This window comes from Bidens hawaiensis, unplaced genomic scaffold (genome assembly GCF_021521415.1).
Source record: "Bidens hawaiensis isolate Kalapana, Puna unplaced genomic scaffold, B.hawaiensis_p1.1 tig00016709_1, whole genome shotgun sequence".
In the NCBI taxonomy this organism is placed as follows: domain Eukaryota; kingdom Viridiplantae; phylum Streptophyta; class Magnoliopsida; order Asterales; family Asteraceae; genus Bidens; species Bidens hawaiensis.
In genome coordinates this window covers 137,192-209,280 of record NW_027492530.1, presented here as the reverse complement: position 1 = coordinate 209,280, position 72,089 = coordinate 137,192, and the positions used below count along the sequence as shown (strand labels likewise).

The following is a 72,089-nucleotide window of genomic DNA, read 5'->3' as shown; positions in this document are numbered from 1 at the left end:
AGAAAGACAACCAGCTGTAACATTTTCAGCACCCTTCTTGTCATTGATTTCGATGTTGAATTCTTGTAGAAGTAATATCCATCGGATTAGGCTGGATTTAGCATCTTATTTTGTGAACAAATATTTAATTGCCGCAGGATCAGTGTAAACAATGGTTTTTGAAAGAACAAGATAAGAACGGAATTTGTCGAAAGCGAAGACTACAACCAGAAGCTCATTCTCGGTAGTTGTGTAACTTTCTTGAGCATCATTAAGTGTCTTACTTGAGTAGTAGATCAGATGAAAATGCTTATATTTCCTTTGCCCTAAGACTGCTCCAACTGTGAAATCACTTGCATCACACACAAGTTCGAATGATAATGTCCAATCTTGGGCTACCATGATTGGAGCGTCTACGAGTTTGTTCTTCATAATTTGGAATGCACCGAAACATTCTTCAGAGAATATGAATGGAGCATCTTTTTCAAGAAGTTTTGTCATTGGTAGAGCTATTTTGAAAAGTCTTTGATGAAACGGCGATACAAACCTGCATGGCCAAGAAAACTTAGAATAGCTTTAATAGATGCAGGTGGTGGAAGTTTTGAAATGGTTTCTACTTTGGCTCTATCCACTTCTAATCTAGCTTAAGATATCTTATTCCCGAGAACGATGCCCTCTTTAACCATAAAGTGATATTTCTCCCAATTTAACACAAGATTGGCTTCTTCACATCTTGTTAACATTCTTTTCAGGTTTTTAAGACATATATTGAAGGAGTTGCCAAAGACAGAGAAATCGTCAATTAAAACTTCCATTGAATCTTAAATCATGTCGTGAAAGATAGCTATCATGAACTTTGAAAGGTAGCTGGAACATTATAAAGTCCAAAGGGCATTCGTCAGTATACAAATGTTCCACAGGGACATGTGAATATTTTGTTTTCTTTATCTTCGAGTGATATCAAAATTCGATAATAACCGGAGAATCCGTCAAGGAAACAATAGTACATCTTTCCTGATAGAAGCTGGAGAATTTGATTGAATAACGGGAGAGGAAAGTGATCTTTCTTTGTGGCATCCTTGAGTTTGTGATAGTCGATGCAAACTCGCCATCATGTGACAGTTCTCATAGGAATCAACTTGTTCTTGTCACTGGTGAGCACCTTCAGTCCTTCTTTCTTCGGGACTACTTGAATAGGACTTACCGATGGAGAATCGTATATGGGGTAAATCAATCTTGCATAATGCAGTTTGAGAATTCCTTTTTCACCACGTCTTGCATATCCAGATTCAGTTGTCAATGATGTTGCACTACGGGTTTGAAGTCTTCTTCTATTAAAATCTTATGAGTGCAAAATGACGGGCTAATGCCTTTGATGTCCATAATTTTCCAAGCGATGGCTTTTTTGTGAGATTTAAGAACTTCTAGAAGTCTTTCTTTTTCATCGCTTGAGAGTTCGGAAAGGATATGATAACAGGAAACTGAGAATTTCCTTCGAGGAAATCATACTCCAGTGTTTGGGTATTTCCTTAAGTTCTAAAGTAGGTGGATCTTCAACAGAGGGTTTGGCTTTAGGTTCTATATCTCTATCTACTTCTTCAAATGTTTCTTCGGAGTTGCTTTCTTCTTCCTCCACAACTTAATTTTCTATATTGACAGCATGCACTTTTTCTTCAATCAGTTTCGTGTCACATGCTTCTTTCTCAATTGTTTTCCTTAGTTAACAACACAATTTTGATTCGCACATATCCAGGAAGTATGAGAATCATCTATGTACTACGGGTGTTTCATTGACTTTCCTATGTCAAAAGTTACTTCTTCGTCCTCTGCCCTAAGCTTGAGTTTGCCGACGCAAATGTCTATGAGTGTTCTAGAATTAGCTAAGAATGGTCTTCCTAATATAAGGGGTACAGAAGTGTCTTCATCTATGTCTAGAATAACTAAGTCAATTGAAAAGACAAACTTGTCGATTTTGACTAATATGTTTTCAATTATGCATCATGGGTATTTCACGTATCTATCTGCTAGCTGAATGCTCACATGGGTTGGAGTAGGTTCTCCTAGTCTTAACTTGTAGAAAACCGTATAAGGCATGAGGTTAATGTTGGCTCCTATCAGTCATCTTCTTTGGAAGCTTGATCTGGAGAATGGCAAAGCATTCTTCATTGAGTTTCACGTGGGATAAATCTTTTAGCTTCCTTTTGTTGGATAGAACTTCTTTCAAAAACTTTGCATACTTTGGCATTTGTGAAATAGATTCTATGAATGGAAGGTTAATATGCAATTGCTTAAAGAGTTCTAGAAATTTGTCGTATTGTGCCTCCATCTTTTCCTGTTTCAGATGAGCTAGATAAGGAATTGGTGGAATATATGGTTTCACAGATTGTTTGACAGTTTTAGGAATAGGTTGAGTGTCGGGTGTGTCAATAACCTCAGTCTCACCTTCAGATTGGATAGTTATGACCCGCGAATTGTTTATGGCAGTTCTGCCACTTCTAAGGGTTATGGCATTGGCTTGAGTGTTGGGATTGGTAATGATGTTACTAAGGAGTCTTCTAGTTGGTCTCTCAGACAGTAGTTGGACTAACTGACCTACTTGATTTTTAATGTTTTGCAACGGAGCCTTTTGGTTCCTTAGCTCCACTTCATTCTTCAGGAATCGGTCCTCGGTCAATTTTGTTTGAAGCATCAGCACTTGCTATGAGTTGCTTTAGCAGTGTCTCCACTGTAGATCCACAACTTGATTGATGGCTAGTATTTGTACCTTGGCTCTGGTATGGAGGTTTAGGTTGATAGGGTTGGTTTTGATTGAAGGGTCTTCTATCAAAGCCCGACAAGGCTTTAGCTCTATCCCTCCAGCTGAAGTTCGGATGGTTTCTCCTACCAGGGTCCTAATTGGTGCCATAAGTGTTATTTTGTCGACTTACAAAATCACATTCTACGATTTTTAGTACACGGTTTTGCGTCTCGAGTCTTTGTAATTATCGTTTTGTATTTATCGTTTATTTTAATGTAATATTTATTGTTATATTAAGTTAGTTCGTTAAAGGAATAGTCTAGTTCGTTTAGGATGTTTAACGAACTAGACATTAAGTTAAGTTTCCTCCTGATTCCTTAAGGATGCTTAACGAATCAAGAGGCGGTTTGTTATTTATTGTAATGTAACAAAACAGGAGTCTAGTTCACTACATAATGTGTAACGAACTAGACCTGTCTTCTATATATAGAGGTGTTATCCTCTGTTTAATTGAAGTTTTTAGTTAATATATTGAATTGCTGTCCAAGTTTCCTCTCGATCAAAACTTCATCTAGTTAATCTATTCTTTAATCTATATATACACCAATATACAACTAATACTAATATTTACATAACATATAATCAGTACGAGTAATGATGAACTAGATCCGTTAATCGTGTATTAAGCTTTAGATATGAGATCTCAGGCTACAACAAGTGGTATCAGAGCTTTCGGGGATTCGATTGCTCTTGATTTATGTGTTAATTTGTTAATTAAGGACTGATAAGTATAAGTTTTGTATTATTTAGTTTTCGGTTTGAATTTAATCAAATTCAGTGTGAATTTGGTGGAATATGGATTGAGTTTGGTTGGATTGTGGTTTGATAAGGCATTGGAAAGATTTTGTGATCTGGAATTGGAAATTGAATTGGATATGTGTTGATTTAGATTGGATCTGAGTTTTGGCCGAAACAGGGTATAAGTTTGGTTAAATTGGATTTGATTGTAAGTTAATTGGTTACGAGATGTGTTGATTCGGATTCGCGATGAGTGCATAATTGATTTGAGCTATAGAGTGTACGATTTAGTGTGGAATTGAGGGAGTATTACCGATTTGATGTTGGTTCTTGTGTGTTCATCTTTTTCCAGAAATCTGGAAATTCAGATGAAGATTTGAAGATCTTCATCTGTTGTTGAAGATTCGCTATATCTTTAACTAATTCGTTATTGTGATTCGTTAACTTTAATCAATTTGTTATCCTATTGGTAATTCATCATCAAAGCTTCTTCGTGTTCTTCAATTCGTCAGACACGAGGCTGGTTCGTTAGCCTCAAATCTAACAAACTTTTGCCACGTGGGAATAGTTGCCTGAGTTTGTTATAAACGTTTTAACAAACTGATTCATTATAGTTGATTTGTTATCAACTGTAGCAAGTTCGTTATCTTAATTCGTTACTTTGAGTTAGAGATTCGTTATCTGATTCGTTGAGTTGACATTGTGATTTGTTAAGATTTCACTTAATGATTCGTCACTTGATTCGTTAAGTAAACTTAGTAATTCGCTACCTTGATTCGTTACTTTGAATCTGGTCTTGTTAACCTGATTTGTAACCTATTTCGTCAAACTGATTTGTCAATTTGACTTGATTTGTTGACTCCGTTCGTGTGACACTGTTCCAGATTCGTTACACAGACAATTGTTAATTCGTGATATTTCTAATTTGTTAAACACTATTCACAATTTGTTAACCTTACTGTTCCCAATTTGTTAATATATTTTCAAGATTAACACTTGAAGTTTTATTGTCTTGTTACTTATCAAGATGGCTGGTTTTTACGCGCTAGCTTGTCAAAATGTGCTCATGCAACAAATGTTACAAATGGACACTGAAATTGGATCTCATTCCAAGTGTCCTCGATTGATGAAATTTAGTGACTTTGCTAAATGGGAACCTTGTTTTCGTGCTCATCTTGGTTCTGTTCACCTTGATTGTTCTTACTGTTTGGATGAAGTGTATACTGTTCCAATGATTGGAGATGTAACAATTGGATTCACACCTAAAGCCATTTCACAATACTCTAAAGAAGAAAAGAAGGCTTTAGAAATTGAAACGAAAGCATACTCAACTCTTACAATGGCATTACCTGAAAACATATTTCATCAAGTTGGTAGCATCAAGATTTGTGCTTCGTTATTTCAACACATTCGTATGAGGAGTATGGGTAACACTGCAGAAAGCAAGAAGGTGATGTTAAAGTTTCAATTTATAAATTTTAACTTACTTAAAGGTGAGACTGTCGAAGAAATGACAACACGATTTAATCATCTGATAGCCGAAATGGATAAGATGAAGATGGAACCTTCTGAAAGTGATAAAATTGATACCATCAAGAGTGCTTTACCGAGTTCTTACTCAACTTTCTTAATGGTGTTGAAAGAAAATAATTATTTCAGTAATGAAGATTTGACTATGACTGAATTCATGCAAAAGATCGAAGCTCGTGAATATGATCTTAGGTGTCAAAAGTCTTCTACGGAAAATCAAGATCCAGCTTTTTATGGTGGAAGTATGCCTTTGAGTTCAACAATTTCTCTAATCACCGCATTTGTTACACAAAATGCAAGTGACAATGCTACAACTATCTATAGTGATCCACGTGCTTGTTTCTACACTGCTGGAAATTCTGGGTCACCTGGTGCCTCTGGTTCTTCTGGAGGGTCTGGAAATTCAACTATTGCAAATCAATTCTCATCACAACCTAATGTGAACATGAAGGAGGCTGAACAAAAATTTGTTTTTTTGTCTGCCTTCATGACTTCTTATGAGAATTTGGTTGGTATTAAAATTTCCACAAGTGATTTAACTGATGAAGATTATCACCAAATCGATCCTGATGATTTGGAACTCATGGATTTAAAATGGAATATGGCAATGATCGTCAGAAAGGAGAAAAAGTTTATGAAACAAACTGGCAAAGATCTTCCATCATTAAACAAGAAGTTGGGATTCGATAAATTGAAAGTTAAGTGTTATAATTGTCAACAGTTTGGTCATTTTGCCAAAGAATGTGATAAACCAAAGAAGGAGTATAATGGTTCTAGAAATCAAGATCGAAGTTCAGCTGGGAAAAATGGAAATGATGCTGCTAAATCTTCTGGTACCAAACCATCTTCTTCTGGATCACAAGCTATGTTGTCCAGCATGGATGAAAATGGTTGGTCACAAAGATTGCTGTGCAATGACAATCAAGTGAATCTAGTTATGTTTGGGTCAAATGATAATTTCCAAGATGCAAGTGGGAGTGAGCTATCTTCTGATAATGATATTGAGTCTGATTCTGACGACTCGTGTTAAAAGCTTCCAACTACTTTTGCTTGGATGACCAAAATCAATGAGGTTAGTTCTTCTGTTTCTTGTGTTGAATGTGAGAAAAAAAAGTCTAAGTTAGACTCTTTGAAAAATCACAATGATTGTTTAGTAAAAGAAATTGTTTCACTTAAGGATACTTATCGACAATCTTTAGATTCTCAAATGAGATCAAAGGAGAAAATTGAAGCATTGTCGAGAAGCAATCATGATCTCAAAGCTGAATTGTCTGTCAAAATGAGTATCAACGATAAAAAATTTCAAGAAATCTTGAAACATCGTTCTAAGATAACCGAGCTTGAGAATGAAGTTCTTGAGTTGAAAAATAATCTGGGAAAATTTAGAAATTCATCCTTTTTGCTAAATGAAATAATCGAAGTATCTGGTAAGCAAAAAGATTCTAAAAAGGGTATATGTTTTGTTGAGATACCACCACCATTTCAAAATGATTATAAAGCAAATCCTTTTGCTAGAAAAGAAGTAGAAATGTTTGTGAAAGAACCCGTTATTTCTGACAAACCTAAACCAGTAAAATCTTAAAATGTTAAAGCCCAACCACAAACTCAAAAACCTCATGTGCAAAGTAACAAAGTTTTTGTTGAGAATGTTGATAAATTCATCATTGAGGATGTGTTTGAACCCGAAATAATACACAAAAACCAGAACATTCCAAGTTCTAATCACATTCTTTGTGAACCTCATGAATTTGAGGAGGTCGTGTATGGTTCTTACACAACTCAAGTGAGAAAGGAAGAACAAGTTAAGGTTAAACCGGTGAAGGTAAAGAAATCGAAAAAACCCAAAATTTCTAATGAGGATTTGATGCATTTTATCAATCCTAATGTTTCCAAGCCATCAACTGGCCGTGTGTTTAAATTAAAGGGAATAGACACAATGTTCACTGAGAAAGACATTCCGATTAGCATTATCAAACCAGAACTGATTGAAAGTGTCTTTCACAATGAAACCTTCAAGATACAAGATCTTGAACGTCAGTATGCTTGTGCCAAAACATCAAACACATCAGACCCATTGATTAAAGCTAAACAAGTGTTAAAAAATGCTAAGAAAGTTCAGTTTGTGAAATCTACTGGAACTGACACTTTGCAAAGTTTTTCAAACTGCTCTAATCTTGATTTCTATTTGAAAAAGAAATCGGTGTCGTCTGATGATTTGGCCAAGAGTTTTACTAAGAATGTGAGTCATCAACCTTCTGTGGCATCCGTTTTTTGCTAAATCTCAAAATGATCGTGTGGACATGCGAAGTTGTTTTCTTTGTGATCAACAAGGTCATGTTGTGAGAAATTGTGGATAGAAGAAATCTCAGAATCTTCATCATTTGTCAAGGACCAATCAAAACCGGTTCCTGTGATAAAGGAGATTTTAAAGCGATCTTTGTCGTGGAATACAGCTAGGTATGTTGAAGCCGACAACCACATTGAAGCTACGATCAACCGAACACATATTATTTTTTATACTGATGTTATTCGACGGGTGCTTCGATTTGGAGACACTATTGGTAATCCTTGTAAGTTTGACAAAAGATTGATTCGGGGTCTATTTCGTCGTGTATTCTATGGTGGTGACCTTGAAGCTTCTATGTATAACAAGGCAGGATTATGTCCCACTTACAAGTATTTATTGCATGTATTAATCCATTGTCTAGGAGGACTTAAAGGTGGCTTCGACGAATGTCGGATTATGTTACAATCGGCATTTGTTACTTTGATACTGAACAAGCCATTCAACTTCTCTGAGCTGATTTTCTATCACCTTAAGGAACAATGCCTTATGGTGATTCAACGAAAGAAGTTCCTGATGTATCCTCGATTCCTTCAGTTGATTATTCAATATTTGATTCCAAATTTATTTATTGATCAAGCATTAGTAGATGATGTGCTACCGCTTTAGCATATGACTGCTGACACTGTACGAAGGATGAAGATTTATATGAAAGATCCTCCATGGACCAAACGTTTGATTGGTTATCTGGTTAATCCAGATTATGTATGTCCTCCCAATGATCGCTGGATCCACGATGACTCGGATTCCGAGAGTGAGGAAGGAGCAGGTGGGAACGAGGGTGATGATAATGATGGTAATAGTGGTGATGGTGATAATGGTGGTGATGGTGGAAATTTAGCTCAATAACAGGCCGAGGTTGAGGCAGCTTCTGCTATAGCTGCTCAACGTAAAAGGAAAGGAAAGGAGTTAGCTGGTGAAGGATCCTCGAAACGTCGAGTGACTGCTGGAGCTGGTATATCATTTGGAGTCCAGCCTCCAAGGTCGTCCATTATTTAACGCCCAGCGGTGTCGCTTACTACTAGCACTCCGGAACTTCCGTTGACGACCACACTCACAGCTGATCCTAGGATTGGTATGATCCCTCAATCGATTTTATCTACATTACCAAGACCTATGATTGTAACTTCGGTGGTTTCTCCGATACCGATGATGATGCCTCCACCACCTATGGATATTTCATTTATGAGGCTCAATCATCCTCAAGGTTCTGTTCAGCATATCCCTCCCTCGTTTCATGCTATGACTCAGGATCAGCAGACGAATATGCTTTTGAGTTTACTTCATCTATATGAAAATCAAATGTCTGCTGATCGTCTGAATCAAGAGCGTAATGGAGAATCAGAAGAATTTGCTGAGCTATGTCTCCTTTTGTCAAAAAGAGACCAAAGCCCTTCGTGAGATTGTTACGTATCAGGGGTGAAAATAAAAGAGCAAGAGGATCTTATCTTGCAGCTGACATGCAAGGACGACGCACTGAAGAAGCTTAAGAATGATGATGAAGATCTAAATGCGTCGGGTACTGGAGGAAGTGAGCCGAAACAAACTCACGGCTCATCCTTTGGTGCTGGTACAAGTGCAGTTGGTGATTCGGGAAAGCAGATAATTGTTTATCGTGATTATACAGCCGCTAAACCCATTGAGATGATCAAGGCTAATACTGTCATCTTTGTTGATGGTACGGGGTGGTTAGAAGCATTGTTAATGCTGATGAGATTGAAGAAGGAGAATTTGTTGAAAGGTCTCTAACACGAGAGTAGATTTCTATACTGCTGGGTCTAAATAATGATGAATTAACCGTGTTAGAGGCTGAGGACGATGTGGAGGTCGAGAACGATGAAGAGATCTTAAATGATCCAACTATTGAGATGAACACGTCTTTTATTTATGAAGACGAGGAAATCGAGACTGAGGACATGACTGCTGAGGAATACCCTGACTTATTTCAACACACTAATGTTGATCAGGGTGCTCCAATATTTAATGATGAAACAGTTAAAGAAGCCGAGGATCATCTGGAAAAGGTATCAAAAGGCAAGAATGTTGTTGATACAAGATTTGATTCTATACGAGATCCGACTGTTGCTGATAATTAAAGATGGTTCGCTTATCGGAACACGAAAGCTCGTAAGATTATCGATGCTTACAGGTATGTGGATAAAGAGCGGAAAGTTGAAGCTGTCGCTCGCGCTCAAGCAAATCGAATGACATCTTTTAAAGCCGTATCTAAAGTGCGTGGTGACATTATTTCATGGCTTTATGATTCAGATTTAAAGGTCTGTATTATTAAATGGGAGAACGACATTCAGTATTATGCAAAGATTACCGATGTTCTCTCATTACCGCGTTGGGACGTTCGTACCCTCGCGTGTCGACCTTTCATGAACCGTGGGGGAAATCGACATGCAGATTGGTTTCATCAACATCTGCTGTTCGAGATCAACCATGGGTTTAAATTTTTCAAGCCACAGATTCCGATTCGAAAGTGCATCGATGAGATTGATCCAAGGACGGGTTGGAGAAAGTTGGTGCTTAAAGTAAAGCCTCCAAAGATAATGAGGCGTGTACCGGTCAAGATGCTGAATCAACATATGTATTTATCTTTCAACCGCTGTTATTACGACAATCGAACTGGTGAGGCCGTTATTGTGTTGGGTAAGGGCTTAAAGACCGAGCTGATAAAGATCATTGATCCGATGTGGGTCGTGAACTTGACAAAGACCGACAATGACGTGCTATTCAAGAATAAGATATTAATTGAGCGTCGTGAAGACTATGACCGAGCAATGCAATTTCAATGCGTTTTTCGTGCGTGTCATGAACATGGTATTCACAGCTGCAGAGATTGGCAGACCAAATGCTTCAAGTAATTTATAGACAAAGAGCTCAAGACGAGGGGGTGTCTGTTAGTACACGGTTTTGCGTGTCGAGTCTTTGTAATTATCGTTTTGTATTTATCATTTATTTTAATGTAATATTTATTATTATATTAAGTTAGTTCGTTAAAGGAACAGTCTAGTTCGTTAAGGATGTTTAACATACTAGACATTAAGTTAAGTTTCCTCCTGATTCGTTAAGGATTTTTAACGAATCAGGAGGCGGTTTGTTATTTATGGTAATGTAATGAAGCAGGAGTCTAGTTTGTTACGGAATGTGTAACGAACTAGACCTGTCTATCTTCTTGAATGGCTCTAATTCGTTGCTACATGTACTAACTTTATTTCCTGAAATATGGGGGGGAAATACGTCAGCGATATGCCCATTGGCGAAGTATAGTTGGGGCCGGGGGGGCCCCGACCCTCCTTGTTTTTTGCCCAATAGTGTAAATTTACCCGTTTTTAGCCAAAAATTTTATGCGAAGTGTAAGTATAGCCTTTTTCGGCCGAAAATTTGAGCCCGCCCCCCTCGTTTGTGAAATGTTTTATAAATTTTGAGCTCGGCCTCCCTGGTGCCTCAGTCCAAGCTTCGCCATTGGATATGCTGGTGAATCGTTGACTCTAATAACATTTAATAAATATTTCTTTGACTGACAAGATAGTTTTCTTGACTATCTCAGCAGAAACGTCTCTTATTTCTAGGATTTGCCACTGCCATACACACACAATTACGGTTCTCCTGGAACTGACACCCATTGGAGAACTTTTATTATGATCTCTAGTCTGCGGCCATGTAGCCTTGATTGAAAGACTAGATTAATTATGTTTGGATCCAGACACATGTGTACTCGGTCTGAGTTGCTTTTATTTTCTATCTTGTAAATTAGGTATCACGTAATCCCTTAAATCTTTTTGTTAGATATCACGTAATCTCATAAATATTGATTGTCTTTGTTTAAGATAAATAACCCGTTTATCTTGACTGAAAAAGGTTTAACGTATTCACCTGTGATTGTCTATTCTGAATGATGTGGTTATCTTGTTTGAAACATTTGTGAATGAATGAATGATTAACCTATAATAAAAAAGTTTTATATAAATATCCGGATCGTCTTTTAATCCGGATATAGACCTTTAGTCTGGTTTTGATAGCTCTAAACCTTGATTGATCATTTGTTTGAATAACATATTTTGGACATGAATTCATTTTCTTTATTTGCTAATCATGTGATATGTTTCTTTTTCAAGAAGAAATGTTTATGATATGTTTCTTATTCAAAAAGAAACGTCATTTGTCCATAACCTTGATATATAAATTCTTATGATTTCTAAATCATAAAGAAACACTATTTTTTACTATACCTCTTGTAGGCAAAAACTTATCTTTCTTAATCATGAAGAAATAATATTTTAACTATATCCTCATGTATATTATATTTCTTAATTTAATGAAAGTATGAAACATTATTTTATCTTGACCTTTGTATTTATAGATCTTGATCAAGGTCTAAGCTATACTCCCGACTAAGGTCTCAGCCATAATAATAATAATTTATTCGGGCAGAACCCTTCCTTGCTTAGCTTAATAATTATCTAGACTTTCGGCAGCACCACATCACTTGCACGAATATCGCGGTATTCTTGATCTACTTTTCTTGGCACGCAAATCGGGCAGAATGTCGGGTTACTTTTGGGTGGCACACACTTCGAGGAAACGTCGAGTATATGACACGGATTACGAGGTTCGACGCGCCAAACGATGCTCAACACGCAAAACGAGGTAGAGAGAGAAAGGTTTTTGGTGTGAGTTGTGAAATGTCGTGACCCATCCTATTTATAGCAGAAATCGATGAATCCTTTCTTATGGTCATCGTGTATCGCGATGACTCATGCAGCTCAGAGAGCACCACGTGTCGCAACGCCTGCCACGTAGTGTACACACGTCATGATTCGTCAGACCACGTCATCGCGCATCGCGATGGCTCCTTGGCTATGCCCATCGTGTATCGCGATGGGTTAAGATATCCGATTTTTCATTTTTAATCCCTTTACTTTGATAACTTGTCATGTCTGGGTCCTACTCGCAATGTCCAAAAATACTAAGGTGGCTCTCAAGCGGCTCGCGACGATGCGATCAAGAGAAGTGCGCCACATTTCGCCCAACGCCCTTCGCATCGCCATCGTCATCGCCCGAGCCCGTGCGCGTTTGTGTCGGGTGCTACGTACCCTCCGCTAGGACCACTAGATGCATGCTTGGCATAAAAGAATATTACTATGGAAAACTTCTTCCTTATAAAGAGCTTCCATTTCTTTCTTCTTTTCCGTGTGGGATGGGATTTATATTCCTTATTTACACCCATGTGGAATACTTCAATTTTCTTACATCTTTCCATGTGGGATGGATTCTTTTCCCCATTTTCTTAATATGGGATTGAACTTTCTTATTTATATTTTTATTTTTCTCATACTTGAAATTATTTTATTTTTGTCTTTTATTTTTCCTTTACTGGTCTTGAGATTATTTTTGATCCTTCAACTTTCCTAAGTTGTCAAATTTGGATCGAAATATTTGGGATGTTACATTGCCAGCTTTTTCTAAGATCTCGAATGCCTCATTTGGTGATTTGGTTCCGAGATCTCCACTGGTGACTTGATTAGTTGCTTGTTTGTTTTGGCTAGTTTGAGCATCGAAGAAAGTTTGTACTTGAAGGCATTTATTCAAACCATGGTGCGGACATCGTCGAAGAAGGTTCTTGTATCTCTCTCACACTGCGTGTAGTGATTCGTCTTCATCTATCCGGAATCCAGTGATGCTGGCGCGGTACTTGGCAATTTTATCAGGCAGAACGTATTTTAGACAGAATGGCTCCACAATCTGTCCCCAATAGGTGACAGTTGCAGATGGCATGGATTCAAGCCATTCCAACGCATTGCCTCAGAGTGAAAATGGGAAGAGTTGAAGCCTAACCTGATCTTTCGATCTATGTTGAATTTTGAAAGATCAACATATTCAAAGGAATTGGGATATATGACATAAAGGAACTCCGTCGAGAAGTTCATTAAATTGGATACAATTTCGATCATATGAATGATACTAAGTTTTATTTCGAAGTTATGAAGTACTCCGGGTGGTTCAACGCTATTGTCATAGCTGTTGAGTTAATCGTTCTGTTATTTAACCGGAAGTAAAGATCATTTTTGTTTTGGTTTTTAGTAAATAAGTTCAAAGAGAAATAAAATAAAAGGCAATATTTTTGTGTTTTTATATTTTCAGGTGGAAAGAAAATCAAAGATAAAAGGATAACATCTTGGTTAAAACTTCCCTTAACTAGGTTTGATAGTTGATTAGTAAACATGTGATATTGAGCTTGCTATGGTGGTTAAATGTGAGAATAATATAGTTACTCAAGTTATTCCATGATAATTAAAGAAAGAGATAACTCTCGACCTCTTTTACTTAAATATCATCTTATGTAAGAAAGTGGTTTTTAATACTGATAAGTTAACTCACTTTAAAGATGAGACAATCCCTTAAATTACTAAGTGAATTGTCCTTGATACTTTAGTAAAATAACCATTGTATTATGCCTACAATACCAATTATGATTAGTTGAGTCTTAGAGGATTAACCTTGAATTACAAAATCTTAACCCACACAACTCTTGAACAATTATAGAACCACTCAAGAGTTGCTTTGAATTGGGTATGTTGCACACTCACTCAACGAGTAATTAACCGATCTTATTGAATGAACACCAACAATCCGTTTCCACAACATTGTTGACAGTTCTCATTCTAAAATGGTCAATCACTATTAATATTACATCTGGTGCATGTCAATATTAAGATTCATGTTTTTTCACTAACCAAGCCAGTACAAGAATGGTGATTTCTTGACTTATCATCAAGCTCGGAATCTTGGCGGCTCTTTAAAAGTTTCTTAAGTTATTCCCCAAACCTTAATAAGAGTGGCGGTTCCCAGGCTTATCGTCAAGCTCGGCGTTTGGGGGTTGATTTTAAGGATTCTTAATTTATCAACCAAGTCCTCACAAGAATAGCGATTTCTCGACTTATCATCAAGTCCGGGGTCGTGGTGTCTATTTTAAGGTTCGCCAAGGTTTCGCAAGACTTGCAATTTCTCTGCTTATCATCAAGCTTAGCACTTTGGGTATCTTTTAAGAGTATTTTAACATTCCTCGTCAATTGATAATTGCAACACAACCATTAGTAATAAAAAACCGATCATATGCTTTACTAACATTATCAAACTCTAAGTAAGATTCATTATAAGCCAAGATGATAATTTGGAAGTTTAGCAACTAATATATATAATGATAGTTGTCAAAGTAATAGATACACACATGATAAAATTAAAGCAATCTAACCAATTCGGATGACTAATCATTGATGCTAATGACCTATCCCAAAAGCTTAATCTCCTTAATCTTCTAGTGTTGGATGGACGGGATTGATTTCCTCATTAATGGTGGTGAAAGGAAGTGGTTGAAGAGTATTGAATGCTCCTCCAAGGGTGTTCAAGTCCATTAAATGAAGGATAAGAGCATTCAATTTATAGGCTGATAAGACCCTCAAGGCGCACCATTTTTGTCCTGCTACATTAATTACTCTTGTCAGATCGTACAACTCAAGGGTAGCACGATCATGCTAAGCAAGGCACTGCCGTGTTGAGTTTCACAACAGTCCAAACTCTTCCTGTTTTGTCTTTTTCTCTTTTTTCTGAAGGCATGGCCGTGTTTTCTTCGGAAACCTTCATTTTTTTCTTTTCTTATTGCCATAACATGGGGTGTATCTTAGTTAACATGGTCATGTCTTGACTTCCTGATTTTTGTCTTTACTTTGTGTGCTCTAGGCATGGCCATGTCTTGATTCACCATGAGACGTGGCTTGTTAGTTTTCACTGTTTATCTCCGTTTTTCTTCATATTTCAGCTTGTTTTATTCCTTAGGACTATATTTACCTATAGATAGAAATTATAAACATTAGTGGTTATTTATTCAAATATTGTTGCCAAATTTAAGCTTGTTTGGAGATATTTTGGAACAAAAAAGATGCATAATTTCTTATACATCAACTTCATACATGAACTTCAAAGTGTATCAGGTGGATGTGAAGATTGACTTCTTGTATGGAAAAGTAAAAGAATAAATTTATGTTAAGCAACCGCCAGGTTTTAAGGACTCTGAACGTCCAAACTATGTTTACCGTCATGATAAACCTCTATATGGCATTCATCAAGCACCTTGTGCGTAGTATGCTACCTTAACATAACATGTTTTGAAGAATGGCTATAGAGGATGTGCTATTGATCAAACACTATTTATCAAGAAGGTGATATACGTTCACGAAATTGTTCGGAAGTTTGGGTTCAAAGATACCAATTCCCATGTCAATACAATTGCTACTAGGCCGGTGTTAGCTCCATATCCATCAGGAAAGTCAATCGATCAACACGTCCAAGATTGGCTCCCTAATGTACCTCATTGCAAGCAGGACGGACATTATGTTTCATGTCTGTCAGTGTGAAAGATATCAAGGTGGCCAAAAAAATCCCACTTAACTATTGTCAAGCGTGTCTTTCGATATCTAAAGGAAAGTCTTGCTTAGGTCTTTGGTATCGCAAAGACTCTCCTTTAGTGTTGCATGCGTTCAACGAAAGTGATTACGAGGGATGCAATCTTGACAGAAAATCAACTTCCAGAGGATGTCAGTTCCTGGGATACTGACTAATTTCTTGGCAATGCAAGAAGTAGGTCACCATATCTACCTCCATAGCTGAAGCATAATACATTGCCACCTCCGCCTGATGCTCACAAGTGATACGGATCCAGCATTAGCTACTAGATTATGATTTGAATTTCTTTAACACCCATATCAAGTGTGATAATGAAGCAGTGGTTTGTGCTGTCAAAAACTTGGTCCAAAACTCTAAGACAAAACATATTGACATTCAAATGCATTTCATTCGTGATTGTTATGACCAGAAACTTGTCAGTATTGAAATGGTCCACTCTGACCACAACTTTGCAGATGTTTTCTAAAAGCATTTGATAGTGCCATATTTCTATATCTCGTAGAGCCGCTTGCCATGATTTGTTTTTATTAAACTGTAACATCCCAAAATTCTCGTAAGTCGAATAATACGAGTGTAGAGTTTGTAAAGTAATTTATCGGCTTTCTCTTAAGGGCCCAGAGACTCTTGAACATGTATAAGAAGTGTTATTATCAGTTTGGGGACAAGGGGGATGAGTTTACAAAGTGTAGGGACTGGAATTGTAACATTTCAATAATATAACACCAAACCTTAACACCCCCCCCCCCCCCGGCCCTCTCTTCTGGCCGCAATTTTCACCAGCCCCAAACCCTATGATTTTGATCATATTAATTCAATTCTAAGCTTGTGGAGGTCGTCTTAGGCGTCTACTACACTCTCATGATCTTTAATTCCATTATCTCGGTCGTGAAGATGGTCAATTAAGCCGTTTCTTGAACTAGGGACAACTTTAGATTAATTTTGATTGATGCACTTCCCGAGGTCAAAAGTTTGAGTTTTGGTGTCAAAAGTTTCCCAGGTATGTCTAGTATATCATATTAAATTTTCATGATTTTTGGAGTTCGTTTGATAGGTCAATTGTTAAAAACCGATTTCTATGGTTCTTGAGTGTTGAAATCGGTAATTGTTGTGTTTCAGGTGTTGTGTGAAAGAATGGTCGACCCGATCAGTTTTAGGAGTCTCATGATAGTGTAAGGGCAGTAGGAAAATTATTTTTTTTTGGACATAGGGGCTGGTTAGATTGGTGACTCCTTAATCGAATCGTAATGACACGTAAAAATCGGTTATTGGTGAATTAAAGGAAAAGAGAATGAATTTTCAAACCAAATCAACTTGGGAGGTTAAATGATGATGGGTGGGCTGTGATATTGTCTAACATAATTAAAATGGGGATGGTTTGGTTGGAGGTTGGTTAATCGGTTCGTTAACACACGTATTCGACATATTTAACGTAGGACAAACATAGTTTGGGGAACCGTTGGTGATGATTTATTGGAAAGGGAGTTTTGGGTAATTTATGGACTCCGAGGGCTGATGTAGATGGATATGGATGTTGGGTGTGTATTTGGGTCAATCCAAACCCGTTAGGACGTCTCGTATATTGAACGAGTCGTGTCGGTCTAATTAATGAAAGTTGTTTAATTCGTTTTAGGAGTTTGATCTATTGAGTGGTTAGCTAGAGGATCTGGTTGTGATATTTGCATGGTTCGTTTCAGGTGAGTTTCATGATGCCCCTTTTCAAATGTTTTACGTTTTGGGCTAGCATACACGTTTTATGACGATTTTACCCTTTTGAATCATCTGAATGATATTGCATAGTTTATGTTATTTTTACTATCTATGCTTGTAAGTTTGCAAGTTTGATGTTTATGTTATGTTTATGTTTGTGTGTGGCCACCACATGAATGTTTTTGTTAAGACGTGATCGGGTCGAATGTTAATGTAAAAATTCCTTGATTTCCCTGTTGGGGGTTAAGGTGAATGTGTTCCAGGACATGAAGTACTATCCTTGGGGAATGAATGTAAAATCCCCTAACAGTTTATCTGTCATTGGGGTGAAGGTTATTCAGGTCCTTAACTTTGTGTTTTGGACTTGATGGAGTGTGACCCGTGTTACGTGCTTGATTGAGGAAAGTTTATGCATTGATTTATTGATGTTATTTATGTGTTATCATGATGTTATTTATATATCATTATGGAAGTCATATGTTAAACACCTTGGTTGGTTTTTAAAATATTTTTTATGATTAAAACATGAACTCACTCAGCTCAAGCTGACTTTGTTTGTATGTTAGAATGACATTCAGGTTGCACGTGGATGGTATTACCGCTTGGAGGTGCTCAAGACTACCCGTGATGCCGAGGCAGTTCTAGTCGATGTTCTTCGTCATGTTATCGTTTTGGAATGTTTTAAATTACATTTTTGTTTTAAGGATAATATGTTTCTAGTCGAAGCCCATTTCTATTTTTAATAATTAAGACAACCACAACCATGGATGACCTTTTCTTGTCTTAAAAAGATATAATGTTTGAATGTTTCATTGACTTTTCCACTACAAGGTTACTCTGAATTGGATTTTTAAATTATGTGAAACTGATTTATCTTTTAATAATTTAATTTACAATTTTATGTCTTAAGGATAAAAATTTGATGTCGCTGCAAGAATACTCTGTAATGAAATTTCGGATTTAAGAAACAAGTTTAACCTTTATTTTTGAAATTGTTTGGAATGATTACCAACTATAAGACACCCGGATTTCGGGATCTTACAAGTCTTATTTATCTTTTTGTGTTTTTAAAATTGTAAATATTTTTAAAATATGTCATAACTTTAGAGGGAGAAATGAGTTAATTTTAACTTACCAAAAAGATTTTCCTTTTGTTTTTATAAGAAAAACAATAAATTAGTCACTTGACTTGCCAAAAATATCTAATCTTATATTTTAAAACTTATTTATGAAAATTAGAAAATGATCCAAAATGTTTTCCCATCTAGAGGGAGCTCGTGTATAGAAGGAGTCGGATAATATAAAAATTATAAAATCTTAAAAAATTGATCCGACCTTTGGAAAATGATAAGAACTCGTCTTTAATGATCCTAGCACATGAAAATAGTAAATAAAAAGCCAACAAGGTAATTTCTTGATGTGTAGATAGGCTTGCAAAATGAGTAAGTGTCAAAGTGATATAAACTAAATTATTTGCCTATGCTAGTGGTTTTACCTTTATGAAGCAATCACGTGACTCCATGTTAAGTCATATCGATAAAGGCAAAAATGTTATTAGTTAGTCATACACGAGTGATGGTCAGGTAAAAGTCGTGTATATTAGTATATTAATTGTTTTGTTTAGTTTAAATATTGAGTGAACATTGGTACTTCAAGCGTGTTTATGTGTTTCAGGTTATAAAACAATAAGGATGTTTATCGGGGTGATTTACGGGCTTGGAACGAAGACTTAGAAGGGCGGAACTGGACCAGCACGTTTCCCGGTGCATTATTCAAGAAGCTAGGAAAATCCCTGTCAAAAGGTTCCTTCTCGTGACGCTAAGTGATGTGGATGAGTTTCTTCCCGTGACGCGAAGAAGCTTCAAAATGAATCCTGACTATTTTGTCCCTCGCGCGACGCGAAGGACCATGTTAGAGACAGTTAGGGCTACGCAATCCAACACAAGACAGGAAAATTAGACCTAACTTTAATATAATCAGTTTTCAGCCCTCATTCGACATATCTTTCATTCCAGCTACCAGAGAGAAGCCCTAGGATGATTTTGCACCATCCCGAAGCTTCTGGTTCATCAATTCATAACATATTTTCATCCTTTCATCAAATAGGCGAGTTATTCGTTATGCCGATGTCAGGCTAAAAACCTTCGTGTTCACTTTAGGCTGGGGTTTTGTGTAAACTAACTTCGATCACGTTCTATGTGTTTCAATGATTAAGACTTGATTGAGTTTTGTTATTTGATCTTGTTTATGTTAATTGATTTTTTAAACGGTTATTGTCTTGATTATCATACCTTGCATCACTTATCTGTTTGAGTTCATCAAAATTTAGGGTTAATAATTGTGTCATTGAACTAATAATCATTAGTCATTGAAACTTAATTGGTTTTCATAATATAAAACTGGTAATTGGGTAGATCGGGTTCAGTTGTGTCAACAATTCAGTTAGGGTATCGCTTGTCATCACAACCCAACTATTAGGTTTAGTAATTACTGCGCATTCAATTTATCTGAATCTATGATTAGTTGGGCATCGCATTACCTGAACCTAAAGTGAATCGTTTTCCCAAAATTGTTTACAGTTATAAAAGTAATCAAGTGTTCTTAAAATATCTTTCATAACCGCTTGACATCGAATGTCAGCTAAATATTGTAATTAATAAATTATAAGTTTCACTAGCATTTTCCATTAATTTCTTGTGGAGACGACCTTACATACCTATACCAATTATAAGTATTTATGACTTTAAAATACTTGTTTTTGATTAAAGCATGACATTTACATCAGCGAGCCCGTTAGTGATTGATCACCATAAAATTATTCTTTCTTTGATATATATATATATATATATATATATATATAGGGAGAGGATCATGAGAGAACTCCATTTTATAGAGAGAACTAGAGAACTAATAATGAAGTATTTTTAATTTAATTAAAAAATCTTTTTAAATTTTTTTTTCTTTCATCATTCTTATATGTTGTTATTCTTCACCACAAAAAATATAAAAATAAAAAAAATTAACGAGTAATGCATATATGCAATACACCGACTTTTTTTATAATGCATATGTGCAATAGTGTGCATTTTGATATTTGAAATAGTGTTGAATAGCATATATATAGTTGTTTGTATTGTATATTTGCAATAGTGTTATATTATATACAAAAATTAAAAAAAATCGATATAGTGCATATGTGCATTAGTGTTGTATTACATATATGCGATAATGTGTTTTGCATACAATTATTAGTGTCGCATTTGCATATATTTAATAGTGTGTATTGGATAATGCAATTGTGTTGTATTATATGCAATAAAACACTATTGTATATATGAAATAGACATTAGTGCACATATGCACTACAGTACTACACCGACAAGGTTTTTTTTTAGTATCAATATCATCTTATTGAAGGAGGAAAGAAAATAAATCACAAAATATTTTTTTTAAAATAGTTAAAAATAATTCTTTAGTAGTTCTCTAGTTCTCTCTTTAAAAGGAGTTCTCTCTAGATCTCACCCCTATATATATATATATAGTTTTGTAGGAAGAGTAGGAATAACACAAAATTTAGAGTTAAAGAAACTATGTAGCATAAATCCTTAAGCTTAGGAAACTATTTGGTAGTTTGAAAACTACCAATATCAACCATTAGATCATAAATCCATTGGCCTAGATTGATTCTTACTCTTCTCTTCCTAGAAAACTATTTCTTTTTATTATAACCCACCCCTATGTATATATATATATATATATATATATTAAAAATCAAAATAAAAAAGCAGAACAAACTGCAAAGTGCTTAAAAGAATTTAAATTCAACACAAAATGTTGATAACTAACAAACAAAAAAGGAGCGTATTAGAACCACGTAACGTGGGGCAAACAAGTAAGTTCTAAACACTTTATATGAAGGTACGTAAGTCCGAACTTGGCAAGTAAGTCCATGGTTCAACCTTTATTGTTTGAAAAGGTTTGTAAAAGTCTAAATAAGCTTAAAATATTATGATCGGTCATTAGGGGGTGGAGTCAAATCGGGGTGATCTGATAAACACAAACTATGCCCGAGGTATGATGGAGTCAGTAACTTTTCGGATTAAATGTGGACCACATAAGTATTGTGCTTAATACATACCTTAACGTATCAAATTGACCTCAAAATACTTGTTAAGTTTAAAGTGGACAAATTATATCTACAATCGACTTTGAGTTCCTGGCATAATACATTGAAATATAAATGTGCTGTAGAACGTTAACGGATAATGTGATTCAATTTCGTTATCTTTCTTGCCAAAATATGTGAACTTTTAATGATTAAAATTAGTATATAATATATAATATTAATTTCATCTTTACTCTTAAAATATTCCTTTTATTTTAGTTTTTGTTTTTTTTTTTGTTTCTATTTTAATTTTTTTATTACATTTTAATTTTGATCTTATTTTTAATTTTAATTTATTTTTAATTTTAAGTTTATTCTTCATTTATTTTCATATTTATGTTATTTATGGCTCAATGTTGACGGTCCATATTGAAAATGTTGTTAATGAGTGGACCGACAAAATATATCTTGTATATATTTGAGTGTTAGGATTCGGTTCACAAATACTTTTTTTCGATTTTTTATCTGAAAATATTTTCACATTTTGGCGTTGAGAGTGTACAATCATTTAAATCTAGAGACGTTTTGATCCTATCGCGAGATAGACTGGCCCTATATAAAGGTGGAACCAAAATTCACCTTTATCCACTCACACTTCCCAAACTCTCTCAACTCTCCCTCCCTCTCTCTCTCTCTCTCTCTCTCTCTCTCTCTCTCTCTCTCTCTCTTACTTTATCCACCACCATTCTATTTTAAACCCTAACAATCAAACATGCTTTGAGTGTCCTGCTTCATACTTGATAATCAACATCATGGATCCTTTGCCATTGGTCCATCATCTTGTATTCATTCTTTTTTATTGTTCTTGTGATTCATGGTGTTCATGACTGACCGCCAGTGAATCGTTATGGCTTTTATGTTTTTGTTTGCTTATGTTGTTGATATAATCTTGTTATCGTAATCAAGGGACCTTAGGATTGATTTAATTGAGTTTTAATCTCTTTTTGTATAGTTTTTGAGTTTTAGGGTGTTATCAGACCATTTTGGGTCTAATTGACCCTTGAAATGGTTGTGTTTATGTAAAAAGATTGTCTAGAAGTTCATATCGGGGTCAAACGAACCCAGATATAAATGGAATTGAAGTTTTGGACAAACTGTTATTTTAAATCGAATTCATTTAAATTCTAATCGAGTTCTTATTTGAATCAAATCGAGTTGAGTTTCGATGCGAATCAATTATCATCACATATTTAAACGAAGGTAAAAGGAATCGAATCACAATCGCATGCATTCAATTTGAATGGAATTTGATTCTAATCGAATCGAATCTCATTTGAATCGAATCGAGTTCCAGACTCGATTCGATTCGCTTGAAACTAGATTCGATTCCATTTCAAAATAGATTTGATTCATTCAGAATTGGACATTTTCTATTTTTACAAGTCAAAAGGATTCGAAGTGAATATAATTCCAATCGAATCGAGTTTTTGAAATTATGATCGAATAGAATCAAATCTCATTCGAATATAATCGAGTTCCAGACATGATTCGATTCGTTTTATACTCGGTTCGATTCATTTACACTTTGAATATTTTCTACCAGTAGTAACCAACTCGATTCATTTGAATCCAAACTCGATTCGATTCGTTTTCCCCTAACATTTTTTATTATTCTGTTTATATTGTTTTTTATTATTATTTTATTTTTATTTATTTTATTTTTGTATATATATATATATATCTTTGGTTTTTAACTCAATGACCAGTCCTAATGTTTTGTTCTTTGATGTCTTTGCAACAACATAACTTGTATTATCCGCTTGACATTCCACGGAAGAAGAAATACAAAGTGTTCATCTCTATGATCAAGGGGCTTCGGGAATGTCTGCTTATGCATGCTATCTCTGCCAAACCGGAAATTCCTACTTGTTGGGTTGAGGAATTTGGACGAAAGCAAATACGGTGAAGAACGATGATACTATTACAGCTGAGGTAGCTAGGAAGAAGCTGACAATCACAGAGGATATTGTTCATAGAGCCCTTAACAACAAGGATGCTCCTCATTTCTACTATGAACGCGTCTAGAAGAAGGATTCGGAGAGATATGTTGCCAACATTGGGTATGATGTGGTTTGGACAACATGTGAGAAGAGGCACTTGCCGCCATATTTGAACTTCTTGTTTCACGTCACGAAAAACTGTATGTCTGAGAAGAAGACAGAATAGCTTGGGGTAATGGCTTTCATGACAAAAAAATGTTTACTTCAACTTCTTCAAGTGGTTCTTTAAGTGCATGCAATCTAATGTGCTTTAAAAGAATACTTTGATGATGTATCCAAGATTCATACAACTTATTCTAGATGACTTGATACCAGAAGTTCCAAGGTCGGTCTACACAGAGGAGGTTGATGATGAAGGAAATGAGATACCACCCACCGAGCCTCACCCTACCAAGATGGTGAAACAAACTGTATAAAAGGCTATGTTGGAGCCTGATACTCGAAGTGGTTATAGTTATCAAGGAGATGTGCCTCGTACTAAATTCGGGTTGTTTGCTGAGACCGAACCCGATAGTGAAGAGACAAGTGAGGAAGACGGTGATGATAGTGGAGACGATCGTGATGATGATGGTGAAAGTGGTGATGAACAAGAGCCTGATAGTAAGGCTACCGATATTGATACGGAGGTTAAAGGTGAACATCGTACAAAGAAAATGCATGACAAGAAGAGGAAGGCTGTCAGTAAGTCTTCTACTGGTGGTATGTCCCAACAACAGGAAGAAGATAATAAAGAGGAACCCAAGCGGCCTCTTAAAAGTTTGAAGAAAGCCAAAATCACCCAAAGCCTCATCTCAGCTATTTCATTATCCAGTGGGAAGTTCAGGAAGTCCCCAGTTTACCGGGATCCTATCCTTAATAGGATTCAGGCTCTGGAGGAATCAAACGAGAAAAGAGTGAAACGATAACACCTCATGATCAAGTTTGTGAAAGAACAACAAGACACGAACTAGAATCTGATGAAAGACAGAAACACTATGGCTGCAAGGGTTGCTCAGTTGAAGCAAGACAGGGAGGTTGATAGAGCCCTGATTGAGAGTCAATGATTGTGGATCGAGACTCCCCAAAACCAAGTCAGCAATCATCACAATTTGTTGACTAATCGATCATTGTTGAACGTTGAACACCACGAAGAGGAAAAAGTGGAGGATGAGGAGTCCGATTATGAGTGTTGGGCCTATACTTGGTGGTTTGTACTTAGTTCTAGTTTATTGGTTTTGGTTTTGGATTATGTATGTAAACTGAGATCCTTTAGTGATCTCGGTGGGCTTTGGGCTTTATGTTGGGCTTGGTTGTTAGCTATCCTATATATAGAAGATGTGTATAGGGTTTGTGGTTGGCCGTTCATATTGTTTTTGTGGTGAACGAGTTTGTGTAATCAAGTGCTTAAGCACCCGACGTTAATACAACGTGTGTTTTGAAGCAAGATTCCGTGTTCTTTACGTATCGTTATTAATTGTCTTGAATCACCCTACGTTATATTTCGCAATAACGTTGGTTTGTTAATATCGTATTTCATAGATCCGATTTCGGGACTTACAATTGCTATCAGAGCCTTTTGAACCAATCAAGGCTCAGTTTGATATCAACGGATTTAAGATCTAGTGTTCTGGGTGTTTTTCATTGTTTTTCGGGGAAGTGTTGATTGGAGAAGAGGGACAGGGGTTGGTTTGGTCAAAGATTACATTATCCTTAGAAACAATTTGAATCCCATAAAATTAAGGATTAGTTGTTACCAAAATAAGCTTGTCAAACGTGTTCTGGGTGTTCTCGGCTGTGTTTAATAGTTTTCGACCCTTAAACAAGTTTTTTCTACCAAAAATCAGGGTTTTCGGCCAAGATCTAGTAATTTCAGCCAGAACTGATCGTTTTCGGCTTCCAACTAGTGTTCTCGGCCAAAACCAGTTGTTCTTTGTCACTTTTGATCGTTCTCGATCAAAATCTTGTGTTCTCTATCAACAACTGGTTCTCGGTCAACGCATGCTGTAACTTAAATTTGGGTTTGACAAACTCTATTTGGGCTTTGTTTCTTGGAATGTAGAAAATTTGGACTGAATAAGCTGAAATGGATCAAATAATTAGTACTAGTGGATCATCCAATGCTTCTCTTCATCAAAAACTGGACTCCATAATGGGAACCACTGCTCGCGTACCTCGTCTGCTGTCTCATGAGGGGTTTAGCGGATGGAAATTTAGATTCGAGAAATACGTTAAGATGAAAGATGCCAAAATTTTGAGAAGCATAGTTAGGGGTCCCCAAGTCATCACTTACCAACGTGAGAATTCTACGGAAATTGTTGTGAAACCTATTGCGATGTATGATGATGATGATGATCTTGCTAAAAAAAGAAGAGGATGAAAAGGCACTTTTAACTTTTACTATGGCACTCTCACCTGAGATTGCCCTAAGTTTCAGAGAACTGCAATCTGCTAAGGAAATGTGGGAAGCATTGATTGAGGTGTATGAAGGGAATAAAGACATGAAGAGAAGTCGTCAAGATCTACTACGACAAAAATTTAATATGTTTAATCATGTTCTGGGAGAGTCGTTAGAAACTCAGCTTCATAGGTTCATAGCTCTTGTGACTGAGATGAGATCTGCAAGCATTAATTTAACAGCTGCTGAAACAAACAATAAGGTGGTCAACTCATTGCTTCAAAGTTGGGATATGAATGTTGCAATTATTAAAAAGAAGAAAGAGCTCAACAAGCTAACACTGTCTGAGGTCATGGCTATCATTAAAGCATGTGACATGGATGACAAACAACGTGCCATAAATCATGCAAACTCCTATAGCGCATCTGGTTACAGTGTTGCCTCCAATAATGCACTCATCTCACAAGACAACTTCTCAATGTTCAATTCTACTCAGGGACAACATAAATTTCAACCTCAAGCCAACTTCTCAATGTTTAAATCCACTCAGGGTCAATTCTCTCCTGTCTCACTACAACCATCACTAGTGTTCTTTGCTAAACCTGGTCAATCTCCTAATGTTAGTGCTCAGCCTCAATCGTCTGGTGTTTCTCCTAGTCAGAATTCTAGTAAAACTCACGCTATTTCTAAAGAAACTCAAGATAACATCGCTTTAATGGAGGGATTCATGAACTGTTACAATGTCTTCCTAGCCGGAGATTTGGTTCAACCTGTAGTGGCTGCTGAGCTTGATCGAATTCATCCAGATGATGTAGAAGAAATGGATATCTCTTGGCAAATAGTCATGGTAGTTTCTCGGGCCAAGAAATTCACTAAGAGAACAGGAAGGAATAATTGGAATGTGCCAAATAATCAGAAGGTGGGTTTTAAAAAGGAAACTCTGAGGTGTTACAACTATCACGAGCCGGGTCATTTTGCTCGTGAATGCACCAATCCGGCCAAGGAAGGAAATATGGAAAGGACATTGGTTCCTGTGGGTAATGCTAGAGGAGAAGTTGGGGTAGCTCAGGTGATGTCAAAAGGGGTTTGGTTGCTCAACAGTTCTCATGGTCTGAGCAGATGGTGCTCTCAACATAAATAATCAAACTGCCAACTTTGCTCATGTTGAAGACATTGAAGAAGAAAATGTTGCTGAGTAGCAAGTTAAGGAACTTCAATTCGCCTTCATGGCATTCACTTCTCCCAACTCGTTTGAGGTAAGTTCTCAATTATGCTCTCAAGCTTGTATAGATAAAGTAGATCTTTATAAATCTCACAATAGTAACTTGCTTAGAGAAATGGAAACGATAAAATCTGAAAACCATAAACTTAGGAAAAACTAGATAAAACTGAGGCACAGAAAAAGGATTTTTCCAAGCTAAAATCTTACTTTAGTTTAAAACGTTCACCATCTAGATGCTAAACAGAAAATTGTTTAATTAACTGCTGAACTGGAAGCCTGTAAGTTAGAAGTATCAAATCTAACTGAAAAATTTTAAAGGGCTGAACTTGATTTTAGAAAGTTTGATGGTTCCAGTAAGGTAGTTAATTCCATAATTGAAAATCAATTATGGTGGAAAGAAAATGAAGGTGAGGGTATAGGATACAGTCAAGTACCCCCACCACACAATGACAAATATACCGGTCTTCCTCTTACCAAAGAGCAGGAAGAAAAGGTAAAGGACATGAAGTATGGTAAACCTGCTAAGATCGAAAAGGTTGACTCAGTAAAGGCCATTGAGTCCACTTAAGAAGTGAACGATTCTAATGTGTTTGCCTCATGTGCAGATAGAGTAATCATTGAGGATTGGCCTGATGAGGATGATGAGTCTCGTGTTCCAGTTAATAAAGACATTACTTCTGATGTTTCTTTAAAATTACATGTTTTGAATTCTGTTATTCCGATTGTTTGAGCTCTGTTTTTAAGAGCAAAGATACTTGTGTGGTTGATTCCGTTAAAAACTTTGAATTCAGATAATGTGGTTTTTAATAAGTTTAAGAGATCGAAAAATTCTAATAAATACTTATCGCCTAAGTTTGTTAAAAAGGGATGCTCTAATGACAAACAAGGTGGTAAGTCAAACCATGTGTCTAGTAGTAAACATCAAGTAAAGAAAACTAGTCCACACAACCGGTCCAGACAAGGAGTTGCCCAAAATAATTTCTATGTAAAACGTCATACTTTTTTTAACTGTAGCATTCCCGGTCATAATGCCAGAAATTTTCCACATCATCCATACGTTCCTTATTATGGATTTTATCAGAGGAATATGCCTCATATGCCTCATAATACCTACAGGCAAAACTTCAGGCATAACCCGGCTAATCCCTCTAACGATGATTGAAACAGAAACAAATCTAATAGGTTTAGTCCTCATCAGACCAAGCCTAACATGCTTCATAAAAGGGGTAGAAAAGATGCTTCGATTTCAAAAACGAACACGACTTCTAAACCAAAACAAGTGGAAAAGACAAAATCATCTGTTTCTAACACTCAAAAACCAGAGATCAAGTCATCCATTCATACACATAATGCCAAATCTTACAATGGTAGACATAAATGGTTGCCAAAATCTCCGGTAAAAGAGGCATTGAATTCAATATTAGATTATCAAAAGGACATGTCATGGAAACCTGTGAGAACCTTAGATGAGTCAAGGTCACCCAATGTAACTATGGACTAGGTACCAAAGTCTAACTAATCTCGCACCTTGTGCAGGATCAGCTATGTAGGAATATCATCAGACCTTGGTATGTTGATAGTGGTTGTTCCTGGCAGATGACAGGAGACATTTCCCAGCTACACGACATTCAAATATTTAATGGTGGGTAAGTGTCTTTGTGGGAGGAGAATGAGGGAAGATTACTCAGAAGGGTACAGTATGTAACGGTGTTCTAAAATTTGAAAATGTTAATTTTGTTCCTGATTTAAAGCACAGTCTGTTAAGCGTGTCAAAAATATGTGATAAAGGTTTTAAAACTCATTTCACTAATAAAGAGTGTTTAATTTTAAAACCAGGTATCATCATACCAGAAGACTGGATTCTTGTTCGATCATAAAGAAAAGATAATGCTTACGTAATCGACATAAACAAAAATGCTCCTGATGAAATAACCTGTTTGTTTTCAAAAGTGCCAAAACATAATGACATGCTTTGGCATCGTCGTCTTGGTCATGCAAATGTGAAAAACTTAAACCGTCTTGCCAAAAATTATTTGGTGCATGGTTTACCCGTCAAAAATTTTGTAACAATTGACAAGTGTGTGGCTTGTGCCTTGGGTAAAAACAGTCGAAAAACTCATAAGCCAAAATTGATTAATACCATTTCATCTGTTTTTCAATTATTGCATATGGACCTTTTCGGTCCGGTTCATGTTTTTAGTCTCTCTTGCAGCTCTTATTGTCTCGTTATTACTAATGACTACTCACGTTTTACTTTGGTGTTTTTCTTGTCAAATAAGAGTGAAACTGCAGAATTGATTAAAAGGTTTGTGTTACTTACGGAGAATCAGTTGAATCTGAAGTTTAAGGGCATTCGTTGTGACAATGGTATGGAATTCAAGAATGCTTCATTAAATTATTTTTTTTTCAAAATGGGGGGGGGGGGTGCTTCGTCAGTATAGCTCAGCTCGGACACCACAACAGAATGGTGTGGCTGAAAGGAGAAACATGACTCTTATCGAGGCAGCGAGGACCATGTTGTGTGATTCCAAATTACCATTATTCTTGTGGGCAGAAGCTATTAATAAGGCATGCTATGTTCAGAATCGGGTGATAATCAACAAGTCTCAAATGAAAACCCCATATGAGATTGTCTATGTTCATAAGCTCACAGTTGCACATTTCAGAGCGTTTGGTTGCCTGTGTACTCTACTGAATCTCGAGTCAACTCCAAAATTCGGGCCAACGCTGATGATTATTATTTTGTTGGTTACGCTGGTCTACCGCCTTCAGAGTTTACAATAAGTCAACCAAGCAGATTTTAGAATCATATGATGTTCGTTGGTTGGATAAAAACGAGACCGATGCCCATGTTGGTCCTGACTGACTGTTCGATTACAATGAACTCTTCAAACCGTTCAATGTACTTCCGGTTATCAACACAGAAACTTCAGGTGATGCCACCGTAGATGCTAAGAAAGAAAACCCACATGCAGTATTTCACATGTCTCCAATTCTAGATGATGATCTCACAGAACCAATTGATGTCACTCCGCCCGTCTCCATCAATCAACCAGAAGAAGTTACTGAAACTGTGTCTTCAACTTCTTTAGAAAATGCTCCAACAGTTGAGGGAGAGAGTCCTATTCGTCAAAATTTTTGGAGCACTCTGTTTCCCGATGTCATTCCGAATTCATACGTTGCCAGCACTCCGTACTCACATAGTACGGTGGCTTCTGGATGGAAGAATCCTCTCACTGAGGTTGATGAGAATCTATCAAACTTACCTTTTACCGGAGTTGTTCCCAAACAACTGATTCCATCAAGAACACAACGAAATCATCCAATTGAGAATATCATAGGTCCTCTTGAAACAGGCGTGTCCACCAGAAGTCAGACAGGACAACAGTTGCTTATTTTCTTGTTTTATCTCAGATTGAACTAAAACCGGTAGAAATGGCTCTTCAGGCTTCGAGCTGGGCGGATGCTATGCATGAAGAATTAAATCAGTTTGACAAATTGAAAGTATGAAGGTTGGTTGAGTTGTCGGAGGTAAAGAAAGCACTAGATACGAGATGGGTTTTTTGAAACAAGCAAGATGACACTGGGGTTATTGTTAGAAACAAGGCACGGTTAGTCGTTCGTGGCTTTCGTCAGGTTGAGGGTTTAGATTACACTTAAGTTTATGCTCTCGTAGCTAGAATCGAAGCCATCCAGATTTTTTTGGCTTATGCATCATTCATGGGTTCTACCTTCTATCAGATGGATGTTAAAACTGCGTTTCTATATGGCGAAGTTAAGGAGGAGATTTACGTGGATCAGCCCCCGGGGTTTGTAGACTCTAAGAATCCTACTCATGTCTACAAGCTATATAAAGCACTATATGGTCTTCATCAAGCTCCTCGGGCGTGGTATGCTACATTGACGGCACATCTTCTAGGTCACGGTTATAAAAGAAGGACCATTGATCAAACTCTGTTCCTTAAAACAGTCAGGAAAGACTTGATTTTGGTTCAGATTTATGTGGATGACATTATTTTTGGGTCTACTAGTGCTGAGTTGTGTACAGAATTTGAAGAAGTAATGAAAAAAAGATTTGAGATGAGCTCGTTGGGAGAAATGACAACATTTCTGGGGTTGCAGATTCGTCATAGCTCAAGGGGAATTTTGCTGCATCAAGGAAAGTATGTTGAAGATATGCTTGCCAAATTTGAATTTCAAGATTCCAAGAGTGCTACCACTCTTGTGCCGGAAAGGCCTCTCCTATCGTCTGATCCTGGAGGGAATCCCGTAGATCAAACGTACTAGCGATCGATGATCGGGTCCCTGATGTATCTCACCGCCAGTCGTCCTGACATCATGTTCGCAGTCTGTCAATGTGCTCGTTTCCAGGCTAATCCTAAACTCTCTCATTTAATTGCTGTTAAAGGTATTTTTAGATATCTTAAGGGACAGCCGAAGTTAGGTCTTTGGCATCCCAAAAACTCGGATTTTGATATTTATGCTTTTGCTGATAGCAATTATGGTGGAGATGACATTGACAGGAAATCCACATCTGCTGGTTGTCAATTCTTGGGCGATCATCTCATCTCTTGGCAATGCAGGAAACAACAAACGGTGTCCACATCGACTGCCAAGGAGAAATATGTTGCTTCGTCAGCTTGCTGCTCACAGGTTATCTGGATGCAACATCAATTGTTGTGTAAGTCCCGAATCTGGATCACTACAGTATGATATCAACCCAAACACGATGTTAGTCCGGAATCCTATCACATTGGTGATTCAGTAACGAGATAAAAGAACAATATGAATATAATAAATATGTAATACTCCAAATGCACACGGTTATATTATTAAATCGCCTAGTACATGAGATTACCCAACTTGGTATTTGCTCTCTAGAATATGGTGGCTATCAAAGTGTTCAACAATGTTTAACCCTAAAATGATTAAACATTAACTATATATAGGGTTGCCATAAAAGGCCCAAAGCCCAAGCCCAAATAGGCCTACACTAGCCTGACCGAAATCCATAAGGATTTCGGTGTTACTAGACAAACCGAAATCCATAGGGATTTCGGTATTTCACCATCACAACCATAATGCAATTCTTCAACTCATCTTCGTTTATTTCACTTTAGTCTTGATCATGTCGTGGTCTTTTGATATGCGTCAATCTAACCAATTTATGACCCAACAATCTCCCCCTTAGACTGATGCTTTCAAAACCTTCAGAATCTTTACTTGAACATGATCAGCAACTTCAGCATCTGCATCCAGTACTCTTCCATCTCCCCTTTTTTGGCAGCATCATCCGATTTGAATCTCAGATACTTCATATGCTTCCGTTGCAAGAAATCAGTCTTAAAAGAATAATCAACTTTGATAGAAAGATCAACCAAAATATTTTGAAAACAATTAAATAAAACAAAATAAGACAGGCATATTTTTTAATTTTCTTATTTTTCTGATTTTTATGAATTTCTTGAAAAGACTTGAAATGAGATCATACCAGCTAAACCAACTATAACACAATAACCGATATCATATTTCATTAGCTGAAGACAAATTTTAAAATGATTTAACACATTTGTTTCGACAAGAGTAATCAAGAAGTAAAAATAAATTAAATGAAATAAAATAAAAACAAAAACAACAAATAAAACAAATTTAATCACCCGGTCTTCTTGTAATTTAGCAAAAATTTGGGATCAAATTTCAGTTTTTGATAAAAACTGCCGCCTTTATGAAAAGATCCGAACATGAAATCTTATTGATTAAGGTGCTTTCACAAGGATTCATTTTCAGAGTTATTATGACATAAAGAAACAGGTAGATAGTAGGTATAACGAACTTAGCATAATTTTCATTGCATCAGTGATATGAATTAGGTTCAATTCAGCATAAAGCTTAGATGGACATCACTCATGGACCTGTTATGCCTCTTATCTCTTCTCAAAACGTATTTGGCTTTCCCCAGATCACCCCCAATTTGACTCCAACCCCCTAGTGCATGATCAAAAGATTTTTGTATTTTTGTAGATATTTAAACAGAATTTTAAGCTTTAAGGTTTAACGTTGGACTTACACGCCGTCCAGACTTACAGGCCTTTCATTCAGAGTGTTTAGGACTTATTTGAATGCCCCGCCCTTGTAGTTCTAGTTTGACCCTTAAAGCTTTTGACATACGATTTTTTTTTAATAACACAATAATCAATTTTTTTTATATTTTTTTTATAATTTTTTATTTTTATAACTTAAGCAATAACTTATAAACATAATATTTTTGGAGATCAAAACACTAACAGGCTCGTGTATGACTGGGTAATTGCTTTTCTGCCTATCCTTCAAAGATATGTATATGGAGACATGCACATTTATTCAAAATGACTCTCCACAGTAAGTTTAGCAATATTAGTTTATATCACTTCAACTTTTACGCATTATGGAAAGCTACCATACAAATCAATGACTGTTCTAGAGCTTTTTAAGCTTAATAACTTCACCCGTCAGGCATGCAGAAACAATTTATCTATCATTTTCCAAAAGTTGGATCAATTTTCATTTGAAAATATTTTGAAGCTTCTAAAAAACTGTTAACTGAATAGTGATATTATTTCCCAAAGAGTTACAGAATACACACATGTTAAGAACTCAGTCACCCCGGTCACTCTTTAGCTTTCAGGTAAATGGCTATCCCGTATGTCCACAAGTGGTTGACATGACCAAACACATATGAAAATACATGTCCTTCCAACTTAGAGTTACTAACATAATTTTAAGTGAAATAATTCGAAACACAAAAACAAAACACATCACAATCGCCGCAGATGCTTTCAGTCTTTAGGTGAATGGCTATCCTGTGAATCTACAAGTAGATGACCGAACCAAACATATACAAGTATATGCCCTTCAAACTTGAGCATCCGACTTGATTTTAAGCGAAAGTGAATTTTTTTAAGAAAAGACACACACACAACTTTTTTTTAATTTTTTTAATTTTGTCAATAAAAACACACACACTCTTTTTATTTTTATTTTTAATTTTAATTTTCTCCCTAAATTTGTGCAAAATTTTTGACCGGATGGAAAACTTTTATGTACAAATTTAACCTCAAAAAGACTCAATCGTCAAAACGTAGCATTTAAAAATAATATATGAAGAAGTGTGATAGTTAGCCAACTGATGTACTATCATTTCTCATGTACGATTAAGTCATTTTCACATTTTGAAATAAAACAGAATAAAAAACTATACTTGAAACACTATACGTGAACATATTTTTATATTTTAAAATTAAAAAAAAATCAAAAGTCTTTTTGACTGATCAATCTTTCATACCAAAGTGATACGGTTTACTTTTATCTTAAAGACATCATTTTCCCATTTATGAGAATCTCCCCCTAAGATTAAGCTTGTTTTGACATTCTGCATCCTTGCGAGTTAAATGTCTGGAACAAACATTTTAATATGCAATGTATTCCCTGATTTGTTCCTGCACACTTAGAGAGCAGATTAAAAATGTTCGATCACCCTAAAATCCCGTCCAGGCAACAAATAATCCATTTTATGGTTTAAAGAATTAGAAACAATGGATATTTGCCATGTCATGTGCCTGGAACAACCCATTTAATAAACAATGAATTTGTGGTTGTTCCTACACGCATAGCGGGATTAGTTGGACATAGGAACCCGAGTCATAAATGCCTTGGGGTTCCCTTGAGCATCAACATATGTGACCTCTTGCCAACTCATATCTTTCTCATCTTTAACAGAATCATTTGTTAAATTGGAAAGAATAGACTTTGGAGTGAAATTGGACCTCTTGCTAAGTTTTAAGTTTCCAAGTCTGTCTTGGTTTAGTGAAATTGGAAAGAACAGACTTTGGAGTGAAACAATTCAAATTCGAATTCTAGAACTCTCAACACTCTTTGATTTCTGAAAATCTATTTTTCTTTTAACAGTTTCTAAATCATTTGAGTGCAAACCTGTCATATTAACTTTGAATCCTTGAGTATCTATCACCCGTTGTACAGATACTCGTGGTTTTTTATAATAAGCATTTTGTTTAACCACTGGATTCGGTTGAAACCTATTACGTGTCACCTGAAGCGCTTGTCTATTAACAGGACGGTAGTGACACTCCTTTGCCAAATGCCCGCCGCTCCCGCAGACGAAGCACGCCTTCATCCTTCTTCTAATGTCAACGGAAGTACTTGCCTCATGTTGGAATTCCTTCTTAGGAAAGGTTTTTCTATTCTTCTTCCCCCTTGGTGCAGCATTCTGATTTTTTCTTGTAATAGGGAACATATAGACGATGAACACAATTTCTAGCTATATGTCCTGGCGTGCCACAGTGGTAGCATGTTTTCCTCTTAATATAAATAGCACCCAATGATTTATCAACACATGGTGATCCGGAGGATCTATGAGGACGAGACTGCCCTGGGTGTGCCGATTTCTTATGTGCCTTCCCTTTGTTTCCACAACTCTGTGTATTATTATTAGTAAAATTTTGTGTTGTGGTGTCATCTGAGTTTGATGACACGTTAGAATAAGATTCATTTTCACTAGCCTGAACCCTTTACTATTAGAAGCAACATCATTTACTTTATCTGCACATGAAGTAGAAGCATCAAAATTGTTCACACATTTAAAAACAGGCTTGATTTCCTCTAGGGATCCTGATCCAATATTTTCAGATTAAACATGTTTACCATACTTCATGTCTTTTACCTTTTCTTCATGCTCTTTGGTAACAAGAGTACTAACAACTATGTGGTTGTAGGGTGGGGTAATTTGACTATATCATATGCCCTCACCTTCATTTTCTTTCCACCACAATTGATTTTCAATCATTGAGTTAACTACTTTACTGGAACCCTCAAATTTTTTAAAATCTAGTTCAGCCCTTTCGAATTTACTAGTTAGATTCAAAATTTCCAACTTGGAGGCTTCCAGTTTAGCAGTTAGTTCAGCGATTTCTTGTTGGGCGTCTAGGTAATGACAGCATTTTATACTAAATTCAGACTTAAGTTTTGAGAAATCCTTTTGAGTTGCTTCTGTCTTATCTAGAAAATCTTTTTCATTTTTCTTAAGTTTGAAATTTTCAGATTTTATTCTTTCCATGTCTCTAATTAAGTTATCATTATGGAGCTTATATAACTCTATCTTATCAACACAATCTAGAGAACATGGTTGAAAACTTACCTCAAATGACGAACTCTAAAATACTACTTGTGAGGGAGCAGACTGATTAAGGGGCTGTTTGTTTCACCTATTAACGGTACCATTCAGACATGAATATCTGAATCGCTCAGATTCAGACCGTTTATTTCGTTTAAAAATTTCATCTGAATGAAAAATTAAACTTCTGAATCGCTCAGATACATAAAGAGTCTGAATGAGAACATAGACAACAATAACCCTAACCTAATACACGCTTCTTCTTCATCTGTTATCCCTCCCCATCCTCAACCTTTCAATCAGCCTACCTCCTTCTAGTTCGGTGCTACTGCAGTGCTGCTTGCCAATCAGTCTTTCTCATCTACTATCCCTCAACCAGGTAATTGTTTTCTTCAATAGCAATTTGAGATTTTTATTTTTGAAATTGATGAATCATTCGATCCTTGTTCTCCATCTGCTAAGCATGTATAATGTTTGTGTGTTTGTATTTATAACATGAATTATAAGATTAGTCATAATTGTTAGAGATTATGGTTTCAATTAGGGGTGTTCTTTGAGTTATTTTTTTGGGTTTCGGGTTGTTTGGAAAGTTATTCTAAATATCGTAAAGCAAAACACCACACGAGGATTAGCAGCAGTCCCCATAAGGCAAATCAGTAATGCATTGTCCTGAACCTGCAAGAATGGGAAAACTAATTAAATAAATATATAAATAAAAATAACCAGTAATGAAATTTACTGATAATGCTATAAAATGATTGTAAAAGAATTAATTATGTAACGGGATGAAATATATATATTGAACTAGCATATATGCAGGTTGAGTGGGTCGGGTAATGACTCAATGATTGGGTAAAAATACTACTTAAAGTTTGTATATTTGGATGGATGAGTCAGGTTAGGCGGATAACGGGTCAAAACGGTTCGGGTCCATAAAACGGTTTGAAATCAAACCGGTTTAGGACCCCAATAAACCGATTCGATCCAATCCAGAAACTAGTTTGAAATTAAACTGAACCGCAATTTATACTCGACTAATTTCAAATTAATAAAATTAAAATTGTAAACAAAGTATTAATTTCTATTTGGATTTTAGTATGTTTCCATGAATTTTGAAGTAATAATGTGCAATTTGAATTTTCTATGATTTTTGTCTTTTCTTTTTATAATTATTTATCATTCATAGTTTTAAACAAAAAGATACATTTCATTCGGCATAAAATAGTTAGAGGGTAAGATAGTCATTTTGTACAGTTACTCAGATGTCCAACCAAACAGATTTTAACTTGTTCTGATCTTAGTGGTTCAGACCCTCTTAATCATTCAGACCTCTTAATGGTTCAGCACTTAATGGTTCAGCACTTGCCAAACAGCCCCTAAGAGTACTTCTAAACATTGAGATGGGTTGTAGAGAATCCATTTAGTAATTAAAGGAATTAATTAATCTGATTTTCCCGCCAAAATTTTTTGAAAAAAATGTGATCGCCAAAATTCTCAAGAAAGATATCCCACTCAAAATAAGTGTCTAGTAAAAATTTTGTTCTAAGACAAATTTTTACGATTTTCCCGCCAAAAAAATCACCGAAAATCACAAAAAAAAAAGTATTTTTGCCAAAAATTTCCAAAAATGAATTTTTACTTATAAGGAGTATTCTGAAAAATTTTCGTTCAAGAAAAATTTTCCCGGCAAAAAAACTTTGGGAATAAATTTGTACATATTTTATTAATTTGCACAAATTTAGGGGGGAGAAAAATCAAAAAGTCAAAAATAGTATGTGTTCGTTGTTTAGTTTATCTTAAAAAAAATTCCCGCCAAAAATTTTATTTATTTTTTTTACCGAGAACTTGAAAGCTTGACAGAAAACCCAAATATTGGCCGAGAACCCTTAAATGTAGACCGAGAACCCACTTTGACCGAGAACAAGAGTTTACAGAGAACCCAAATTGACCGAGAACAGAAGGTGTTGACCGAGAACTGAAGGCGTTGACCGAGAACTAAGGAATCTTGACCGAGAACTAGGGATGTTGACTGAAAACTCTTCAAAGTGGCCGAGAGCACCCCAATTTTGGCCGAGATCCTTTAAATGATCCTGAGAGCTGTCTAAAGTTGGGCCGAAAACTAGTCAAACAGTTGAATTTTGGCAGTAAAAAATTCCCAAGTTTAGTGGGATTTGATTTGTTTCCAAACAAACAACAAATCTTTCACCAAAAATAATTCTTCTTCTTCTCCTATAAACAACTCACCGGAAAACTCACCCACAATACCAAATAAACAAGAATCTTGAATCCGTTGATATCAACCTGTAAGGCCCCGTTCCCGGTGCCTCACTTTAACGTCGGATTTACTCATAAACACAGTTCTACAAATCAGAGTTACTTAAAACTTTCGCGGAATATAAAACCTCAATCATTCTTTTATAAAACAGTACAACTTGTCTTTAGATCATAACATAAAAGATCATATTTAAAACGGCGTTTCATCCATCTTCAGATACCAGCCGTTCAGTCCATGCCATGTGCCATCCTCATGCCAGCTTGTAAAACATAATTACCTGCGTGCATACTAAAAGTCAGCTACGCTGATTGAGTTCTAGTTAATCAAGCAACTTATCATACAACCACTACATGCATTATATACGTATCCGAAGACACATAGTCCACTATCTAACCTGCTCACCTTACCACTTAACCTCTTATTTACCCCTACAGCTTAGCCACTCTAATAGCGAATAACGTTATGCCACTTTGCCACTTTAATAACGAATAATGTTATGCCACTTTTCCACTTTAATAATGAATAATGGTTATGCCGCTTTTCCACTTTAATAACGAATAATCGTTATGCCGCTATGCCACTTTAACACTCTTACTAGACCCCTATCCACTTCTATCACACTCTACTTCTACTATCTATATCACACTTCCTATCAGTTCATTATTTACATAATAAGCAAGTCATATCATAGCATTTATACCCACAAATAACCACTAGACAATCATTATCCTTGACGATACGTGCAATATCCGAAAATCGTTCACACACCGACAAGCATAGCTACATAGTATGACATCTATAGCATACACTTACCACTTAAGGTAAGTGTATTCACACTTCACATCGAGTATGCACACAGCCCTGAAAACATAACAAGGAAATGGGGCTAGAAACTCACCTGAATGCTATTACTTCTTCTGTTATTGGTTATTCCTTCTTGAGCTGTGCGCGACTAACTGTATAATAATTACATGTGTCAATTAACTACCACTATTCATATCGTCTTTCTAGTCTCAATCATTACCCACAATGAATGGGGGTCCGGGGGCAACGCCCCTAGCAGCGGGGTTCAAGGGGCGGCAGCCCCTAGCAGGGTCCAAGGGGCAGAGCCCCTGGCTGGGGTCGAATTAAGTATTATTTAATTCTCCATGCCATTTTCTATAACGAATTAAGTCTAATTCGTTATCAGATTATAGTCTAATTCGTTATCCAATCACACCCTAATTCGTTATCCGCTTCATTAATCTGTTTCGTTAGCTAATTCGTTAGCTGAACATAGCGAATTGGGCAAGTAACGAATCACTTGATTCGTCTGATTCATTTTCTCGGTTCGTTAGCCTTAGTTCGTTATCTTGACGCGAGCTGATTCGTTATCCTAATGTAACGAATGGGTAGATAACGAATTAAAGGCCCATTCGTTATCAAGCCACACGAAGGAGTCCAATTCGTTAGGAACGCGTAACGAACTGATCAATTATAACGAATCACCCTTGTTCTTATCCAGACCTTGACTTAGAGTCAAAGTCAAAATCGTCAAGAATAGTATTCAGTCAACATATCTTGGATCTGCAATTAGATCTTCGTTTCTTAACAAAATATCATGATTTAGGTATCATTGGAATCGTCTATGTAGCGCCTACAAACCCCAATCACTTAATCATCCAAACATTCGCGTTTACATGGTGCGATTTAAGCCTTTTTATTACTGGTTTCTTTAGGTTAACAATTAACTTATCAAACGTTAATCAATTTCAGTAAGTTTAGCTTCATTGGATTCGCTTTTACCAGACTAAGAAGATCTATGATTTCCAGACTAAATCCGAAATTAAACGAACAAGTTCTCGATATAAACGTACCTCAACCGAGTCGGTTTATAGACACGGTGTAGTCTTGATGTTGTTTTGGTTCGTCACAACGATCTAGCATCAACGGGTTCGGTTTTTCACCTTTGGATCTTGGCTCGGGTTAAAGGATGGTTTTTGTGTGTGTTTCTCAAGGTGTAGGCTATGGTGTAGTGATGAATAATAATGGAAAGGATTAGGGTTTAAGGGGTATTTATACTCCCTTAAGCCGATGGACCTAAGGCCCATCTTTACTTCCATCAAACCAAGCCCGTTACCCCTTTATCATTAGTATTATATTATTATTATTCCACTAACTCAGTTAATTTACCTGACACGAATATTATATTTAATATTATTTCTAGAAATTTCGGGATGTTACACAACCCAAACATGATGATACCAATTGTAAGTCCCAAATCTGGATCACTATAGTATGATATCAACCCAAACACGATGTTAGTGCGAATCCTAACACAGTGGTGATTCAAGAACGAGATAAAAGAACAATATGAATATAATAAACACGTAATACTCCAAATGCACACGATTATATTATTAAATCGTCTAGTACATGATATTACCCAACTCGGTATTTGCTCTCTAGAATATGGTGGCTATCAAAGTGTTCAACAACGTCTAACCCTAAAATAATTAAACATTAACTATATTTAGGGTTGCCATAAAAGGCCCAAAGCCCAAGCCCAAATAGGCCTAAACTAGCCTGACCGAAATCCATATGGATTTCGGTGTTACTAGACAAACCAAAATCCATAGGGATTTCGGTATTTCACCATCACAACCATAATGCAATTCTTCAACTCATCTTCGTTTATTTCAGTTTAGTCTTGATCATGTCGTGGCCTTTTGATATGCGTCAGTCTAACTAATTTTATGATCCAACATGTTGGATTACGGTTGGAATTTCTTGACACCCCTATCTTTTGTGATAATGATCTTGCCATTGCAGTTGTTAAAAATCCGGTTCAACACTCAAAAACCAAGCACATTGATATTAAAATACATTTTATTCGCGAATGTTACGACCGAAAAGTAATTCATCTTGAGCAAGTTCATATTGATAATAATGTGGTAGACTTATTTACAAAACCGGTCGAAACAGCCAGATTTAATGTGCTTGTGAGTTTTCTTAAAATGCTTTGTTTCGAGGATTGAGTCTTTTTAAGTATAAATTTGTACTTTCAAAAACTTTGCACATATTTAGGGGGAGAAAAATCAAAAAGTCAAAAATAGTGTGTGCGCGTTTTTTTATTTCTTAAAATAAAAAAGGCAAAAAGAGCGTGCGTGCGTTATTCTTCTTTGATTAGTCACTTTCCCTTAAAATTATGTCGGCTACTCAAATTGAAGGACATATACTTGTATATGTTTGGTCCAGTCATCTACTCGTAGATTCACAGGATAGCCATTTACCTAAATACTGAAAGCATCCGGGGCGATTGTGATGTGTTTTGTGTTTTGAATTCTTTCACTTAAAATTATGTCGGTAACTCTAAGTTGGAGGGACATGTATTCTCATATGTGTTTGGTCTTTTTAACCACTTGTGAACATACGGGAGAGCCATTTACCTGAAAACTAAGAGTGACCGGGGTGACTGAGTTTTAAACTGTCTTCTGGGAAATGATATGATTATTCAGTTAACAGCTTTTTGAAGCTTCAAAACATTTTTCAAATGAAAATTGATCCAACCTTTGGAAAATGATAGAAAACTTGTTTCTATGTGCCTAACGAGTGAATTTATTAAGCTTAAAAGGCTCTAGAACAGTTATTGATTTGTATGGTAGCTTTCCCTGATGCATAAAAGTTGAAGTGATATAAACTAAATATGCTAAACTTACTGTGGAGAGTCATTTGGAAGAAATGTGCATGCCTCCATATACAACTCTCCGAAGGATAGGCAGAAAAGCAATTACCCAGTCATACACGAGCCTGTTAGTGTCTTGATCACCAAAAATATTGTGTTGTTTTACTTGCTTAAAAAAATTAAGTTCATTGCATATATGTATATATATAAATTAAAATCTCGTTTTCAAAAGCTTAGAGGGGTCAAACTAGAACTACATGGGTGGGGCATTCAAGTAAGTCCTATACACCTTGAATGAAAGGCCTGTAAGTTCGGACGGCTTGTAATTCCAGCGTTCAACCTTAAAGCTTAAAGTTTTCCTATTTACAAAATTTTTGATCAAGCACTAGGGGTTGGAGTCAAATTGGGGTGATCTGGGAAAGCCAAATACACTTTGAGAAGAGATAGGAGGCATCACAGGTCCATCAATGATGTCCATCTAAGATTTATGCCTACATGAACCTAATCCATATCACTGACGCACTGAAAATCATGCTAAGTTCGCTATACCTGCTATCAACCTGCTTCTTTATGTCATAATAACGCTGAACATGAATCCTTGTGAAAGTACCTCAATCAATATTCCATGTTCTGATGTTTTCATAATGGCGGCGTTTTTATCAAAAACTGAAATTTGATCCCAAAATTTCATTAAATTACAAGAAGACTGGTGTTACGTGTTATTTTATGTTTTATCATTTTTTTTGTTTTTTTATTATTTTGCTTAAATTTTTGTTCATCTCGAAACTACTCTCCTCGAATCAAGTGCTATAAACAGGCTAGTTTTGATTTAGTTAAAACCTTTTGGGCTTTGAGTTTGTCTTCTGGTTATCTTATAATCTGGTTTTGGGCTATGCTTCGGGTTGGGATCGTCTGGTTGGGTCTATACGGGTTCTTGGCCCACTAGGCTTGGGATATAAATGGTTTTGTATCTCAATTATTGTCCTTATTTTCAAACCATTCTCTCTCTAAAGATCTTATCTGGCCGAAAAACCTAACCCTTGCTATTCCAATCATATTCAATCTTGTCTCAGTGTTCCTTGATTCATCAACAGGTAATGAACACACTGAGTAAATCGTATGATTTTAAGGAGATTTAATTGATTTGATACATGTGTGGGCTTGAATGAGATGTAACAAAGACGACTGCTTGGGTCCTTGCTTGACGATTCATATAATGAACCCACATAATGTTGGAAACGGCTTATAGTTAAAGTCATTGTCAGGTTCTTGGGGATTTTAATGCAGGTTTATTGGTCATGGGGTTCTCGGCTTGGTCGAAGAAGATGATACGTTTTACGAGGCCGAACTCAAAGGGTTTTTCTTCCCTGTTGGTTTAACCGAAAACTATTGGCCAAACAAAGAGTTCTCGATTGACTCTGTTGATCGATATCTCTAATTGGTGACCGAGAACCAGTGTTCTCGGTGTGACTAGACAGAAAACATATTTCCTTTAACTGAAAACTCTTTCCTTTGACCGAAATCCACCTGTGTGAACAGAAAACAACTTTCTGGACCGAAATCTATTATAAACTCATTACTATGTTTCATTTATGGTCCTTATGACTTGTTTTGTCACAATTGGTCCTAAATGTTTGAAAAAATTGAAATTTATGTCCTTAATAATTGTTGTTCAAGTTATGTAAACATTTGCTAACTTGACTCGATTGTTGCAGTAATGACTGTTCAGGCATCACTAAAGTTCTTTGATACTCAAAACATTTTTGGACACTTTTTTGATCATCCTTTGGACCACAAGGAGTTCAAGTTCATGATCGTCGGTCTCAACACTTGCAGGATTTCTCACGCTTTACGAGAAAATCCTGTCATGTGAAAGAAAATTATCACCGGATTTCTGGAATCATGCTTCTATCAACCAAAGGGGAGCAGGTGGAGCTGTTACTATAGACTCCAAAGTTCAGAAGAAGCCAGTCATCATCTCGGAAGCCATTGTACGTGAGGTACTATTATTTGGGGATCAGCCTGATTACCCAACGGAATACTCAACCGACGCTATCACTGAGGTGTTAACAACAATGGGTTACGAGGGATCTTACCCTCCTGCAATCAAGAAGCTCTTTCATCCGTACTGGAGGTTTTTGATCCACACGTTTTTCACTTGCGTGTCTGGACGTAAAGGAGGGCCTGATGAGATTAGTCACACTCAAATGTCTGCGGTAGTTGCTTTGATCATGAACTTGAACTACAATTATTCCAAATTCGTGTTCGATGAAATGATAAGTAACTTGAAGGGGAAGAAAAAGGAGATGTTTCTTATGTATCCCAGGTTTCTGCAGATGATCTTTGATTCCCATTATCCTGATCTTATAAAGTCTGTCGAGACGCAAGATATGAAGTCAATGAGACCCAACACCTTTGGGTTGATGAAACAATCGAGGAAAGGGCCAAAGTTGTTTACCAGGGCCTTCACGATCTGGTCAAATTCGGTAAATTTGCTAAAACTGAGACTGTACCAGTTAGTGCTCAGGTTGCTGAAGAGCAGGTGACGCCAGTTCAGAGGCGTGCTGCTGCTTTTAAGGTAATTAAAGATGATGAAGAAACTAAACACTGTGAACCAAAAAATGTTCCGTCTGCTGAGCAATTAAGGGATTTTGAGAGTTTCAACGAATTGCTACAGTCGACTACCTTGAAGCCTCCTTAAGCAGTTACTGTGAATGAAGATGATGATACCCCTGAAGAACCAGCCGCCGATCTTATTCCACATAAACGAAAGAAGAAAGATCTGAGACCTGGCGTGCTAGTTACTGAAGCTACAACAACAACATGAGTCAGAAGTTCCTAAGACTCATGTTGACACAAACTGCTGAGCCTCAAACACATGAACAGATGTTTGATAACATTGCTCAAGAGTTTGATTTTGAGGATGATCTTCCACATTTTGCTGAACCATCGGGATCGTCTGACCCGATTAATCAGGGTCAGTCGAGTTCGAGTGCTGCTGATAAGATTGCTCATATTCTTGCTATGCAAGATCAGTTTTTTCAGAATAAGGGCAAGGAGGTCGTACTTGAAGCTGAACCTGTGGATGTACAAGCTTTACAACGTAGAGTCTTTGAACTTGAACAAGACTCGGTTGTTAAAGATGTACGTATTCAAGAACTCGAAGCTAGAAACTCTGATAAAGATTCCAAGATTAAAGAGATTCAGTCCAGCATGGGAGGATTAACTGCTATGTACCTATACCTCCAACAGAAACTTATTCAAAAATTTGGAAATGAATTCAAGAGCAGTGATGATGTAACATCAAAGACTCCCATCGTTGATCAAGGTGAAAGTTCCAGTGGTCGTCCTACTACAAATATAGATGAATCTGAGACACTGGAACAATATATTTCTGCACCTCCAATGACAGATAAGAAATCAGACCGACTTCAAAAGAAGATAATGATTATGAAGAACTCAAATCAGAATGTTGAATCTTCTGATCACCCAGATAGATTCATTGTTAATTTTAAGAAGGGTTTTTCGGATAAATATGGTGATCGTTCTGGGGTCATGTCTTGAGGCTTTAATGCTGAGAAGAGTATGTGGTGGGCTAAACGAAGGTCTGGGAACACTGAGTACTACAAGAAAATGAAAGACTTCGGATCTTGGACAAAAGTGGATCTTAGTGACCTTATCAGTGCACCATTCCACAATCCAACTAATGATAAGAGATGTACTGAATTCTGGAACTTCCTGAGGAACCAAGTTGATAGAGGCTTCCCAAAAAATGACAACTGTCGAATCATTCTTAAAGAAAGCTAAGGGGGTCAAGGATCCAAGGACTGGAAAGACCATGGTCAATGTAATGTGGCCTGCAACAAACAAGGCCAATCATATTCCATTTGTCTAGTGCAATACCAGATGGGACCTTGGAAAATATGAGGTTATGGATGTTCGACAGTGAAACTGCTACCGTTGTCATACGTTTACAGAAGGGTAAAGGGTAGTATGGGTTTGTTGATCCGAGAGATTTGCTCAAGTTTGGAGAACATGATATCAGGACTCTCAGCACCTTCCAAATCATTGTTGATCCAATTTTTGAAGATACTATGAAGGAATATACAAGAAATTAGAACGGGTTTTTAGGCAGGAGGATTAAAGGATGCAGATGTGGATATCATGGAGCACGACTAAAGGACGAAGATACAAACCAAGGGGAAGATTGTTGGGTCTATACTTGGTGGTTTGTACTTAGTTCTAGTTTATTGGTTTTGGTTTTGGTTTTGGTTTTGGATTATGTATGTAAATCGAGTTCCTTTTGTGATGTCGGTGGGCTTTGGGCTTTATGTTGGGCTTGGTTGTTAGCTTTCCTATATATAGAAGATGTGTATAGGGTTTGTGGTTGGTCGTTCATATTGTTTTTTTGGTGAACGAGTTTGTGTAATCAAGTGCTTAAGCACCCGACATTAATACAACGTGTGTTTTGAAGCAAGATCCCGTGTTCTTTACGTATTGTTATTAATTGTCTTGAATCACCCTACATTATATTCCTCAATAACGTTGGTTTGTTGATATCATATTGCATACTTCTGGTTTCGGGACATACAATGAGGAAGATGAAAATAAAGAAGATGATGAGGTAGATGATCCTCATTATAGTTTCGATGAATCGCACGGTGGCAGTAATGGTGATGGAAATTGTGATGGTGGTGGTAATGGAACGAGTCACCCACATGATGACTCGGCAAAGGATGTTGTGACTGATGATCCTGCCAAGAAAATAAGAGACGTTGATGCTGCATTGGAGGAAGAAACTGCCTCCATTTTTAGCGTTGCTATTCATGCAAGTACTTCGTCACAAGCTCAAGAAGCCGTGGAAACTGATGACGGAATAAACTACTCACCGAACCCGGACACACCAGTTCGTGGAGACAAGACGGATCAAACTCAGGAGCCGGTCACGGTGATGGATCTTCCTGCAACAGGTGGTGAATCTTCTTTATCGTCGAGGAGAGGAAAGAAAAATTAGAGACCGTCTCTACCCCTATCTCGATGACTCCCCAATCCTCTACTGCAAATGGCACGCGACTAGCAAGACGTGGGCAATATGTCGTGCCAATAGGGATCTGACCTACATGTACTACACCGACATGCATACATTGTCTGATCTGGACATGAATTATTTCAAATGATTTGTAGGTCAAGGTGCAAGTGAAAAGGACCTAAAGGAATGGAAGAACGACTACCCTAACTTCAAAATCAACAAGGGTAAGTCGTACTGTCATCCAACTGAGATTCATCCGATCTTGGGAAAAAAGGCTTGGAGATACAAGACCTACAAGGATGGAAGGCCAATCTACCATGGAGAACCATGTTTGCCCAACATCTTTCAAGACTTCATCTTTTGGGAATTCGACTACAACATCGGGGAAGTTCTCATCCACTGCAAATGAATGCACTTTCTCCGCTTCTTTGATGAGCACGAGCTGGCCGCCTTCAGCAAAGAAGACCTGTTAAAGTTGTAAAACTCTTCACTGGGCACAGTCGAAGACATTCGTTGTGTAACATCCCGAAAATTCCAAAATAATATTAATTATATTACTTAATAATATAGGGAAAGTTACTCGGGTTATCAGGAAATAAATAAAAGAATAGAGGTTGGTATGGGTCGGGCTAGTGTCGGGTAATGGACGTGGGTCTTGGACGTGGATTAATTGAGATGGGTTAAATGAGAATGGGATTTCAGGGATATAAATACCCCCAAAATCCCAAAATATCTTCATTTTCACCAAACTCCCTAACACCCCAAAAACACACACACACACCACACACCTACCGCCGCCGGCCGGCCGAGCCAAGGGAAGAGTCGGGCAGGTCCGAGAGAGAGAGATTAGTGTACTAGCAAGTAAACGAGATCCAAACAAGCCCAAAAAGGTATGATTCTTGACCTTTAAGGTTTAAAGATCCAAGCTTTTTAGTGTATAAGCGACCGAAGATGGTCGGGAAGCGTAGTGGGTGATATTGAACCATAGCAAGGGCGTTAAAAACGCTCAAAATGCTGGAAAGAAACCGAACAGCGGCTGTCTGGGTAACTTCGCCTGCATCTGGGCAACTTCGCCTTCAAAGCGATGAACTTCGCCTGCAAGCTAAGTTCGCCTGATGAACTTCGCCTGCAAGCTAAGTTCGCCCGATGACAACTTCGCCTGAGGCCAAGTTCGCCTAATTGATAACTTCGCTTACGGCCAAGTTCGCTTGATGACAACTTCGCCTAAAGCTAAGTTCGCCTAAGGTTTAACTTCGCCTAAAGCTAAGTTCGCCTAAGGTTTAACTTCGCCTAAAGCTAAGTTCGCCTAAGGTCTAACTTCGCCTAAAGCCAAGTTCGATTAGGAAGTAAACTAAAAATCTAATGAAAAATGTGTTAAGACAGTTAATGGAAATAAAAATTTTCCGTTAACTTGAGATGCATGTTAGTCATGCATCTCAAGCAATCATTCATATATTTCACATTATCCATATAAGGCATACACTTATCTCTTAGGATAAGTGTATTAACAAACATATTGAGTATGCACACAGCCCCGAAAACGTAACACATAAATGGGGCTAGAAACTCACCTGAACACGGTTACGTTCACCGTTAATCGTAATTCCTTTCTTCAGTTGTGCACGGCTGACTGTATAACAAGTATACGTATCAATTAACTATCACTTCTCATAATGTATTTCTATCTTTATATGACCCACAACGAACGGGGGTCCGGGGGCAGCGCCCCTGGCAGCGGGGTCTAGGGGCGGCAGCCCCTAGCAGGGTCCAAGGGGCAGAGCCCCTGGCTGGGGTCGAACTTGGCCGTAAGTTTTAATAAACTCTGATTTGAAGGACTGTGTTTATGAGTAAATCCGACGCTAAAGTAGGGCTACCGGGTTCGGGGCCTTACACGTTGAGACAACACTGACATGATAGTTGAGAAGTTCAATAAGTTTGTTCGTTTTCTTATTAACAATCAACTGTATGAAAATGACGGAGGCTTCGACAACGAGACCGACTGAAGAAGAAAGCTACCAGAACAAATACTAAAGACTGAAGGGAGATTGTAGTGGAATGTTTTATATAATAGTCTTTTGTATATGTTTGTTTCTATCACGATGTATCTTGTTAGCTTTCAGTTGTGTTTATTGTATGTTTGGGTCCGAAGCCATGTTTTGAAAGCCCATTGGGCCGTTAATAATACAAGACAAGAATGGTATGTATTGCACTATAAATAGTAGAACCATGCACATTCAAAGTAACCCTTTGAAAATACTTTAACCTTATCCTTTCCCCAACTCGCTCTTAACTCTATCTTTCACTCCTTTTCCGGTAATAAACCAGCACTCACAAGATCCGAGATCTCGGTTGATTACTAGTGATTGTCGCAAGCTAGTCAGTGAGATTGATTCAAGAACTAGTTGTTTGATCCATTCTTAGGACCTACAATGCTTATTTAATAAAACGACGAATTTTTTTTATTTGCATTATATTTTTCTTTGTACATTTTAGTTTGTCACACGATTTTTTCCAAAACATTTAAAGTATTGACTTGTGCATGGTAACCCTTTAAGTTTAGTTTTTACTCTTCTTGACTAGTCAACTAAACCCTAGGGAGCAGTCTAAAAATATTACAAAACTTATTTATTTCCCTCCCTTTCACCGTCGTCAACATCGACAACACCCCCCCCCCCTCTCACGATCCTTCTCAAATTGATCCTCAAACCAAGCCGTATAATCCGGGATTTGCTAAATCTTTTATTCTTAACCGACATGCTGTTGATCTATATGATTATAACTCGTAATCAACAGCTAATACATTCGATTTTGATTCAATTTTCATTAACTTTAACCACGGCTGAGTTGGAACTCGTTACACTATAAATACTTGATAAAATTTCAATTAAATTGTACAGCATACTCCTCATCATAACACGAAACTAAGCCCCTTTTCAATTGCAACCTGGAATTCATTCTAGACCGTCTTTGATTCAATGTGTGGCCGAAAACCCTAGTTTCTTCTTCACCTTCGATTCCTACTCGTATAAGGTAATCAATATATGGGTTATGATCAGTGTTGAATGCTCGTTAAAACCCCTCTGTCAATTTTAATCGACAGAGGGTGTAAGATCTTCAATTGAAGGATTCTTGATTTAGGTTTTTAAAGATAGGATACGAATTCGTAAATGTATATAAGTATAACTGTTTTCGATCTATAACCATGTTAGTCACTAGCCCAGTTGGCTGGTGCATATTTGTTAAAGCTTCTAAACCGGCCTTAGGCATGGGTTCGAGTCTTCAGGCCCGGTTTTATTTTTTTTATTATAATTTTATTTCTTTCTATTTATTTGTTTCTTTATTTCTTTCATTTCCTATAACTAATATCTTTAAAGTTAATGACCTTTTGCACTCACTTACGAACCGAACCTCATAAAGCTCCCAAAGATAATTTTGTCTTTTAAACGTTTTCCGTGTATAACTTATTATATATCTATAAATCTATATACTCTTTAGTTTAACCCAATATAGCTGTTTTTATAAATAACACTCATCCAATGAACTGATCATCACTAAAATTTTCAAATCAAGTTTTCGTTTAACACATGATATATATATACATATATATATATATATATATATATATATATATATATATATATATATTGAAAAGGGTTCAAATAAAAAACTATTGTTTTGTGAGAAGTGTGATAAGACTTTAAAATAAAGTACACCACCTAAATAGAACACTATAACATGTAAATAGGAAACTATACAACTTTTAGAACTACCAATCTCAACCACTAGTTCCAATGGCCTAGATTTATTCTTATGGTTCTCACAAAACTATTGTTTTTTACATTAACCCTACCACACACACACACACACACACACACATATATATATATATATAAAAGAGTTAAAATAAAAAAATAGTTTCCTTAGAATGGTAAGAAGGGCATAAAATTTGAAGTTTGGAAACTATGTAGCCTAAATCCTAGATCCTAGGAAATTATTGGACATTTTGAAAACTGTCCAAGCAAGCTTTGTGATAATACTTTTCCGAGCAAAGTTTGCAACATGTACTTTTATGAAGCAAGGTTTTAAAGAGAAAGATATTTTAAGGTATGCCACTCTTTTCTCCATATCGAGCTAGGTTTTAAAGAGAAAGATAGTTTAGATCTATTCTTGCTCTTCCTAGAAAACTATCTTTTTTTTTATTTTAACTTACCCTTATATATATAGAACTATGTGAACCATTTTGGACCACAAAAAACCCAAAAATAAAAAAATCATAAAATAAAAAAAACACAAAAATAAAAAAAAGTAAAAAAACCAAAATTCTTATTTTATCATCCCGGTTTCATAAAAAATAAAAACCTCGGTTTAGCTAAATTATATACACATATGTATAATATATACATATATGTACATTTACATGTGTTTTTTGTACACATGTGTATAATTTAAGATAAATGATACTGTACATAATGTGTATATTACGTAACTAAAGATTATATAAAATTATACATATGTGTATAATACGACGTTTTTTAAATTTTTTTTTAATTTTTTTTAATGAAACTGGAATGAAATATAAAAATTTTTGTTTTTTTACTATTTTAAAATTTTTATTATTTTTTTTTTTATGAAATATTTTTTAAATGTGTTTTTAGTGGTTCAAAATGGTTCTCAAAGTTCTCAATTTGCAAATGGTTCTCTTAGGATCCTTACCCTATATATATATATATAGAGAGAGAGAGAGAGAAATGATATTATTGCAAGAAATGTAAGAAATAAATATGGACTACTAGTTTTGTTTTAAGTTTTAAATGCTTAAAGCTAAATAAAGAAACTATTAATTATTCTCTTTCTTCAATTAATATAACTAATAAACCATAATACTTATTTATTTAATTAATATAACTAATTAAATTATTATAATTAGAAAATATTAAGAACTCATTTATTTTTATAACTTACGTTTTGTTTTTTGAATTTTTATCCTACACAAGTATAATTTATTCATACATTAAAATTTCTTTCTATCCAAAACTAATTTCTTCCAACTGAATATATTAATATCCATCAACTCATACTTACATTATGATGAATAATACCAAAAAACAATTTTACATGTGTTTGAATTAGATATCAACCAAAAAACATACAACTTACACAAAAGCGTATAATCTACACATGTTCTAAGAATAGAACAACATATAACCTACACACGAAAAACATTTAACCTACACACAAAATTCATCATCAATAAAATACACACGCACACGAAAACATATAACCTACACATAAAAAACATACAACCTACACACGAAAATTTTATCTTACACAAATACAATTTATTCATACATTACTTTCTTTTCAAAACCAATTTCTTCAAATTCAACATATTAATATCCATCAACATGTAGTCACATTGTGATGAATAATACAAAAAACTATCTTACACATGGTTGCATTAAATGTCAATAAAAAATATACAACCTACACAAAAACATATAACCTACACTTGTTATAAGAATAAGAAAACATATAGCTTACATGCGAAAAACATATGACCTACAGATGTGTAGGGTATGTGTATCTTTGTATAGTTTATATAATTGTTGATGTCGAATTACATATGTAAGTTATATGCTTTTTGTATGTTGTAAGTTTTTATTGTTCAAAACAAGTGTATGTTATATAACTTTGTGTAGGTTGTATATTTATTGAGCTTAAATACGTTGATATATGCTAATATATTGAGTGGAAATTATTTTTTTAATATAAATAAATAGTATTATATGAATAAATTGTATTTATGTTGAATAAAATGAAGAATGTGTAAATAAAAAATAAAACTAAAGTAGTGTTTTTATCTTTTTAATTATTATAGTTAAATTAGTTAGATATATTAATTAGAAATATTTATTATGATTATATTAATTGTATTAATTGGGGAGAGAGAGTGTGTATTTATTGTTGCATTTACATCTTTTTTATTTATTTTTAAATATTTAAAACCTAAAATAAAACTAGTGGCTCATATTCATTTCTCTCATTTCTTGCAATAATTTGATTTATTTCTTAAACTTAAACCTATATATATATATATATATATATATATATATATATATATATATATATATAGGGTAGGGTTAATGTAAAAAACAATAATTTTGTGAGAATCATGAGAAGAGATGTAGACCCTTGGATCTAAGATCTGGTGGTTGAGATTAGTAGTTTCTAAAAACCGTATAGTTTCCTATTTAGGTGGGTTTTGATTTATTTTAAAGCATTCTCACACTTCTCACAAAACAATTGTTTTTTACATTAACCTTACCATATATGTATATATATATATATATATATATATTAAATTAGCATTCTATTGTTAAAAATCGAAAAGTGATATATAAATCGTTTACGCTCTTAATTCAACTTTTGCAAAATTTAATATTAAATATACTTAACTTTTTATCTATCCCAAATTCTTTATAAACTCATTCTATCGTGTCTAGTTTGTTTATTCGATTAGATATTTATTTTATTTATAATTTAAAAGTTAAGGTAGAATTGTCAGGATTTCTCGCGTGACCAATCAATTCGCTTAAACCGTCAACCCAATACCATATTCCTTATTTCATGTGAGTTTACATACTTCATTTTTTACACATTTTGAGGGTAGCATGTATACTTTATTTACATTACTTACATTTTATTACCGCATCTATTCAAACACAATTCAATTTATGTTTATATTTGATGATTGCATGATCTATGACTATGCCCTATATGTTTAAGTGTTTATTTTATGTTGGTGGTTGGTATCTCATCCTCATCCTGTATGATCATATATTTACTCAAGTACATTGATTTTGTATCAATATGAATTAGTCCATATCTATTTAGTTGTTTACGTTTTCACAAGAATTCTAATGCTCATTATTTACATATATTATGATTTTATCTATACATATGAATTCATCATATATAATTTTTTAAAGAGAGAAAAATTAGCGTATCATGTGATTAACGATGTTTATGTTTCTCACTGTATCGCACCCCTCTAGTACATATAAATATAAAAGTTCACATATATCACATGGTTCCCATTTCTACTCCATCGTGGAAGAGGGAAATTCAATGAGACCTAAGAATTTTCAACGCATTTAACAAATATATATCCCCACATGAGAGTATGAGACTATAAACTCTTGCTACAAGTCAAAGAGTGTCGCCTTCAATCATTTGACACAACCAATCAAAAAAAAATTAAGGAAAAGGGTAAAGGGCTTGTCAGGAACACCCTCTTATACGTCGCGTGTAGGACTATACGGGGCAAATAGCCCCATATACACTTCGTATAGACATATACGAGGAATATATGACCCCGTATAACTATATACGGGTCATATAGTGGGGTGTGGGGGTTTGGTTTGTTATGTAGAATCCCCTAAGGGCAAAGGAGACACAACATTGGGATATGTCTATATGTCAATCAGAGACCAATCACATGAACAATCATGACTTTAGAAGTTTCGATCATGCCAGGAAACAATATAGTTAGGTTAATTTCGAAAATGAAAGTAAATCCGTTAATAGAAACATGGCACGATTGATTTAAAATTGTTATCAGCACTTTCAATGTTTTAATTGTGCTTCAAAAAAAAATGTTTTAGTTGTGAATAAAAAAATAAATTTTTGGGCGTATAACTGTCTAAGAGAGGTTAGGATCTAAACTGGGCATGCGATATTATATTGTTTTTAACTTTCAAACCATATTTTTAATACTTTTATATCATATTTATTTTTTTATTCTAAAAAGTAGTCTCGAAATTTGTATAATTGGCAAGATAGTGAAAGTCTTACAAGATTTAAAATCACAATCAACTAGATAGTTGATATAAAAAGCCGTAAGTTAAGATATATTGTACTCAAAACACAATATAAATGAAAGCTCGTAAATTTTAAAGAAAAATAACTGAGAACTATATTATTATCTCCTTCATATACCATGCGCCTCTATATTATTTTTGGTATTTTATCTGAAAATATATACCGTACGCATATTAACAAAACTAAATTAATACATGTAGATTATAGAATACTTTCTAGCTAGCTATGCATATATGACCTTGTGAAGTGTGGTTATGAGTCATATGACTTTGCCGATTTTACTTATACAACAATATTATTTTTTTTGAAAATTTTAGCTTTAGCATCGTCATGGCTTTATAGATCGATTTGGCTAATATATCTCCACTATGTTTCTCAATTTTCTTTCTAAATCATAATTTATTTATTTATTTATTTTGCTCTCTCACTGTTTCGTATATATTATCATAAATATCCATTACAAACATTCAAATTAAGTTACTCAAAGCCATACAACTAAATATATATATCCAAAATTTGGAAACAAAATTGTACATTAGTCAAACATAGTATTCTTATGAAGCGGCATGCAATACACGCATATATACTAGAAAGTAGAAACCAATATAAACATGTGACAGTCATAGCTATAAAGATAAATTAGTGTGCATCATAGTCCTTAACAATAACTATGCAATTCATAGTTTCTAAATACTGCTTGTGAAAATAACAGTCTTCATACTTGATAGTCAAATGTTTAGTTAATTAGATATTAATGAGAAATTAGTGAGAATCCCTGAAAGTGAAATTCAACACATAGATGCCAATATGCCATGTATATATGATTTATCAAGAGCATAGGATTTGCAAGGGTTTGACCTAAATTGTATGAAGATTATGAGCTTCCAATGTCATTTCACGGGATATAATCCCTGTATTTGTGAAGATCGAACTCGGGATAAAAGTTCTTAGTACTACGAAGGTCGTGAGTAATAAGAAGTCCCCAATAGTGAAGATCAAGGCTTTCCAAATCCAAGTTCATGGGAAACAACATTTTAATTTTCAAACACTTCAGTAAATAATATCTACCGATGGTTATTTAGAACAACAAATTTGATCAAACTTCTGTGACGGCCGGGTTGCAAACATGTTCACCTACCAAATTTTGAAGTTTTTATTGGTTGTTGACCTGTCGTTATTGCAAATCTATATTTTTGTTTTTCTGAATCGATTGGTTACCCTTTTTTTCTAATGACAATATGAAGTATGTTCACTATTGATTAAAAATAAGATCCTCTCTTTTTTTCATATTGAAAAAAATAATAATAGTATTATACCATGTAAATAAACAAATAAATATAAGCAATTAAACTTATTTGAACGTAAAATGATTCAACCTGTTGTCTTATGTGGATGGAATCTTCGGATTTATTCTTAATTGCAACACTTAAACAAACTAATTCGTTAACAGTTGAGGATTCTTGTTCAACACAAGTTCCTTAAAACATATTATGCGCCTCTTCTTAGATGTACGCGTCTGTCTCCCAGGTTACAACAACCAGAACGTAAGTGTATTGCCGGACATGGCACTCGCACCCAACAAAACACTGGGCTTGATGGTGTTATTGATTCATAAATAAATAAATAAAATGAAAATGAAGATGGCGCCAAACTTGAGAGGACTCATCTCTTAGGACATGGAAGACAAGAGAATTCACGAACCATGTGACTTTTCGGTATTCATCAATTCAATGAGTTATGAAACTCATTTTGTAATCATCCAAATTGAAACCCGAACATCTCATTTATAATAATTAATCTTGCAATAAACAAGATCAAATTTCTTAAATAATGTTTTGTCATCTATGTATAGCCTACACCAACCAAGTCCACCATGCGTACCGTGCAAGCATCAAGATATCTTTGTCAAGTAACGTGCGCCATATGTGTGCAACATAAACCTAAATCCATTTCTTCCAAACTTTTGCATCTTTTGTTGTTTCAATAAACACATCTTTGAGTGTCAATATTCATTATCATAGTTATGTTATAGACTTGATTTGTTTCGTTGTGATGCTCTCACCAACTAGAACACAAACCCGAAAAATACTATTTATATAACTCATATATGAATCTAACTAGTGATTTACCCGCATGTTGCGTAACAATACTGGTTGGTAAAACCGCACTTTGAAGTGGCGACAACGCGATTTCGGTCGGTATTAGCTATGTTTGTTACCATACCGGAACTAAACTTAAGGGTTAGGGTTTAGGGCTAAGCTTAAAGAATAAATCCGTCCAATTAAAATATTTAAAATAAATACCAGAAAAATAGCGGCACTCGTATAACATATTATAAAATAAATTCACATCTTTATCAGGTCGATAAAAAACGAGCGTTGGTTAAACCTGAACATTACGAAGACGTGTTGACGGGAATTCAGTCAGTATCAATTACGATATAAAACTTTGGTAAAACCCGAGTGTTACCCAAAAAATAAATTAATCAAATTAATATTCAAAAAGAGTAACATATAAAAAAATAAAATATTTAAAATGACATGTATTCAATTAGTAAAACCCGGGCGGTGGTAAGACCCATAGTTGTTGCTTCTGGGCGTTGAGGTGGTAACTCGACATGAGTTCAGTCGGTTGCAGTTACGTTCGTTACGATACCGATACCGAAACTAAAACAAAATATTAAAATTGAGGTGGACCAATGGGATGTCGCGGTTCGGTAAAACTCGGGTGTCGGTGTAACCCCGACGTTATTGGACCAGGGCATTGTGACGGTGAGTCTACACGAATTCGGTCGGATTTTGTCGTTATGTTTGTTATGATATCAGAACTAAAAACAAATAAATTGATTTGGTTTGTTCGTTACGTTACCAGAACTAAAACAAAATAAAAAAACACACACAATTTCAGTGAACTAATACGGTGCCGTCAAGTGGCCCAATAGACAATTTGCGACACCAAAGTTCTATTTTATTCTTATTAGATAACTAGGAATTTACCTGGCGCGTTGCGCCGGCAGGTTAGTAAAATCTGGGTGGTGGTAAAACTCAAGCATTGTCGATCTCGAGCGTTGAGATGATAAGTCGACGTGAATTCAGTCGGCTTCTTACGATACCAGAACTAAAACAAAAATGGCAGTTGGTCGGTTTTCGTTACGGTGGTACTATAACTAAAACAAAAGGCACTGACTTTACGCGAGTTTGGTCGGGTTTTTTCTCGTTCATTGCGGTACCGGAACTAAAACAAAAAATAAAAAAGAAACTAGGCATCTGGTCGGTTTTCGTTATGTTCGTGATGGTACCGGAACTATATTACAAAAAAATCAAATGGCATTAGAACCCTAGCATTGTCAGTCCCGGACATTGATGCAGCGAGTTTACACGAATTCAGTCTGTTTCCGTTACGTAACAAAAATTGACATTAGGTTGGTTCTCGTTACGTTCTCTATGCTACCAATACTAAAAATGAAAATCAAAATGGTATGGACAACGATACTATAACTAAAACAAAAATGACAGTTGATTGGTTTTCGTTATGGTGTTATTGGAACTAAAACAAAAGGCACTGACTTTACGCGAATTTGGTCGTTTTCTTTCTCGTTCATTACGGTAGCGGAACTAAAACAAAAACTAAAAAAGAAAGCTGGCATCTGGTCGGTTTTTGTTACGTTCGTTATGGTACCAGAACTATAACAAAAAAAATGGCATAGAATTGTCAGTCCCGGACATTGATGTAGTGAATTTACATGAATTCAGTCTGTTTCTGTTACGTAAACAAAAATTGACATTAGATTGGTTCTCTATACGTCTGCTATGCTACCAATACTAAAAAAAATCAAAATGGTATGGACAAGTTTGGTGCCGACGCTTGGTTAGCGGCACCAAACTTATCTTTTATATATATATATGTATATATATAATAATTATTTAAACTACAGTGGAAACTCATGTTTACATTTTTCCAACACAATGTTATTCTCTTGACAATTTCACGGGAAATCTATTTTTTCTAGCATTCTATCCGAATCTTGAAACAACACTTTTTACGTATTGAAGATTTTACAAAGATTTGGATTAAAGATTTTTGTACAAATACATGCACTGACAACTAATCATCTATATACTAACGAATACAAGGACTGGCAACTAATCATTAGCGTTCTTTTGTCTCATTATTATTATGTTTATGTTTATATTATATCATCTTGGTTATTAGCATTTGGAAAGTTCATTCAAACATTTTAGGTAGCATATCATGTAAAAAATTAAGGCTTTGATGTAATTTTATTAAATGATAACAATTTACTAACTTTGTCATTATTTAACTACCTAACTTATCTACACTCAGTTTGTTTTATGGAACTTTTACTATGGGCTCTTAGCTTAGTATGGTATATATCTTCACTAAGTTGGTGTGACTTAACAGTCTCATAAAATGTGCAATTTTTTTTTATAATCAAGGTTCTTTCATTATATAGAAACATAGATATTACATCAACATAGCAGGTAGACGGGCAACAAGCTGCGCCGCCACCCCTTTCTGAATTGCAAACACTAACCTGCTAAAGACATACCCCTGCCCCTTTGGAGTCGACACATTGCTATGCACAACCCGTTGGACCCCGGTTAGGAAACAGATAGCTTCCGGTGCCAAGGAGCCAAAGGTATCAAAAGCCAATGGGACAAAAACATGTTGGTTCTCTTCGCAGGCTTTAGCATGTTTCTCCACCTTCTTCGTTTCAGCCCTTTTCATTGCTTGTCCAGCTACAAACCCATTATCCCTCAAACCAGCTAATGGAGATACCCCTGTGAGGTCAACACAAGCGTGTTTTCCCCCGGCCCAACCAAAGACGAGCAAATCTGTCGGTCGTAGAGTGGATCTCCCTTCCGTGGGGTCTGTAAGGAAGTTTACGGGGGCTTCCATTTTAGCTGATATCCCAGCTCGCCTTAAGATGTCCCAAAGAACGTCCCGCACCCAATCATGTCGGTATTTGAACCCAAGCATCTCCTTGCAATGAACTGCATGCTCTCCGAATTTATCCAGGCAAGCCTTACGGCAGATCGGACATGTTTCGTCTTCTGGGTACATTGGGACCATCAAACGGTACTTAAGAATGACCCTATACTCGACCGCAGACATGCTTTGGCCCAAGCCATCAATCGGGATAACGGTCAGAAAATCTTGGGCATGAGGACCTTGTAAGTATTCAATAACCGCCTTCTGTCGGGGGGACAATCCAAAAACTTCTCCCAGGCTCTGAGCGATTTTGCCAAAAAGGGCATTCGCCAAAGTTTTGAGGCTTTGATGGGGCGGTGTCCATATTAATAAGTATAAATTTTGGAGTGCGCGTGTTCCAATTAAAAAAAATCAAGGATGCTTATAGTACAACATTGATTCCCATCAATGATAAAGCTAACGTGTTGATAATGTGTTATTGTCGTATATTCTTACACCCAAGACTACATAAACGATTATTCCAAATATATCAATATCATAGCTATGAGAAAACATTTTTTTAACACAAGTGGGGTGTACAATACTCATTCCATATCACATGATTGAAGTAAGCATGTTGATGACCCTCTAAATGGATGCACGTCGTTTCGTGGGTAAGCTAAATGAGGCAATGGCTTTAGGCCTTCAGATTTATAGAGCCTCTATCTTAGATAAGAGTTATGTATTATGAGATTTTGAAAGTAGAGTTCTTAGAATTTGTAACTCAATGATGAGCTACAAGCTATGGATTATTCATTCATATCCATTATCACGGCACATCATCCATATTCTATAATTCTTGTATACTCTCTAGCGCTATACGCATAAAGAAAATAAAATAAAAAGGCCTCAACATTTTAGTTAGTTTTAGGCCTCCGAGGATGTTGAGACGGGCTTGAATGGATGGCTAATTAAAACTTTCTTCAAACTAACCCGAGATGGATGCTCTAAATTCCGAACCCACGGCCTATAAAGGTAATATAACGACGAAAATATGTAAATACATAGAAGTCCATACCTTTTGCCCGAAACTAGTTCCTTTGAAAACGTCTATAAGAACTTACACATGAGTTACTATTCAAATTATTTTGATTTTAAATTTCTAGGGATGCCTGGTTTGTTGATGGCTAGATTTCTTCTTGGAGCCGACCTGGACCTGCCGAAACCGAAAATACCCAGTCAAATCCCGACCAGACCCTACCCGAAACCCCAAAAAACCCGGGAAAACGATCAAATACCCGACCATACCCATAACCGATTCCTACCCGACCCGGTTTTGACTTTTGTTGACCATACCCGAAATCAGTTCTTACCTAGTTCCGGTTCCTGAAAATACCTCTAGTGTAAACAATAGACACTCATATTTAACATAATAAAATCATCTTTCCTCTACTCACAACTACTCATAACCATACTATATAATTTACAACACTTACTCACATAATTATTGGGAACGGGCTGAAAATACTCTTAGGTATGGGCCTGGCACTAGTTTCAAAAAATTTACATGAGTTTGAGACATGTATGATATTCTGACTCCAAGTTACAAGTCGGTGAACTTGAGAGACCAATATTAACAAGTCGGTCATGGTTGAATATATCATTAAAAGAAAAGATTTAACCGAAAAAACACTCTAATAATCAAAAGAAAAAAAAACTAATATTTTCATGAATAGCATTAGGCTTCGAATATATCATCAAAAGAAAAGATTACCAAAAAATTAAAAAAAAAACCCTCTAATAATCACAATAATTCAACGTCGAGATTTTAAAGAATGATAATAGAAACAGCTTTAGGTACCAAGTCCCGACATCTCCGCCTTTAATACAGTGACTTCTAAGTCAGCCTACAAAGACACAAATATGCAAAATGTGAGTTCATGTTTCAACAAATCTTTATTTTTGTCACCCAGATATGCAATAATTTCTGTATTTTTCCCACATTAAATTCGATTGAAACTTTCTGTAAAGAACTTGCAGATATCATTGGCAAATATTATTGTTTCATGCACATAATTTAGGAAACAAAATGTGTCGACTGTACTTATTATTCCTACTCGGCCTAAATTAAAAACATCGCTTTTTTTTTAACTCAAATACAAATACGTCAATCAAATCTACTAAAACGAATAACAAACAGTGTGCATGAAAATCTGAGGACGAATGATTATGATTATTATTATTATTGGTATTATAAGTGATCCAATACTGATGAAGGTAACTTGTACACATATTTTATAGATTGTGTATACAAGAGATCGCGCCCTGCTTGTGGTGCGCGCATATAATGTATATATGTGTGAACCCTCGGGTGGGCAAAAGTGAAATTGCACTAATTTTGACGTTATTTTACTAATCTCGTGAATATAACGTTAAAAGTGGCGGAAGGTTAATTAAGCATCATGTGGTGGCGTTGATAGCCGAAAGACAAGGGTACATGCACCAATCAACCGATGTCCCGATGATTGAGTGCCATGTGCCTTATGTCCAAGGCTTGATGCAAAACTACTATCGAGCCGGGGGTCTGACCGGAAGCAGCCTCTCTATCCCTATGGGGTAGAGGAAGGTTGTTTACATCTTACCCTCCTCAGACCCTACCATAGTTTTGCTATTGGTGGGATATACTGAGTACGATAATGATGATGATGTATACAACAGATCGAACTAATGAAAAGTTTGCAAATTGTAACCAATAAAAATGATGCATTTGACAAATATTATTGAGCATGTATAGTCAACTATGTTGCTAGAAAAACTAATTTATAGCATAAAGATCCAATGATATAAAAAATGAGATCATCTTTTGTAAACTTCAATAGTTCTTAAAAAGTTTTGAGTTGTTTATGATATTGCCATCATCATATCACACACTAAAATATGAGATCATCTCTTGTGAACTTCACTATGCATTTAATATGTTGTCAAGAAAAGATGTCTGTCTTACCAAGCATGATTCATTTGGATTCTAAGGGATAATCATATGGTGACATCCTCAGGGTAACTGCCCAGCACACTCAAATAAGTAGCAAACTCCTGTGCAACATATTAGCATTAATAATTCATTGTGTTGAATGTTAACCAAGTGAAGTCAAGATCGAGTTGAAAATAAACCTACCTTAAGATGGGAAAGAGCATTCTGGGCCCTTTGGTCAGCCATAGATGCTTGGAAGTCAACATAGAAAAGATAAGGGAAAGACCTGTTTAAGATTTTAAATCGAAGAATGAAGCACATTAAATAGCAAGCCTAGAGGTGGGTATTTCAACCCTGCTACTTATCAAAGGGTTGATTTGGATTATATTTTTTCTCGGGTCAAAATCAAAACATAATATAAAAGAGTAAATAATCAAATATATGTACTGTGTATTGTAAGTTATTCAAAAAGTAAAATGTATTTAAAAACCGGTCCAGTTTTATGCGGTTTAAAAAAATTAAACTATAAACCAAACCTTTCATTACGGTTAAAATTTTTTGAAACTGAGAGGCCAAAGGTTAATAAAAAAACCGGATTGATCCGGACTGACTCGATTATGATACCTCCATCTGTCGCAACATCAATCAATCAGTGAAACCAAACCAATGACCATTTAGCATATACTCATTTAGCATAAACACCCCTACCATTTAGCATAAAAAACCAACATACTTTCTATTTTTTTCTCAAAATATCCTTAACACAACTTTTTACACATTAAAGCCTGTCACTCTACATGTTCAATTTAAACAAAATAGTGATTTTTTTTATTAAAACTGGTGCATCCGGTTGTTTTGCATATGTGTACTTTTTTTTTACTTACGTGGCTTATACTTTCGTTTATCCTGATTGTCTTTTAAAACAATTTGAATGCAACAGTTCTATAAGTGATAATTAGAGTAAATGTAAAGATGTTTTTACTAGCTCAAATGAGTACAAGGAGAGTCCATCTGTTTATAGGAGACTATGAATACAAATGACACACTAACTAATATGAACAAATACTAATTAATTACTTAATAAATAATAATAATTCTCTAGCAGGTTCCAAGTTTTACAAAAAAAAAAATTGTTGAGTGACTTCTGTAGAGGAACTTTAATGTGTTAAAAATTGTTGAGTGACTTCTGTGAGAAAAAAACAGAAAAGTATGTTGGTTATTTATCCTATTCTCACTAAACCAAAATTGGTCAAAAGTGGCCAAAGTGTATTTATAATGCATTAAGATGCTATGTCACTTTACTCACAAGATTAGATTAATATTAGTACAATATTTACTAACATTTGGTACTCAACTATTAATGTAAAATTGATGCCGTTTCGGAAGCAATCAATGGCTAGAGAGACTCATAAGTAATCAAAAGACGATAATTGAACCGAAGTTCCAAGAACAATGTTCTTATCAATATAAAACTTAATCAAAAACTAAGTAAATAGACAATCATGGATCCCTATTTATACTAAACAATGAAAAAGATAAACTAGGAAATGAGATAAACATAAATAATATAAGATATTAAAATCGTAATTCAAATTAGGAGATAAATCTGCATCATTCTCCCTGTCTTTAAAAAAATTCTTCGAGTTTTGCCTTTCGACCAAAGCCACCAGGATCAAATGGAACATCAACCCGCTCTTTATTTATTAACACCATGACCCGCCCAAACCGTTCAACTTTACTCGTCGTCTCACCCGGATCTAAATTCATACCACCTGGGTATTGGGTTGTCGGATCTCTCCACCTCCTTCTCCCCGTCTTTGAAAAAGACTCGTCCTCGAGTCTTGAGTACGTCGAAAAAATCATTGACACCCCGAGATAAAAGACTGGCTCCTTTGTTCTTGTTACTAGACAACTTGAAAACTTCAAAGGCAATCCACCGGGTTCAAACGGAATATCATCCCGCTTCTCATTTATTATTAAAATGACCTGGCTAAACAATTCAACTTCACATGTCGTTTCACTCGACTCTTGACCCGTGCCACCTGGGTCAAATGGATTGCCAGATCTTCTCTCTGCCTTCCTCTCTCTATCATAATATTCAATATATAACGGGAAGTTGGTAAGGTTGCTCTGCGGATTAAACGCAAGAGTGGATCTCCGATGAGAAGGTTCCGTTTCCGTCGTACTAGAATAAGCCCCACGATTATTATTGCTAACATATATAACGGTTGACCCTTTTGATTCAAGTATTTGAAAATAATCAATATTTGAATAATTGTTGCTCTGTAGCTCACGTAAGTCAAGCAAGCACTTCCAAAAGTTGACAAAATTCTCCAAATATCAAGCAACAATATTATTTGTGTTTTTTATATCCATAATTTTAACAACCAGGATCTCATCCTTATTTTTACTTTCCAGATTCAAATAATATCCCACATTATCCATATTTTTGGCAACCCCAATAAACCATTTGTTTTGAAATTAAAAATAAGTAGGAGATCCAACCTTATTCAATTCAACCTTTGAACCTTCCACACATGTCGGCTGAATTATTTGAGTTTCCAGGCTCATCTCATCGTCATCAGCATCAATAACCGCTTCAACACCACCAATATTTGTCTCTTGTTTGTTGCCCACTGGATGACGGGCCACCCGAGTTTCACTCCTACAAGATATCCAAGAGTACCATTCTTCATCCTCGTATACATCATACAAGGGTGGGGAATCATTGTTAAACTCATCTTCATATACTGGTTCAAGGAACCGGGGTTGGGTAAGACCAAAAGGATGCTCCTCGTCCTCGTTCACACCGTCCCGGACGATGGTTCCCGATTCGGTTTCCTTAATGTGACTTTCCCGTTGTAACTCGAGATAGCGGACTCATTTTCGAAGCCGATGGATCTCTTCAAGATCACGGACTCGCTGTTGGAGTCGTTGGATCATCATAAGATCCCGTGGGTCAGAACAGACTCCACCGCTGCCTCGATCGGCGACTCTGCGAGTAGGACATCGATCTTCACGAGCACGTGAATAGAAAATACTTCGATCGTTGCCTCGGTCGGCGACTCTACGATCAATCAAATATTCAACACCACGTCGATCCATTTGAGAACCAAAAGCTCTGATACCAATTGATGCAGTTTCGGAAGCAATCAATGGCTCGAGAGACTCATAAGTAATCAAAAGACAATAATTGAACCGAAGTTCCAAGAACAATGTTCTTATCAATATAAAACTTAATCAAAAACTAAGTAAATAGACAATTATGGATCCCTATTTATACTAAACAATGAAAGAGATAAACTAGGAAACGAGATAAACATAAATAATATAAGATATTAAAATCGTAATTCAAATTAGGAGATAAATCTGCATCATTCTCCCTGTCTTTAAGAAAACTCGTCCTCGAGTTTTGCCTTTCGACCAAAGCCACCAGGATCAAATGGAACATCAACCCGCTCTTTGTTTATTAACACCATGACCCGCCCAAACCGTTCAACTTTACTCGTCGTCTCACCCGGATCTAAATTCGTACCACCTGGGTATTGGGTTGTCGGATCTCTCCACCTCCTTATATGATGCAATTATCTCCTAATTCGAATTTCAAAGTTTATCTATGTTTTATGTTTTATTTCTTTATGTTTATCTCGTTTTTATTTCATGTGTTTAGTATAAATAGGATGCTAGGGTTTATTGTTAAGGTAGTATTGATATTAAGTTTTATTGATAAGAACATTGTTCTTGGAACTTCGGTTCAATTATCGTCTTTTGATTAATCATGAGTCTCTTGAGCCATTGATCGCTTCCGAAACTGCATCAGTTGGTATTGTTATCAGAGCTTTTGGTTCTCAAATGGCTCTACATGGAGATGAACACTTTCTTGCTCGTAGATTCGCCGACAGAGGCAACGAAAGGAGGGGTTTCTATTCATGTGCTCGTGGAGAAGATCAACATCCTACTTGCAGAGTCGCCGACCGAGGCAGCAGTGGAGTTAATTCCGACCCACGGGATCTTAAGAAGATCAAACGACTCCGACAACGAGTCCGCGATCTTGAAGAGATTCATCTACTCCGAAAACGAGTCCGCGATCTCGAGTTACCACGGGAGATGTGCAAGGCGGAAACCGAGTCGAGCACCGTCGTCTGGGACGAAGGTGGCGACGGAGAGCAGCATCTGTTTGGCCGTCACCCACCCCGGTTCTACGAACCGATCGATGTGTATTATTCGGAAGACAAACCGATTGTTGATAAAGATGGAGTTGCTTTCCATGAAAACAAATGTTTTGGGGAGGAGTACCGTTCTGATTTTATTTACGAAACGCCACCTGTGTTTGATAACTATAGGGACGAGGAAGCATATTCAGAGGTTGTTGTAAGTGATATTGGTGGTGGTATGGTTAGTGATGATGAAGTGGTTTCCAAGAATTTTCTTGTTAAAGATGGTGTTCCTTTGGTGGTTTGGGATGGTCCGGCGATTGATAACGAGACATCCGATGAGTGTTTGGATACTCCACTTTCCATGCCAGTTTGTGCGACAATCTGGAGTAACGAACCTAATATTTCGAGGGTTAAAAGTGAGACTATAGATAAAGAAGCTTCCGAAGTTATGGGTGAATACATAAAATCTTTAAATTATAAGTCATTAACAGATTGGTCCATGCGAAACTTTGAATTTCATATGGGAAAGGATGACGTCATACCATCCATTCATGAAAATGAAGTCCACGTGAGAAATAGAAACATAGTTCAACATGCACACGCTACTAGGGGTGGGCCTCACATTACTGAACTAAAGCCACGTACTAATGAATATAATTTGAATATGATAACCAGTGGGTCATCCACAATTGCTACTAATTCAACGAACTTCTATGATTCAACGAAAATAGTTGTGCCGATAGAAGATAATCACCGGGCCACAAAGAAGGTCAAACGAGTGGATGGTCATAATGGAAATTTGGTTATGTTTCCCAGTCGCATAGGCCTGTCTTAAGCGCATACGGAAATATGAAGAACATGAAAACAGACTTGGCTAATCAAGTGGTACAAGTCTCAAGCAGGGCGAGACGCCGCGAGAAGTTGAACTTTTTTAAATGGGTTGTAGATAAGAATCGGGTTGATCTTCCTTTCGACCCCGGAGGCAAAACTCGAGGACGAGTTTTTTTCGAAGACGGGGAGTATGATGAAATTATATCCTAATTCGAATTTCAAAGTTTATCTATGTTTTATGTTTTATTTCTTTATGTTTATCTCGTTTTTATTTCATGTGTTTAGTATAAATAGGATGCTAGGGTTTATTGTTGAGGTAGTTTTGATATTAAGCTTTATTGATAAGAACATTGTTCTTGGAACTTCGGTTCAATTATCGTCTTTTGATTAATCATGAGTCTCTTGAGCCATTGATCGCTTCCGAAACTGCATCAAAAATATTACAATTTTGGGCCAAAAAAAGGTGGTGGGTCAACCCAACCTGGCCCATACCCATAACTTACCACGTTTTGACCTGTTAAGTGACCCACCCGTGTTTCCACCTCTTAGAAAAACTTAATAAAAAAAAAGTATATTTACATACCCAGAGCTCCCATTGGTACTTCCATTATGTGTAGGTAAAGCCTGCCTTTGCAGAGGACGACTTTCAATCTGCATTAACAAGATTAAACCACGAAAAATCAGCAGCTAGTTACAATAATCAAAAGCAAATTGTAAGTGATGAAAAAATTAAGGAACTTGCCTTAGTAAGATTTATTTGTCTCATAGCAAACACAGCGAGTGCCTTGAAAAGCATCCCGGGACCCTCATCCAGTGAAAAGACTATACTCGTCTGAGACATAAATTCATATATCATGTTATTTAGGTAAAAAATAAAAAAGCATAATAGAATAATTTTTTATTATTGTTTTATTTAGAAAAGGGTACTACAACAAAACATACCTTGAATGGTCTATCCGTACGAGGAATAATAGGTTCCCTTGCCAGCATTAAAAATCGAGTTACATTATCCGAATAATCCTGAAAAAAGAAATCATACAGGTTTTACTTACAACTACCCAAATATGACACTTACGACCTGTTTACTTATATATAAGTTTACTCAGGTTATTAATATTTTACACAAAATAAGAGCCAAAAAAATTTAACATAAAGAATATGAGTTGAACTTGTCAAACAGATTAAAAGTTACAGTGTGTTTTAATACAAAGAACCTCAAGTCCTCAGCTTGTTTTTTAGTTAAGAGAGCTCAAGCTCGGCTCGGCTCGCCTATTTTGCCAAATTTACCCAAAACAAAAGAACATTTATCCTAAAACATTTCGAGGTACCTGGATATCTTGTTGAAGCAAATTTAATCCATAAATCTTAGCAGCAGCAGCACTTGCAACTGCTCCAGTATCATCAAGTTTATTCAGAGCAACATGCTGCCAGGGTGGAACGCAATGTAAAACATTAGTAAATAATTATAAACTATAATCAATTATAGAGATGCTAATAGAGTTAACTACACAAAGTATTTAAACAACTTTTTTACATGATATAATAAATATAAAAATGATCCAGTAAGACATGATAAGATAAGAAGTATATGAATTTATGTTACTCTATTATCGTTTAGCAACATAGAGAAGCATTTGAGTAGTACCTTGGCAGCACCAGCAGTATCATCCACGGCTTCTCTGACTATTCCTAGTTTTGTTAAGGTGTTTTCACATTGAGCAAGAGCCTGTAAAACCATTCAAGGTGTTTTACCGTATGATAATAAGTTATATTAATCAAAAGATCAACAAAAACAGTATGTAAAGTAAGGTAAACCTGTGGATGGCTAAGAACTCTTTTGAGATGTTCAATTTTGACACCGTGGTTAGCAAGCAAGCAATGACGAATAGAGAGTTTAACTTCTCCAACAATGTGCAATCTGTGTCGGAGTAAGAGGTCGTAATTTCTATGAATGCTTCCTCCTAAAGAATTCTCAATAGGTAAAACTGCTCGGTCGACTATCCAGCTCTCAACAGCCTGGAGTGAGTGAGCTTATTGATGTTAAATGGCATTGAAAATGTAGTAACAAATTAAAGCATAAAGAGAGGAATTGACCTCAAAAGCATTTTCGAAGTGTTGACAAGGAACGGGTTGACAGTTAGGGTAAGCCTTCTCGGCAGCGGACTCGCTATACGCCCCTGGAACACCCTGTACTGACATATTATTAATATTATAATTGAATGAGAGGGCAGCAAGTAAAGTAAAGGAAGTAACCTGATAGGCAACACGGAGAATTCCGGAACCCTCAGATGGCAATCCGGTCAAATCGGTAGACGTCAAAGGCCCTAAAATAATAATAATAATAATAATGAGAAATTGAATTGAATTTTAAAGAGGAGTTAGGGTTGGGTTGAAATGAATGAATACTTGGAAGAGAAGAAGAAGTGCTGCTTTTGGTTCCTCCTCGTTCGCTGCTGCTACTGCCTCCTCCTCGTTGAATAGAAGAAGAAGTGGTGGTGAGTGACATGGACAATCGGCGTTGTTGGGGGAATTGGAGTATCGACGACTGCTGGTGGTTTTGATTTTGATAAGAGGAGGAGGTGATATTACGAGGCAGAGGATGATGATAATGCTGATGGTTTATTGGAGTCGCCGCCATTTTTGGTTTAGTTGTTATTTTTGGTGATGATGGATGATCAAGATCAACGGAAGGAAGAGATTCACAAAAAGCATACATATACCCCCGTCTATTTCAGGGTACACCAACATTCAACAACCCTTTTTTTTTGTTTATTAAAGTGTATATTTTTTTAAAAAGAGTAATAAGCTTTAAAAACTTAACAAACACCCTATTGTTGTAAATTATCGATGGATGACATATTTGTCAAACGTTTGGCCACATGAACACTCCAAGTTAAATTCAATAGTTGAGTTTGTCGGTAGATTTACTTTTTGTGTAGTATAAATAATACTACGATGGAAATGAAAGATCATCTCTTTAACATTGAACTTGTTTAAGTTCTTATCTTTATCCCTCTTAAAATCTCTACAACATTCCAGTTTATAGATATTGTGGTAATAATAGTTAAATTGTAACACGTTATCAGCACGAGCCGCTTATATTTTAATCAAGAAAGGTAATAGGCACAAAGGTATCCACATAAGCATCGTAAACACTTCTTTAATTATGTACATTGGAAATATATATATATATATATATATATATATACGTATACATATACCAAGTAATAGCAATAATGTGTATAAACATTGTTATTAAAATTTGATAACTATTTTAACTTTTATTTATATATGCACACTAATATTTCATTTAGAAGTTAGATTTATTTACACTAACAATTCTATTCTTATTATTGTACATACTAATTATATATTTTATGAAATAAACGTTATTTAATATCTTATTTATTATCTTACTTTAAAATAAGTAATATTATATATATATATACACACACGCACATACAAACGGTAATATTACCGTTATAAAACGTTAATATAACCGTTGTAAAACGGTTATGAATTTTCAAAAATAACCAATTATTAATCTCAAATCTTTCACAAAGACAAAAAATTTTCTTCTCGGGAATACTCAAGATAATATTTGGGAAGATGATTCATCCAGTTTTAATGTTAACTACCATAATGCTGATAATCTTATTGTTCTTAATTTGTAATCTCTCACCTAAAGAGTTTAATCTTTTCTTTTTTCTTTATCTATTTATAGCTCTATATTTGTATTTTCTTTCAATTTTAATAAGTATGTAATCCTAATATTTATCTTATTTGTGTTTAGTAATAAAATGGCAAACATCGCAAAATTTGAATTTCCGGCTCTTAATATCACCGGAGATAATTATA

The 72,089-nt window shown here is 35.8% G+C and overlaps 1 protein-coding gene across 1 annotated transcript; it reads right to left on the bottom strand.

Annotated features, from left to right (window-relative positions):
- Positions 1-61,948: 61,948 nt before the first annotated feature.
- Positions 61,949-70,907, bottom strand: LOC143551881 (arogenate dehydratase 2-like). The gene is made up of 12 exons (XM_077042225.1): positions 70,638-70,907; positions 70,485-70,555; positions 70,326-70,418; positions 70,047-70,247; positions 69,877-69,957; positions 69,560-69,655; positions 69,174-69,251; positions 68,974-69,063; positions 68,815-68,882; positions 63,448-63,529; positions 63,277-63,365; positions 61,949-62,179 (listed from the first exon to the last, which is right to left on the bottom strand). Exons 1-11 carry the CDS (start codon positions 70,867-70,869, stop codon positions 63,309-63,311), a joined length of 1,149 nt encoding a protein of 382 aa, XP_076898340.1. The 5' UTR covers positions 70,870-70,907; the 3' UTR covers positions 61,949-62,179; positions 63,277-63,308.
- Between the last annotated feature and the right edge of the window lie 1,182 nt (positions 70,908-72,089).

What these genes read in the sequence shown, in the direction of transcription:
- LOC143551881 (XM_077042225.1), bottom strand. Translation starts at nt 70,869, where the DNA reads ATGGCGGCGACTCCAATAAACCATCAGCATTATCATCATCCTCTGCCT. An exon ending in GTACGGATAGACCATTCAAG is followed by an intron (nt 69,064 to 69,173) that starts GTATGTTTTGTT and finishes TTTATGTCTCAG; the next exon opens with ACGAGTATAGTCTTTTCACT. An exon ending in GACAAATAAATCTTACTAAG is followed by an intron (nt 68,883 to 68,973) that starts GCAAGTTCCTTA and finishes TTGTTAATGCAG; the next exon opens with ATTGAAAGTCGTCCTCTGCA.